The following is a 72,089-nucleotide window of genomic DNA, read 5'->3' on the forward strand; positions in this document are numbered from 1 at the left end:
CAAAAGCAGACTCCGTACCGTCGTCTGCTTTCGATGCTTCTTTCGATGCGACTTTTGATACGTGCTGTGCTGCTTTTCTCCCGGTGCTGCGATTTCGTGAAACTTTTACCAGGTCCTCAAAAACCGGACTACTGTTCACGCCGGGTTTCAAAAACATGTTTCGTCAAATAATTTTAATCAAGCACGCAATATCACCCACGCTATTTTGACCGCAGCCTGCCAACCCACCTGCCAAAACGCTATCTGCCATGCATGGATGATAGCGGCTGCAGCAGCTTACATTGGCTAGAAATGATATAACTCTACCTAAAGATGGCCGCCAGTGACCGCATTCGCGGAGCGGGCAATTACCACTGATCTCTATGACATTTGCTGGATCGCGCTTCCCCGCTTGTTCGCTGCAGCGCAAGTGAAGCATCCACACGGCGTCGATTCTTGGTCGGTATCCAAGCGTGCGAAGGCACAGAGACACGGCACTTCGGCGTGCCAAGGAAGCTTTGAACACGCCGCCAGCCCTTCCTTTCGACGCGTTGTGCCTTTTTCCTGCGACACTGCACTTTCGCAAAATTTTCCACGTGTTCACGACGGCAAGTCTCAACAATACATAGAGTCTTCAAAAAACTTCTTCGGCGAATGACGACGAACAAGTAGAAAACGTGTCCACAGCACGCTGGAAAACCGCAGCGAAGGCTAGCAAAAACGGCAAATCGTATCCCAAGCGAGTGAAGTCCGGTGGCTTCACTTGCGGGAGCGGCAAGCGCGATCCAGCAATTGTCATTGAGATCAGTGGGGCAAACACAGTGGTGTCGCCACCGGCGGCCATTGCTTGACACCAAGCAATACACGCAAGTCTATGGGGGAAACGCACAAAAGTAAGAATATTGAAGCATGTACGCTGTGCTCGGAGGAAAGTATTTTGCTGCGATCCTTATGTCGGGTGTTTCGAGACCGTATCAGTATTTTTCAAACGTTCGAACGCCGATTAAAAAAATCAAACGTACCGGAGCACCTACGGCTGAGCTGGCAAGCTTACTCTCGAAGTGGAGTAAACAAAGGAACTTGCCGTCAATGAGTCCGTCGGGGAAGCCCAGAAGTTGATGAATGACAAAGAAGTTCCATCACGACAGCGGCTTTCCGGGAGTGAGCGAATTCCGCGTAGCAAAGCCTTCGAGCTTGTCGTCTGCTAAACCCAACTCAACAAAACCGCCACCGACTCAGCGGTAACTCTAGGGAACTCTCGCCTCATTGAGCTGCACTACAGCGGAGTCACTCTCGACTACAAAATATTTATTTATAAGAACTGCGAGGGCTGTCAGTTTTAATGTCTGTATGCAAGCTATTGAACGGGCTTATTGAAAATTTCAAAAAGTTTCAGTGCCGACAACAGCATAGAAACGAGGGAAACGGCACTTTTTCTCGTTCTTCCCATAGAGTCCCATGCGTTGGCTGGTGTCAATCTGGCCGCCGGTGGCGACACTCGGCTTCAGCTACCGAGGCCGCGGTCCGCGATCCAGCCTACTACAATAGAGATCAGTGAGGCTATCCATAATGTCCAACACTCCGATGATGATAGCGAGTGAAGTGAGAAGACTGAATTTCGGAAAGATTCCGAGATCGTGTCCGGTACCAAACAAATGTCGACACAAACCTACACAAACCCTCCTGGACAGCTACCGCCATCTATAAGCGACGGCGGCAATTAGACAACCAGTCTGATTTTTCACCCATGCAATCTTGGCGTCAAATAAAAAAAAAATGAAAATCTCAAATAATTTTTTTTGTGTGTTGGTGCGTTAGTCGTGTCCTACCCACGGTGCAAGAAATCCAACCACTCTGAACATTGCCATTTCATGGGAATTATATTTTTGTTTTATAAAACATCCATCCTTTCCAGCGATTATTACATCGCTCAAAGTTTGCGGAGCTTCCTTGCTCTTGTATTTCATATCGAGAATTGTACCCCTAATATTTTCTTTTCCAATCATTTTTTTTTTTCTAGCTCGATTTTTGTGCGCGTGCCTGCCCCAAGCATTGAAAAGTATGCAGGGATTAGTGTTCCACGCGCCCCACGCCTTCCCCGTATAAAAATTTCGAAGTAAATAACCAAAATGAAGTGCTAAAGCCTGGTTCAGACAGTTGCGTTTGACTGCGTTTGACTGCGCTGCGGCTGCGAGAAACCACGACATCCCTGCTGCTGATTCTTTGAATTGGACACCACGCTTCATACGAAGCACAGATGTGCCGGTGATTCGCTTTCGCATCTCGACGCAACGCAGTGAGACGCACTCAAACACAAGTGTCTGAACCGGCCTTAACGAGCGCTCGTGCAATACGCAATTTATTTTAGGCATTTAAGTTACTACTGCTGAGGCCAGCACGTGCGGCGCTGGGAACACCAATCCCTGCATTCTCCTTGATCCCGACGGTAAATGAAGGTGTGGCGATAGCCACTGAGAAAAGAAGATGAAGATCGCGTGCGAATAAAAACCGAGAGTTCAGTTCGATTTTGGAATGCGTCAAACGTAGTCGCTTTTCGTCTGTCTTTCTCTGCATTGGTGACCCGGACGTCGACCCGGTGACCGGACGGAAACGGCCTTATCTGCCCATACCACTTCGGCGTCAGATCAAATACTTTACTAGGGGGAATACGTTCCACTCCTCTCAAACACATGCCTCGGCGCAGACAGGTTTTCTGTGCTTGGCGAGAGCCATCTATCGTCGGGGAGGTCTCGGCTATTAGCGGCGAGATGTTTTGGTGGCGCCTTCCTACGGTTCCCCCTTGTGACGTCATTATTTTGCGAACAACAAGTTCGATCGTGTTTGTAAATAGCATTGTGGAAGCCTGAAATCATTGCGCTCTCAAAGCGAAACTGCCAACACCGTCGAAATTAAAGGTCTTTCATTCCTCTTATTTCCGTCGATGGTATACCCTTTCCGACGTCATAGTCAGCTTTTGGGCCAATCGTGGAAGGCCGACCACAGCGACGCTTTCGGTCGCGCACGTCGCCAATCAGGCGGTAAATTCAATGATGATGATGATGATGATGATGTTTGTTCTACATACCAAATTTATTGTTGTGGAAATGCTCGAGACACGTGCCGCACGCCACTGCAAGGAAGAATATGGCGTCTAAACTTTAGCTCAGTGCTGCGCCAAATACTTTGCTGCGCTGTGCCGCCATGATCTTCCCGAGGGTTGCACGTTGCACATGACTCGTGCATCGACGCACCTTGCGCTACTTTTGAAACATGAAGGGGCTTTAGGTGGAATTAGGGTGCCTTCATGTGCGCTTTGCTTAGGGTGAAGACATCTGGCCATTTTGTTCCCACTTTTACATTTGTTTTTTTCTCAGAAGCGCGTGAGCGTGTCCCTGCACGCGTCTGTGGCGCTGACTGTGCTATGGCGACATTTTGTTTTCGTCGATTTCTTTGTATTTTACCCGTGAGCGCGTGCTGTCGGCATCGGGTACTGCAAAGGGTGGCATCACTCTAAACAGAAGGTCATTGAGGCACCCTAGGTGGAATCGGAGACGACACCGCCGCGGCCGCCGCGAACATCCACGTGCACATGCGCGTGGACTGACGCGGACCTCCACACCGTCAGGGCTGGATTCGGCGCTGTAGGCGTTCTGTCTAATGCAAATGAGCGGAGTGGAATGTATTCCCCCTAGTAAAGTATTTGGTCAGATCTTCAACAACCTTCATGCTCTCTCACACCCAGGCATCCGCGCTTCTCAAAATCTAATCGCGGAACGATTTGTCTGGCCTGGGATGAACACTGATGTCCGCGCGTGGGCACGAGCATGCATTGCTTGTCAGCAGAGTAAGGTGTCCCGGCACACCATCACGCCTCTGGCAAAGTTTGCACTCCCCGACACGCGCTTTGCCAGCATTCACGTGGACCTCATCGGACCCCTACCGTCATCGCAGGGCTACCGGTACCTCCTAACCGTCATCGACAGGTTCACGCGCTGGCCGGAGGCTTGTCCTATCAAAGACATCACTGCCGAGACTGTCGCCTCTGCGCTTCTGTCCACCTGGATCTCGCGCTGTGGGGTCCCCGCCGAAATCGTGACCGATCGCGGACGCCAATTCGAATCGGCCCTTTTTGCGAAGCTTCACAACTCTTCTTGGCATCCCTCACTCGAAGACCACAGCCTACCACCCGCAGGCAAATGGTTTGGTTGAGCGGTTCCATCGCCATCTCAAGGCCTCCCTCATGGCCCACGCCACACCAGATAAATGGGCCACGTCTCTACCCATCGTCCTCCTAGGGTTGCGCACAGCCGTAAAGCAAAACCTCGGATGTGCCGCATCACATCTAGTTTATGGAACATCGCTGCGCCTCCCAGCTGAATTGGTCAGCCCTACCACTTCGATACACGGCGGCCCCACGATGACTGCAGGATTGCCTTACGTGGAGGACTTAGCCCGTCTGTTCGGTGACGTGCGCGCTACACCGACGCGGACACGCCAGAGCAAGCCTCCTTTCTTCCATCGCGACCTGCACAACAGTGGCTATGTGTTTTTGCGCGTCGACAGCGTCCGCCGTTCGCTCCAGCAACCTTACACTGGTCCCCACCTCGTCGTGGCACGTGGCGAAAAAACATTCACGCTGCGAGTTAATGGCCGCGACACGGTCGTGTCCGTTGACCGCCTCAAGCCAGCATTTGTTGAGAGCGATACGATCGCTCAGCTGACTGATCTTCCCAGCGTGCAAGCCACATCGAGCTCAACAGTAGCACCCGCGACCCGCATCAAACACTCCAGGACAGTTCACTGGGACGACTCCGTCTCCAAAGGGGGGCTATGTGGCGATAGCCACTGAGAAAAGAAGAAGAAGATCGCGTGCAAATAAAAGCCGAGAGATCAGTTCGATTTTGGAATGCGTCAGACGTAGTCGCTTTTCGTCTGTCTTTCTCTACAAAGGCATGCAAGCATAGAGTTATTAAAATGTATGCATCCTATGCATGCAAGGCCTCCAACTGTGACGTCAGGGAGGAGCCAAGGGAGGAGCTCTGCGCAACGCAAGGGAGGGGGCACGTTGCAATATTGGTGAAGCCTAGTCATAAAAAGTTTAAACGATTTTGTGCCCAGCGTGACCGCAGATCTCTCTGGCGATTGGTGCGCGTGACATGTCACGTGTGAGATGGATGGTGGATTGTAGAAAGACTCCTTGCAGGCTTGCGTGCGCTCCATCCGGTAGGTTTTATGAGATCGAAGGCTAGACTGTGGTGTATTCTAGTAAGACAGGTGGTGAAACGAGAGCCTAATGATTTATGTTGAGCACCGCGAACTCTCACTCCGGGTGGGCGTAGAGTAGCGCAATCTAGAACTTCCTCCGTTGGTGCAGGCTAAATCTCTACCTCTTCAGAAATTTGGGTTGGAAGCGTTTTTTACTGGTAATTTGGACCAGATATCCTGGGTGGATATCAGTATTTAGGGCATCCGCAGGCCGCGGCACGCCGCCGAGCTTAAGGTATGTCCACATCAGAGATAAGCAGCACCATACCAGCTGGACAACGTTCAGCGGGCAGTTCAGAACAGGAGCCAGCCCTGGACTGCAAAGATCCTGCATATTCGCAGTCTTCATCGACGCCCTCCGTCGCGGAGATGGTTGACATGGACAGCGAAGGCTCCACTGGGGAATGGAATCTCGTCACCAGAAAAAGGACAAAAAGGACGTGTTCGTGGTCAAGCACGGAAACGGTACGTCCATCAAAGCGACAAACCGATGATTTTACCATAATCTTCGCGCCAGTTAATCAAGAAACAAGATTAACATCTCTCAGTAGCCTGAAGCTTACGGAAGCACTGAAAGGCATATGTCAGGAATCTGCCTGTCAGGTCCGGTACAACGACCGTCTCAACCTGATCGCCGTAGAAGTTCTGAACGAACAAGCTGCACAGGCGCTTCTGAAAACCACGGACTTATGTGGTATACCGGTTCGAACTTACTTAGCTTTGTCTGGGCCCACGACAGTTGGCGTCATTCGGGACGTTGACATGGACGATACAGAAGAACAGCTGGAATATAATCTCCGCTCAGAGAGCAAGATCGCCGACATCAGACGTCTTGGAAAGTCACGCGTCGTGAAACTCACATTTCAAGGCAGTCAGCTGCCAAACTATGTTCTGCTGGGGTATGTTCGTCACCCTGTGTTGCCTTATAAGGAGAAACCGCTCCAATGCCACAACTGCGGCGGATTTGGTCACAAGAAGGTCTCCTGCACGCGCGCTATGGCTTGCAAACGATGCGGAGAACACCACGAAGCAACCGATGCCATGTGTCAGTCACCGACACTGAGATGTGTCAACTGCAAGGGAGATCACGAGGCTACATCACATGCCTGCCCGAAGTGGATCAAAGAGCGGAAGATACTCACTTACTCCAAGACCAATTCGATTGGATTTCGTGCGGCCAGGTCAGCCTTGGAGGGCCAGAAGGCATGTCGGTCTGGCGAAGAGGATGCCCAGCCAGAGATACTAAGTAAACAGGCAAAACACCTTTCGAGGTCAAGAGCTGTTACCTACGCGTCTGTAACTGGAGGCACCCACTCTTTGCCTTCTAATACAGAAGGAGCCCACAGAAATGCTGGGAACGGTGCGCGCGCAGCGGCTACATCGGAACCTCCGAAGCAAACACCCAAGCAACCGCCACAAACACGACAGCGCTCTTCCACACAAGAGGGAGACGCTGAGGACAAAAGCGCATCTTCTGGCGAAGCCCCTGGATGGACGTCCCTAATCAGAGCAGCTGCGAACATAGCCTTTACTATATTAAGAAACATCGAGGCATCATGGGCCCGCACAGTCACGACGATTCTGCAAATTATGATTCCTCTTCTTGGGGTATGTTAGCAGGACCCTCGAATTATCAACGCTGCCAACAAACAAGTAACCCCGAAAACAGTGCACAAAGAATACAGCAGAAAACTCCCCATAGAGAAAGACGGAGCCCATTGTTTCCTTCTATCCTTCAGTGGAATGTAAATGGTTTACGCACACGTTTGCCCGTTCTCCGCCAAACTCTTGCAACTGAACGAAGAGATGTACTGGCTCTACAAGAAACGCACGTGGTCCCAGGAGAGGTCCGTCTGTCTCCCTACGTCTTTCATCACAGTGCAACTCTAAGTACCGATGGAAGATCGCGAGTTGCAATATTGGTCCGTGACGATGTATACCATGCCCCCCTTGATCTTTCGGACTTGTCTTCAGAAATTGCAGAATACGCCGGGGTGATAATCGCAATTGGCCGGCACGTCACAACGGTTATATCTCCATATATTTCCCCGCATGGCGTATGGGACGCAAAGGTGCTGGAAGAAATTCACAAACGTAGCCGAGGACAGCTTATTATATGTGGAGATTTCAACGCACACAATGAATCCTGGGGCGGTAACCGAACGGACGCCAGGGGACGACAGCTCGAAGATACTGCGGCAGCCCTACAACTGCGAGCTCTTAATGACGGGTCGAAAACATTTTGTAGACGTGGAACTAACGCCAGCACAATAGACATAACGTGGGTATCGTCACAAGTTGTCGCCTTGTGGACAGCCCAACCGGACACTGGAGGAAGTGATCATGTTCCCATCAGGTTAACACATCCCAAAGCACCTCCAAGGAACCTCAAGGTCTGCAAAGTCACTAACTGGGACCTATTCCGCCAGTACCTCTCTTGTGCCATTGTAAGCAGCAACTATGATGACCTTACTACATGCATTGCGGAGTGCCTGTGGCTTTCGACGCGATCCGTCACAGTTCCAGTTACAAGCCCCTCTCCTGACCTTGAGTGGCTCAACCTACGAGCAGCCCGACGGCAGGCACAACGAAGGGCGCTTCACACCAACGCCTCATGAGACTGGACTCGCTACAACCGAATTGACGCTAAATTCAGGCGACACACCAAGGCACTTCAGCGGTGGCAATGGAGCCAGGACTGCGCATCTCTTGGTGGTCCAGGTGGAGGCAAGCGCGCTTGGAAGATCGCTCGAGCCCTCTCCGGCGCGAAGGTTCCACGACACCCTATTGCAGGATTTTCAATCAAATCTGGTATGTCCATGACGGAAGTGGCAGAGCTATTAGCGGATCAATTTTCCCGCTCCTCTATTCCACCACATCAATACCAAGAAAGATTGACAAATCCACCGCAAAGGCAGGTTAGTCAACCTCAAGACAAAGAGACATCGTTGGCAACTTACTCAGACTTCACCCTAAAGGAGCTCACTCAAGCACTCCATCACTGTCGAAAGAAAAGCGCTCCGGGTCCCGATTGCATAACCTACCAGTCGCTCAGGAACGTGGACCCTATACACCACCCAGGCATACTTGAAAAACTCAACGACATATGGAGGACAGGAGCATTTCCAGATGCATGGAAACAATCGATAGTAATTCCCATACTCAAACAAGGGAAGCCGACAGAAAAATCCTCATCCTTCAGGCCGATTTCCTTGACGGGAAAAGTTCTTGAGCGAATGGTTCTTCAACGTCTAACCTGGCTTTTGGATAGAGTGGGTGCCTTCTCGCACGAACTTGCTGGCTTTAGAGCCAAGAGGTGCACTGCGGATGCAATAGGAGACCTTGCCTCAACCCTAGAAGAAGCCAAGGCTACGGGGCAAATGGTACACTGCGTGTTCCTCGACATCAGACGTGCATTTGATACATTGCCACATCCAACCATCATTCACCGACTAAAGCATTTTGGGGTTTGTGGCAGACTCTTATCTTTTATCGAGGCCTTTCTTTCTGGACGGTCCATGAGCGTGAAATTGCCAGATGCTACTAGCACATCTAGACATATTGCTCAAGGGGTACCCCAAGGAAGTGTATTGAGCCCTCTGCTTTTCAATCTTGCCATGAGCGTCCTCCCTCGATGTCTTCCAGCAAAGAATCGAGCTCTTCGGATTGGCATGGCAATCTACGCGGATGATGTGGCGTTGTGGTGTGTCGGGCCCTCAAGGAACGCTATAGGGATCCGTAATCGACTCCAGGTGGCACTGGACTCTACTGCACTGGCCATAGCGCAACTAGGCCTTACTCTATCTGCGGAAAAGACTGCCTCACTCCTCTACCGACCCACAGGCCGAGCACCACAGAATGCCCTACGTCTAAAACTTGCTGGAACGCCAGTTAAAAGGGTGAAAATCCACACGTATCTCGGCGTTATTATCGACGATCGGGTGACATGGAGACCTGAAGTACGCAAGAGACTTCAACGTTGCCGTCAACTGCTACGTGTCGTTAGACAGCTTGGAGGCTCCTCCTGGGGTGCATCACAACGTGCACTACTTCAAATGTACAAGGGGCTCATCATGTCCAGGCTTCTCTATTCACTGCCGCTACTGGCTGTTGCAAGGGGACAAATTCGAGACATCGATACTTTTCACCGGTCCACACTACGAAGCTGCTTGGGACTGCCTCCTTCAGCAGAGAACGTGGCTACAATTGTTGCAGCGGAAGAGTGGCCGCTGTCTTTGAGACTTGAAGAGACAGCGCTGCGCAACATCGCTCGTATGAGCAGTCTCCCCCCTGCGGACACAATCCGTAAACATCTCTTTGCCCGGCCAAACTCTCACCTCGGGCGCCAAGCAAGACGATTCGACTTTGAGGTTGGAGCTCCTAGCGAATTTATCCTTCCTCAACCACCACATTCCACGCGTCCTCCCCTGGAGATACATGCGACGCTCCCAATCCCACAGCGCAAGGCGAATGTCCCAGGGTTTGTCTATCGCTCAATCGCTCTTGAGCGCATAGACGAAGTGTATGAAGGTTGGATTCATGTTTATACAGACGCCTCAATTAACGTCACCAAACGGACTGCCACGGTTGGGATTACCATTCCAGAAATGGGCTATGATATATCGGGCAGGCTAAATTTTGTATCGTCGTCAACCACGGCAGAACTCGTTGCCATCTGGGCTGCTCTTGAGTCTATTAAGAACACCTCGTCACCAACAAAAGCTGTCGTACTCACAGACTCAAGAGGTGCTCTTCAGCAGCTTCAGAGGCTTCATAATGCAACCCCACTGCTGGCGAGAGTCGCGTCTGAGGCAGCGGCAGTTGAAGACATGGGATGGTGCCTTGCTTTGCAATAGATCCCGTCTCACGTCGGGATTCCTGGCAACGAACGGGCTGACCAACTGGCTGCAAAGGCGCATGACGATCCAGTCCCAACCTTCTTACTGGACCGCTTCAACGAGGCTCATCAATTCATCCGTGAGATCCTCACAGAACGGCATCCACATCCTGGGGTCGCAACGGGGAGGCCACCCCCCGTGGTTCCCCGCAAGCTCCCTAAGGCTGAGACAAGCCTTCTCCACAGGCTTCGGGCCGGTTGCCCATACACTGCCATGCGGCTCCACATGATGCGTCGCAAAGCGGATCCTAACTGCCCCACCTGCGGCGACCCAGAGGACACAGAACATGCCCTTCTGGTTTGTTCCACACATCACGAGACCAGAACAACTCTTTTCCAACACTACTCACTATCTGGCCTGCCATATGGAACTATCACAGAACTTTTGAACCCTAGAGGAACCAGAGGAACAGCGGAGAAAGCCTTCCGCGCCCTTCTGCGCTTTCTTCGTGACACTGGGCTGGCGGATAGACTGTGATTTGGTCCACTTCGCTCCCTAACCAAAGGCTCTGAACTATGGTGATAACTAACTGGGCGGAAATTTATAACTAGATTAGTTGTGAAAAAATTGACCTTTTAACTCCCCTTTTTGTATATAATTTTCATCTTCCCTCTTTCTATCCCTTTTCCCCAACAACCAGGTAGCGACTCGCCCATTAATTGAGGCCCACATCTCCTGGTTTCCCCCTTTCCCGACACCCCATAATAAACAAACAAACAAACAACAATCTAGAACGCCGCCTCTCGGCGACTAGCGGCGAACGGCCGGAGGTTCCAACTGTGGTCAGAAATGCATGGAGAACGTGAGAAAATCGTTGTTTCTCCAGTATTGTGGGAATGTACGGAATCGCAATCATTTTTGACATAATAATGGAACACTTTAGAATAATTTGCGCTAAGTTTTGTGCCCCGCAAGGACCTGACTTTTTTTAAAAAATTGCCTGAGCGGCGTCATGCAGCAGACGACACGGCGACGTCACACCATGCATTCACGTGACCCGCTCCGGCCAACCCGAAAAGCCCATCTCCGCTGCGAGCAAAAATCGTCTGCTTCAAACGCCATTGACTTGGAAATTGCCTTCTCAAAATTTGCACACGCATCCGATATTAGTAAAACTTTGATAAAGTGTTTAGTGCTTTACTAACTTCACGACAGACTAGTTTTGAAAAGTGTGAACTCGCCGCTCATTTTTTAATCAGCCGTGTTGTGTCGATCTCCATGTATTCTCCCATAGGGCGGGCCGCCTCCTGGAACCCTGAGTACCACGTGACTCGCGCCGAGCCGCTCTGTCGGCCATGTTGTCGGCAAAACACGGGGTTCAAAGGATTGCGCTACTCTGCTCCGTAGGAGCTATATAGTGCTCTAGGTGGGCGAACGCTGGCGACCGGTTAAACTGACGGAGAAGGTTTCTCGTGGATTTTCGCTGGCGACCGGTTAAACTGACGGAGAAGGTTTCTCGTGGATTTTCAATGGAGGACTGCCGTGCTCTCGGTTTATTTTGCGCACTCTCCCATAAAGTTCCATGCAAATTCGATTCCAATTTTTTTCTTCTCGCCGCAGCGCCATCTGTCGCAAATCGGGGGTACCCGCAAGACACCCGCAAGCACACGAGTACACAATCCGGTCACGGCGCTGCGGTAGGTTTCTATGCAGAGCCGTTTCTATGGGCCGTTTCCTCATCTGTCTATCTTACACCCTCCGTGCACATGACGTCACTTCCGATGTCCCTCCAGAGAAAAGGGGAAGAAGGAGCTTCCCTCTTAAAGGGCCCATGAAACGATTTTTGGGTTGGGATAAATCATTTTAGATTGGGATTTTACTAATAGCACATTGTTCAGTGGACCAAAAGAAAAAAGGTAGAAAGTCAAATGCCTGACTTTCAGTGCGAAAATTTGAAAACAGAGCGGACTATTTCGTACCTCCTCCCCTTCGCAACCTCTCTGCCTTTTCACTATGATACATCCGCGGTCCCAAAAGCGCGACATCGGGTCCAAACTGACGTCACACGCAACCGGACCTCACTTATTCCCTTCACCCCTAAGCTGACATTGTGGTGGAAGCTACGCGCTTGCCGGACCAATCAGCCGCCTCCCTTTCATCACCTGACTTCATTCTCTGCAGCCACATTTGCCACGCTCACGTGGCAAGTGTGGCTGGCCCAACGAGCGCGTAGCTTCAACAGCACTGTCAGCTTCGGAATGAACGGGGTGGGGAAAGCAACTTTTGTCTGAATTTTAAGCGACGGGCTAATCTTCTAGGGGGAGAATGGATGTGTCCGGGATTACGCAAACGAGAGTGCGAGCAAGAGGGGACTCCCCCTTTTCATCTTCTTGAACTGTTTGGTGGAATGCGCGATTTATGAGTTGAGGAGGAAAGCTAAACAGGAAAAAGTTGGAAAAGCGTTTCATGACCCCTTTAAGGGGTATCCACACGAAGGAGAACTCCGCGGACGGATGCCGTGACGTCAACAACCCGGGAAACTCCGTCCCCGGCTCCGCCGCGTGCACCTGCGGAGCTTTCGTGCTGACAGCACGAAGCCTCCGCGCCTCCGCCACGGAGGAGAACGGGAGAACGACGCCGCGAGGCGTCAAAAAGGGATGACGTATGTCTCACGTGATGCGCGCTCCGCGGAGGAAAGGAGCGGATTTCTCCTTCGTGTGGATACCCCATTATCAGGACCCTCTTTCGTGGCTCCCGGATTTGCGCAGGCGTCGCTATTCCCCTCCCAGAAGGTTATAGAAGATTAACTTGTCACTCAAAATTCTTACAAAAGCAGCTTCCCTCTCCTCCTTTACTTGGTGTTCAAAAGTGTGCGATAGGCTAGCTATGGTCACGTGATGTGGTCACGTTGGCATGGTGAGTGAGGAGAGTAAGGAGCGAAATGAGAAAGAGGCGAGGCGTCAAGGGAGCATGGCTTGTGGAGGCTACGCGGCCGACGTCATGCCCTCTCCTACCCTTCTATTCTCCATGGCGCACATAGAGATCATACATACTAACTCTAGAGAAAAAGGTCCGCCATTTTCCCATACATTCTGGCTGCCGCAAGCGGCGGATCATGCAGGCAGACCCTCGGGGTCCCAAACACGGTTACATCATCAGAGCAGTTTCGTGAACTTACCGGTGGAAAGATATTCACGTTCCTTTCGAAGCTTTCTTTTTGAAAAGCGCGCAGATGTACGGCCTCGCGTTAACGCTTCGCCGGTGGGGCGCGGCTGGGCGCGGTTGAGGAATACGAAACTGCGCAACAACCAGATTTCCGAGATTTCGGCAGAAGGGAAGTTAATGCAGCAGAATGAGTTTATTGCTTTTTATAAGCGTTAGAATAGCTCATAATTTAGTTTACAACGTTAAATTATCACTGTTTATATTGCTGAGAGTTTTCACTCTTCGCGTTACCATGGCAACGTTGCTTTCTTTCTCTCGTGTTCTGTCGCTCTCTTTTGCGTTCGTTCACTCGGGACCAGGGTGTAAGATAGACAGGTGGGGAAACGGCCCATAGAAACCTACCACAGCGCTGTGACCGGATTGTGTACTCGTCTGCTTGCGGGTGGCTTGCGGGTACTCCCGATTTGCGACAGATGGCGCTGCGGCGAGAAGAAAGAAATTGGAATCGAATTTGCATGGAACTCTATGGGAGAGTGCGCAGAATAAACTGAGAGCACGGCAGTCCTCCATTGAAAATCCACGAGAAACCTTCTCCGTCAGTTTAACCGGTCGCCAGCGTTCGCCCACCCGGAGTGAAAGTTCGCGGTGCTCCACATAGATGGCGCCACAAAAAAAGAGAAAACCGAGGGGGACACATTCTGGTCGCTCATTTGGCTCTCGTTTCACCACCTGTCTATCTTACACCCTCCTCGGGACCCAGGATGTCGGCGCACGGGATTTGCCACTCCTCCTCACCCACCTTTACCCCCCTGATGGCGCAACGCGTGTAACTACTGAAAAAACAGTTAGGGCGCAAGCGAGCTGGTGTTTACTAGAGTCACTAATAGCGAGTTCGTTTCACGGCACTCGTGCCCACGCGTGCCCACTCGCAGCGTGGAACGGGTTCGTTTCGGCCGGCACTCCACGAGTGGTTGCACTCTCCGAGTTCGCTTCAGCGCTGACACCCCACGCGTGCATGCTAGAGCACTGCACGGGCCCGGGCCAGCCCGAAAACCCGAGCCCGGCCCGGCCCGCGGGCCGGGCTCGGGCCGGGTAGCGCGGATTTTCTCGGGCCCGGGCCGGGCTCGGGCTTGAACAAAATATTTTCCGGGCCGTGGCTGAGCAGTCGTGTGCCACAAATTTTAAATTCTTGATAACAAAAAAGGTGCTCATTTATCTTCTCCGTTCAATGAAAACAAAAAGCGAAATGCAAAATTACTAAACTGCTGTTAAAAAAAAAAAAAAAGACGTCTTGCATTTGGAAAGCTTTCACGTGGATGAAAGGAAACGTATAGATTCCTCCACCATCGTGGGACAGTACGGTCAAGAAACCGAGGGCACTCCAGTCGCAGGGTACAACATGAGTGCATTTTTCCTCTGCGTTTCAAACTGAACACAAGAAAAACAACGTGAGCTTGATTTTGCTTTTTTGCAGGGAGCCCTACTATGCCACCAAAGATAAGCTAACTAGATATTTTTATGCTTCTACAAATTTTTGAATATGCACTAGCGTGATTCTGATTATTTCTTCACAAAAACATGTCGAGAGGAAAGTTCTCTGAAACGAATCGAACAACGAAAAGCCCGATATCTCTTCAAGAAATGCATAAATAAAGAATACCTGCACTTTATTTTATTAAAATCACTTATACACTGCATATTTCGCCAATATTCTCGAAAATGCACCAAGTCGGAATATTTATTGTGTCAAAAAATCTCGATCCAGGTCCAAAAGAAATTTAAATCAAATATGCTCGCTTTATGCTTAGACAGTCTTTAGGTTAAAGCCTGCAAACTTTTTTTGGGCTCATGAATATAAACTGTCGGGCTCGGGCCGGGCTCGAACTTCTGTCTAAAAATTCTGCCGGGCCCGGGCCGGGCCCGGGCTTTGTCTCTTCCGGGCCGGGTTGGGCCGGGCCTAGAAATTAAATATTCTGTCGGGCTCGGGCCGGGCCCGGACCGTGCCTCTGCCGGGCCGGGTCGGGCCGGGCCTAGAAAATCCGGCCCGTGCAGAGCTCTAGTGCATGCACTCGCTGCACCGAGAAAATCGGGAGTGCGCCAAAATGCAATCCCGTCATGCCTCGCCCCGGTCGAGCCGGCGAGGAGCGGGAGCAGACGACGAGGGTTCGTCTGCTACGATGTGTCGCGGAACCGAACGGGGAAAAAAATAGATTTTCTCATAGATATCGCGTCCCGCGGGCCATGAAATCAAACGCGAGCTTGAATTGTGAGCGTCTGCTATTTCCCGAAGGAAGCAATTGACAACCCGTGATTTATTTGCAGGTTTTAAATCGCTCTGTTGCCGCACAAACGCTGAAATATACCAGTATGTAAAGAAATGCTCAGAACAAACGCAACAGCGGCCCCCGAGATGTCTATCGCCATCCGTGTGCGGGTGAAAAATTTAACATTTTTCGACAAAACTCCCCCAGCAGAAACCTCTGACTGCCCAATGAGCATCAGAGAAAACTAAAGATGGAGACTTTATCCGAGGATTGGGCAACATCATCATGTTTAACATTTACCTACGTCAGCTAACGTACCCCGTCGTATTTTGTTCGAGAAAGCTCTCATTCTCGACACCCTCGCCAAGGCTAATATCTAATCCTGACGATCCAAATCGAAAGTCCCAGTTTTGCTGGATATTCCAACAGGATGGTTTTAAGCCGTACCCTTTCAGTGGTTCACGAATAATACCATGCTCAAACGGATCAAGCTTCTGCTCGGACAGCATCATCAGTTTTCTTCAGTGTAAACGGTTATAAGAATTGAAAGATGGCAACCAGCTGCTTTGTAGACAGCTGGTTGCGGAAATTTACGCCGTCTGTAATTATCTCTACGGCAGCTTAGCTGCTTGAAGTCATCGCAACTATAAACTGCAGGTTGCAGCGACCAACGTTTGTAGATAAACGATGGTAGCGACTGCATTCTCGCATTCCCACGCATCACTCCGAACAGAAAGGCGCTAGTTTTGGTTTGAAGTCGGTACCTTTTCTACAACATAGATGGCGGCAGCGTCAGTCTTGTGCACTCGGTGCATTTGGCGAGTTCGTTTGAGTCCAGTTTTCCGTGCAACACTCTGTGAGTGCGATGCATTCTGGGAGAGAACTTGAACGGTGCCAGTGCGTGTGAAACGAACTCGCTATAAATAACGCTTTCAAAGCGTAGCTTTATTTAGTGACTCTAGTGTTTACCATTTTTAGACCACCTGAGACTGGGTGGAAAAACACGACGACGTCTCAAATTGAGACGTCGTCGTGTTTCTTCGACCTCAGGTGGTGTAAAAATGGCGGGTAACTTTGTTTTTATTAAATTTAATTTCCGCCAGGGCGCGACGATCGGGCCTGTAGCTATCATCATTTCGAGCAATTCGTGATCACGGGATAGCTCCTTCGGAGCAGAGTAGCGCAATCTAGAACGCCGTCTCTCGGCGACTAGCGGCGAACGCCCGGAGGTTCCAACTGCGGTCAGAAATGCATGGAGAACGTGAGAAAATCGTTGTTTCTTCAGTTTTGTGGGGATGTGCGGAATGGAAATCATTTTTGACATAATAATGAAGCATTTTAGAATAATATGCGATATGTTTTGTGCCATACAAGGACGTAACTTTTTTTAAAAAATTGCCTGAGCGGCATCATGCAGCAGACGACACGGCGACGTCACACCATTCACGTGACCCGCTCCGGCCAACCCGAAAAGCCCATCTCCGCTGCGAGCAAAAATCGTCTGCTTCAAACGCCATTGCCTTGGAAGTTGCCTTCTCAAAATTTGCACACGCATCCGATATTATTAAAACTTTGATAAAGTGTTTAGCGCTTTACTAACTTCACGACAGGCTAGTTTTGAAAGATGTGAACTCGCCGTTAGTTTTTTAATCAGCCGTGTTATGTCGATCTCCATGTATTCTCCCATAGGGCGGGCCGCCTCCTGGAACCCTGAGCACCACGTGACTCGCGCCGAGCCGCTCTGTCGGCCATGTTGTCGGCAAAACACGGGGTTCAAAGGATTGCGCTACTCTGCTCCGTAGGAGCTATATAGTGCTCTAGGGCCATGGAGAATAGAAGGGTAGGAGAGGGCGTGACGTCGGCCGCGTAGCCTCCGCAAGCCATGCTCCCTTGACGCCTCGCCTCTTTTTCATTTTCCTCCTTACTCTCCTCACTTACCTTGCCAACGTGACCACATCACGTGACCGTAGCTCGCCTTCGTCTTGCTATGGGGTACTAGAATACACCACAGTCGCTTGCCCCTTTGCATTTAATTGCATTATAAATACACAGTCTACACTTCGATCTGATAAAACCTACCGGACGGAGTGCGCGCAAGCCTGCGAGGAGTCCTTCTACAATCAACCATCCATCTCACACGTGACATGTCACGCGCACCAATCGCCAGAGAGATCTGCGGTCACGCTGGGCACAAAATCGTTTAAACTTTTTATGACTAGGCTTCACCAATATTGCAACGTGCCCCCTCCTAGTACTTCTAACCTCCTTGTCTAGGGCAGACGGGCAGACTCGCTGAGTGGCAGTGTTGCCAGATTTGGCTACATATAGCCAAATTGGGCTACATCTTTTTCTAGTTGGTGTCAAAATTTCGTGGTTGGCTATGTGGCTATTTTTGGGCTATTCCTAAGGGTGCGGCGAACTCTTGTCGAACCTCTGGTTCGACGTCGAACTTTGAGGTTCGACTAGTTAATTTTCGAAATTCTAATCAGTTTCGAAAAAAAATTGTTTCTGTTTTGGCTAGTCGAGAGGAGAGAGAGGAAGGGGAATGGTTTCAAACTTCTACAAACTTCGGGGTTTTCACAATCCGCAGAGAAGTAGTGCTAGCAGAGTTCAAGCGGTCTCCCCACAGCGCAGTGGAACAAATCAAACAAACAGATCGCACTATTACCACAGGCCCGGTAGCGCGTCTTCTACCCGGACGTAGACTGAACTCTCCAAGCGCAGCTTTGGTGCTCATTGTGAAAATTTGTAGGCATCGCCCACTTTAAGGAAAGAAACACAATCAAAAATAGCGTGAACCGGAACGGGGGACGCTCATATTCTACACGAAGAAAATAGACGGGTGGGTTTTTGGTAAGAGCTTTAGATAGGGGGTTCTGGTTTGAAACTCCCAGTTCTGACTGTTCTGCTTCTGCATTCTGTTCTTTTACTGTATGATCATATCTCCCGGGCTTCACAATACAGCTGTCCATGTATGTTTTCTACTTATGAAAACGTACAAAGGATGGGTCATTGTTTCACAAATTTTCATCCTTCTGAAGCTTTTCTTTCTTTCTTTCTTTTTTTATCAGGGGACTTAATGTGCACAAGAAGAGGCGCATCTGAGCGTTGAAAAAGAGAATGTAACGTGTTGTTTTTTACGCGTGTGAAAAATTGTCAATAAAAGGCTTAAAAATCGTTGTTTTTAGTCTTGGCTATTTTGGGCTATATTTATTTTATGACTTTGGCTATATTTGGGCTATACCTCCCGGCCGTTTGGCGATTTTTCGGTGGGACCATCTGGCAACACTGCTGAGTGGTGGTGTGGAGACGAGCGATTCGGAGGAGGAATAATGGCAGGTCACGTGACCTGACGTCACCGGAAGTGACGTCACAAATATAACGTCACGTGACAAAAAAATTTTGTTTTGCTTGTTTTTGTTTGTTTTGTTTTCTCTGACGTCACGGTTTTTAGCGAGGAAACTTTTTGTTATTTTTACTTTGTTGACGTATTATTTTTTTTTAATTTTGTTTATTTTCTTGCTTTTTGCAACCGGGTGACCGCGTTTTCTGCGCTACAGACTGCGTTTTTCTGACTCCTTTGTTTGATATTGTGTCGTATCGTCGTATTTATGTAGTTATTAGGAACGGCAAGCCTACGTTGTTGCGTCCTTTACCTGAATATCGTGACCGAATCGAGTGTCGTCGATTTGAATCGTGTCTTGCGAACCATCGTCGAACAAAAGGTGAGTGATTTACGTTTTCCTGTGATGTGATTTCGATGTGTTCGTTCCACGCGTCCGAGCTGCTTCTTCGTTTCAAATACATTTGGCGCCGCTGCCTATTGTTTGAGCCTGTGCTCACGATTAAAACACGCATCGCAGAAAGCTGAAAGCCCGCCAAAAGAGCTCTAAAAACCGCATGCCTCCGACCCCAGACCTGCCGGCAGACTTCCGAGATAAGCCTGATTAAATAAAAACGTTTGATCCGACGGAATAATGTGTTTAATATTACATCTCATGTCAACAAGGAACTGCGCTGTCTGTCTTCGCCCCTACAGGTTTTATTCTTCCGGGTTTTTCAAATCTTTACCAACCCGCGTCCGATCGTAATACCCCGATCACAACAAACAGGTGGTCGTGCTCCGATGGCTCCTAACATCAGCCGGCAAGGAAGTTACGTTTTGCGCTTCTATATTTTGACCCAAGTAACCTCATATTCTCAAACTATGTCATTCTATCACCACCTCCAATTGCACATTCTGGCGCACTTGCAGCTTCGTGCACCCTTGCGAGGTTTCCTGCTATCGTACCCTGGATATCATGGATTTCTCGCCGTACGCGAGTGCTCACGGAGGCGTGCTATACACTCTGTATCATAAGTTGTGTGCAGCAAAGGCGCAGGCCCGAGCACATGACAATAAAAAGCGCCTTTTTTGCACGAGTACCCGCGCAAAAAGAACATTCTGCAGAGCTGCGCCCTCGCACCCGTGCCTTCGCTGCACACAACTTATGAGACAGTATAATAACCGAGCCGTTTTTGTTTCTTTTGCACATTACTGTGAAAGAAGTGTCATTGCTGTTTTCTTCTCAAAGAAAACTCGGAGACGTTAGACAAAAGCAAACAGATAGGAGACTGCACATTCGCACGTTTTTCCCCCTTGTGCTACAGGTCATGGCTGGTGGCGGTTCATCAGCGTTTGTTTTGAAACTGATGGGTACCACAAGGCATGAAAGAGGTGACTTGCAGCAGCAAGACACCGCAAGCCTTCGCAGCAACTGGCTAGCCAGTGCTGCTCTGTTCTGAACTGTACTGCGTGTCATGCGGAGGGTTTGTGCAAGCTCTCTGGGCGGCGACGCTAGCCACGGTAAGTGCATTCTATGCAGCTTTCTTTTAGGGATATATGTGGCTCGCAGGCCATGTCGTGCCAGCGAAATATCTGCCACCCGAGTGACAGCAGTGCTAGTGGCAAGGGTGCGCTGACAGTAATCAACACTGCACTGTGTTTTCATTCTATAACTAGTGACAAGGAACCAAATACTCTCGAGAGAGTCTCGGTTGTGCTTTGATGAACTCCAGCTCGCTTATGAACAGGTGGATGGCACAGATGGCTTTTCCTGATGGACTTGGTGTCCGTGTTAACAATGCAACCAGACTTTCTTTCAGTTTGTGACGTTTTTTTCGTTGCGGGTGACTAGCATTGCAGTAGAAAAAGATGCAAAATAGTATAATGTTTGCATTCGTTACCTAAATTAATGGCAAGAACAACTGACCTACATTTCCGCCGACTGCATTTCTCTGAGGAATCGCCTGGACTAAAAAGCTCGCTACACTATGTCGTTCCCTCTTAGCCTGTACAACTCTGCGTCTTCCCTCGATTGTCTTATGTGGCTGCTTCTGTGTCTGCCTAGGCACTCGGTTGAAATGGGAAAAGCTGCCTGCGTTGCACATAACCGCCATAAGAGCCAGTGTGGGCGTAGCTGGGGTAGCCCCCGCTATGGCTTCTCCAGCTCGACACAAGTAACATTCCTACCGCTGTCGTGTTAGCAGAAAACAGACCTGCTTAAAACGTACAGTGCACGTAGTACACAGTGGAGAGGTTGCTTGCCAATCATTTTCTTGGAAGTGTGAGTTGAGCCCCTTTGAGGCAGTTTGCTTCCGCACCGTGCACTATAATCCGTCCGAGAAAACAAGATGAATAACCAGTAGGATTTCTTTGTTCCAAGGCTTCTTGACGCAGAAAAAGACTAGGGAACCAGTATTGTTGCTTTTTACTACCCCGTGTGAGACTCAAACCCGACATGCAAGGAAGTGGAAAGGCCTCTTCCTTTCTGCTTTCTTGTGCCTTGGGTTTTAGCTGTGCTCACAATTCACAGCTCGCCTGCATGCCTACTCTTTTGTTCACTGTGTTACTGAAGTTTTCTGTCGTTGCTGTCCCAGATTGGCTTCGTGGATGCACAGAAATACTCAAGGCGCTTGACGTCTGTGGCTCATTTTTTTTTTTTTTCCGGTACCACGGCATGAAGGAGCTGGCCTCCCTCCCTTCCGTCAGCTGCAATATACTACAAGCACTGGGCTACAGCTGCAGCTAGCCCATGGGTACCGTTCTGCGTCCTGTACTGCATCTAGTTCGAAACGCCATGTGAAAGGCAGGTGTGGTCTTTATGGGCTCTGTCAGTATGTGCATTTTCTGCAGCTTTTTCGGGGCAACTTCATATTAAGATTCAATACGGACTCGAGTGAGAGGGGGGGCATTCTGAGAAAGCCAGCCTCTTTGTTAAATCATTGGGACTGGTATTATATCTATAGAGTTTATTTACACCTTACGTTATGTACTTTTTCATTTATTTTTATTTTGCTAGTTACTTATACTTCAATCTGACACGACAGCCACCAAAAATGTTGACATATTGGCCTTTTTTTTTTCTTTCAGTTTGTTTGAAGAGCCAATGTTGGGGGCGGTCATTCATGTTATATTTCCCCACGCACGTCCAGCTTATGTTTACATAAAGCCCCAATTGCCCCTTAGCAACAAAAATAATTTGTGCGACAGACTACACGGCAGCATTGTGGACGAAAACAGGCCAGATTATATCTGCCATGTTTAAAAACTACATTCGGTGACAGGTTATGAATTCAGTGGCAAGAATGCACACCGCCTGCCAATCACTGCCGTCAGTTGTCGTGACGTCATGTCCTGCTAAGAAACTAGTATATATTTTTTTTTAAATGGCAGGTTTTCGTTGCTGATGCCACGTAGCACATCGGCACTCTAAGCAATTCTTCTGCTCTTGGCCTCTCCGGTTTTACCTTGCGAAGTCATGACGGTGTCTGCTTTTGTTTGCGGTATTTCCCGTGTGTCGACGTGAGAAGGCAGCGGTTGTATCGCCAAGGAAGTAGCAATCAATCTGCGCGCATTTGTTCCAGCGGCACAGCGTTTACAAACCGAACTTTGCCCTTCAGCGAGGGGAAAGTCTACCGACTCGCCCTGCAGTTGGTGAGCATTGTGCAGCCGTGAGCGCATAACTTGTCCGAATGCTTTCGTCTGTATACAGTGACAAAATGACTCGCTGAAATGCGAAGTACCATACAGTACCATGCCGTACAGCAAACCATCGATCACTTGCTGCAGCAACTTTGCGTTTTAAGTCGTAATAATAAAGTGATTTTTAAGGCTAAAATCATTTTTTCATACTGCTCAATTATTCGGAATTCTGCACGATCCCCATCGGGTCTGCAATATCGGTCGGTGGCTGTATAACCTTTAAACACAATGGTTACACACCACAGGTACCGGGGACCATGACATCAATGAGCTGGCTTTCACCTTGTCCAAGGCAGCAGCGGAACACTACGGGCGGGACCCTGGATCACTGCACCGTGGATGCCATTCTGTACCCTGCACGGCACTGCGTGTGGCTTAAGTGGCCAAGCAGAGGGTCATTGCATGACTTTTATGAGGCGCCGCTAGCCATTGTAAGTATATTTTGGACACTCATGTCTGGTGATGTACTTTTGCGCTCTACCACAGAGCACATTTAATGGCGGTTCAGTCTTGCCAATTACACCATTTTGAAACGGAACACATTTAGTGGTGGCTCGGTTTAGGTTTCCTGGATCGGTGATCTTGCAACAGTGCCTAGACTTGGCGTAAACCTTTTTGTACTTTATTGTCAAGGCTAGTGTAATTTCTGCAATGCCGTTGAAGCCACTTCTGCACGCAAACAAGATAAAAGACGAAGCCACGTGCTCGTGCACAGTGTATGACTACATGTATGCATGGGCACTCGTGCCCATGCGTACCCACTCGCAACATGGAGCAAGTTTGTTTCGGCCGACACTCCTCGCGTTCATTTCGGCGTCGCCACTCCACACGTCCATGCACTCGCTGCACCTTGAGAACCAAGTGTGCACCAGAATGCACTCCCGTCATGCATCACTCAGGAGGGGAACAAGAGCAGACGACTGCGGTTTTTCCGCCATAAGGAACGAGAACCGAAAAAAAGGGGATTTTCTGCTAAGAAACTGCGTCCCACGGGCAACAAAATCGGACGCGAGCTGGGCTATTTATTCTGTGAAGCAAGCAATCGACGACCTGTGCTTCATTTTCAAGTTTTCTTTCAGTTTGTTGCCACACAGACATTGAAATACATCAATGGGATAAAGTAAGGTTCAGAACCGACATCAGCTACCGCGAGATCTTTCACCATCCTTGCGGGGGTGAAAAATTGGGACTTCAGTTGACAAACCTCGCTTGCCCTCCTGTCCATCACCTGACCCCATTCTGCACATGTGGGTATGCGCAAGGGAGCGTGGTCATGTGGCTGAAGATACAAGTGTGACCGGCCCAACGAGCACATAGTTTCCACAGCACCGTCGGCTTAGGGGTGCACGGAAGATACTGTATAAACTGGAATATAGGTCGAGCCCTTAATTTACAAGTTGCAAGATGCAAAAAAAGTTCTTATGGCAAGAAAATGCAACCTTACCTTGGTAACAAAATTGTCCAAGTATATGGAAGGACGAGAAAACACGGCAGATTTATTTAATTGTTTTGCACTCAATAAAACAGGAAGTATGCGCGTGTTACTACTCAGATTCCTCAGAGCCTTCGTCCGACGACGAGTTCACTAGCACAATTCAAAGGGACAATGCCGTCCCTTTGAATTGCGCCCTCGAGAGCTCGGAGGCACGAGCAACCTCAACGCCTCTTATACGGATGCTCTCCGACATCACAGGTACCGATCTGGCGCACAGATCCCGAATAAAGTTTGCCACCTTCGTTTCCAATTCAGGGTACACTGCAGTCCTTCCACGGAATTAAGTTTTCTTCGCCTTGCTGCACGCCGCCTATTTTTGTCTCTGGTTTTGCCAGTAGCGTATGCGCTGCAAGATTCTTGTGGATCTCTGCATAGGCGATAGCCTTCTTCTAGAAGGCTACTGTGAACTGTCTTCTACTTCCGCTCATTATTGCTCTGGGAACAGCAATGGTAGATGTAACAAACCAAGGAGCACAAGTAAAAGTGAATCGTGACTAGTGGACGAGTGCTAGGCCATTGCAAAGAAAAACAAAATGGCGTCTTCAGGCACTCAGTGTTGCGAGATTATTTTTGTTTTTCCGCTAATGACCGTCATATAAGACGAGGGTCGACTTTTTCAGGTCCAATTTCAAGAATAAATTCGACCTATATTCCGGTTTATATGCTAGTTGTGCGTAGTACTGTGGAAGCCACAGGCTGGGGAGGGGGGGGGGGGGGGGGATTAGCAAATTTTGTCTCAATGTTGAGCGACGAGCATTAAGGGCCAATTTCCTAGGGGGAGAATGGTGACGTGCGAGTACAAAAATGAGGATCCAAGCGCCATGAGCAAGAGGGGAGTTCCTCCTTTTCCTCCTCTTGAACTGCTAGAGGTATACTTACGCCCCTGTACCTTTGGTAACACTGCACAATTTGTAAGTTGAGGAAAGCTAAGAAGGAAGTTGAAGAATCGATTCATGGCCCCTTTAACATTTACCTACACTAGTTATCTTGCACCATTATATTTTGTTTGAGAAAGCTCTCATCCTCACCTCTCCCATAGGGAATAAAATCAGAAGTGTATACAACGATCGGCATCTACAGTGCCACGAAACCTATTGCTGGACATTCTTACGGGTTAGTGATCAATTTTTGTATGAATGAGGCCTTACCAGTGCCTTTGCCTCAATAGTGTGGTAAAAGGGCAATTTTCTTGTTTGTGAACACAAATTTGTTTTGAAACATAACTTGCTGGACTACCAATGCATGTTTCAAGATCTCTGTTGTGGTGAATGTTTTGCTGCCTGTTATATTCTTCAATAGCCAGTATCGTTTAAGTTCTGGAACTCTCACTTGAGCAAACTTCTAGGGACTCAAGGAAATAGTTCCCTTAACTAGGAGTCCACTAAACTGAATATATTCACTGGAATATGGAACAGCATAGGGCACAGCATACATCGGGTCAAAAGGGTATAATGCAATTTATGGAGTCATGTACATTGATATATACAAAGTGTATTACAGTTACGCTGCTGCCTTTCTCATTTTGAAAATAGTCAATAATTTTCATTTGCACCGGCGCTCTGAAAGCACATGAAGTAACAAAGTTGCCCAGAGAGTATCTTTTTTATGCATATCCTCTGGCACGGCTAGTTGCTGTGAGGAAGTCGTACCGCAACGGCACTGTCCACTGGCTTGAAATCTTCTGTGCAGAGTCGTTCCCTGTTGGGATTGAACACAGTTTCTCTTTCAAGCTTCGACTTTTGCTTCACTAACGTTGACAACGTCGACGGTAGCATCCGATAGTCCTTCACAACGTTCACTTGCCTTTGACCGTCATCCAGATGCTGAAAGTATTTCAATTTGTCCTAGAGACAACCGCTTCCATTTCGTCATACTTATTACGTAAGTGGGCGCACAAACTGCCGTTGTTACCCAAAACTAAGATGGCCGAAAGGAACCAATGATAAAGAAAAAAATATGCACCGCATGGTTCGTTTTTGTCTACCGCACCGCTGCTGCAAAGGCGGCGGCGGCCATCAGCTACGCCAGCACTGCAGAGCACAAAACTTCGTTGAACTGATCACAACAGTAATCCTGGGTCCACCGATCAAGTTCGTTGAACTGAAATATTTGCTATTCCGAAATTTCTTTTTCGTAGAGCAAACATTTTTGCATAGAATGCAAAGGAAAACCGCCATAGATTTTTTAAAGTTTGTTATTCTGAAATACTTGTTAAACCGACGTTTGCTCAAGTGCGAGTTTATTGCACCCGACTACTGTACGTTGCCCTACATGTTCGGGTAAGGTACTGTTTCTGTTCACCTGATGGGCACTTTCGTTCTCTGCATACACCATAGGTTTCAAACCGCCCTGAATCGTGGATCAAGCCTTGCAAGATGGAAGTTCTCTTTAGGCCCAGCGCCTCTTGTTGGATCAAGTCTTGTACGCCATTCCCTCGTGTCTTTCATATAGTAAATTGTTGGTATTTCTTTTATGACAGTGCGCACTACCTGCCAACCACGTTTTACAGTCGAAACGCAGTGTACCGAGACTTCTTTTATATAGACCCCTTTCTTTGCAAACGCCACCAGGCGGTGCTCCAGTTTGTTTGACGTCTCAGCGAACTTCTGATTCAAAACAAGAATGAACAAAACCCACTTTGACACTGCTGCCTAAAATGTCGATAAAATGTGTAACCACCAATTCTCCAGATGAGCGCCAAAAGAATGAAGAAACGGGAGATATGTTAAAATGTTTCGAATATTTTGTACGCCAACTTGCCTCCTCCAAGACATTAAATTGTACAGCCAATTGCCCTCATTAAATCTCCAACTTTGATGTATGTGTAGCATTTATGCTTTCTAGCACTGGTGACATGAACAAGCTCAACAGGCTTGCAAAGACTGAGCGACCGGAAGTCACTTGGGACACAAGCAGCAGTTCATGTTTGTAAACAGCAAAAGGGTCTAGATGAACGGCTGTACGCTGCCGTTGCCACGGCAGCTTACGCAGCCGCAATTTTTACCGAGACGCATGCGGGGAGCTATGTACTTCACATTGTTTGCGCGTGCCTTATCATCTATCTTGTGGTTTTGACACTTGTGGTTTTCTTGTTGAAAACTACAAGTGTCAAAACTATGTGATAGAAGACAAGGTGCGGCGCACAATGCTTTTCTGTCCACTACTGTTCTGTTAACAGACGGAAAAAAAACCTGACCGACGGAGTCGTATACAGCTTCGCTGTAAAATGCGACGAAAAAACGAATAGAACGTGAAGTGGAGAAACGAGTGACAATTTGAAGCCACCTAATGGCCGCTGTGTCATGTGATTTCAAGATCGCAGCACCCATGCGATGGAGGGTAAAAAGGTCTAAAGAATTTTAGAAATAAATTGAAGGGATGGCATAAAACCATTTGCAGGGGGGACTGCCTAGCTCGGAGCCCAAGCTACTGTTGCATTGGTAGGAATTTGGCATTAGGAAGATGGTGTGGCTGTAGCTGGCTTCAGTTGCTGCATTGGCATATGCATCTATTGACAATTGGTGACCATAGCATGCAGAATTTACTGTACAGGAGGAGAGACAGTTGTGACGAGATCAGGAGCATGATTGTACTTGTTTGGAGTGCTTTTCAATGTGGCTGCAGGACATGAACATAGAGTAGAGTTTTCAATAAGGACTGAATGTGTATGGCCAATATTTTCCAGCAACTAATATTTTGACAAGCCTTGCATGAAAGGAGTTTCTTACAGCAGAGCTGTTAAGGGCTAGTTTCCCCAGAATCATGTCCGGTACCAAACAAATGTCAACACCTGTGGTCGACACAACACTGTTTGCCGCCGTCGCTCATAGATCGCGGCAACCTTTCTAGCCTTGGCAACCGGAGAACTGGTTGCTGCCATCGCTGATAGATGGCGGCAACATTTCTTAGGAAGAAGAGCAGGATTGGAACGAGCAGTGATGTGCGCAGCAGCGCGAATGGTTCTGCTATTACCTAAAGTTCCACTGCGTCAAGCGCTTCAGATTCCTTTACAAAAGAAGAGCAGATCGCTCTCCTGAAAAGCCACCACCGAAAACAAGCTACAGTTCCGCTGCTCTTCCTTCTTTACCAAAGTGGAAAGGCTAAATTTTTTTTTTTTTTCTTCTTGTTTTGAACATGGTGCTGAAGTATCAAACTGCCTCTGATGTTGCAAACAAAAAAAGATGCCACCAGAACATCTCGGTGCTAATAGTCGCCGACAAGGTGAGAAACGCAGGGCATCTCTTAACGCCCAGCCACCAGCAAGCACTTGTTGCCTTTTCTCATGCTTTGTCTGCGCATGCATTGTTGAGGCTCGCAAGATGCCAAAGCATTGCCAAATGTAGGAGGCTCCTCCCTGCGGTTCTTGTTGTCCTACATTTGATCCTCAAGGCACAACCCCAGGTTGGTAGAAAAACTCAAAACTGGAGTAAAAAGATCCATGTCTGTGTATAACTATCTCAAACACTTTCAAACAAACATACAGTAAGGAAATGGGGCAGTGAATGTCTACCCTAGACATGCCACCCGCCTCCCACACACATAGACTCATGTTTACAAACAAACCAGAGTGCCCCTAGCGGATGCTGCGCGGTGGACGGTGGGCAAGAAGCTCGCCGTCGCCCATAAACAAACCATTGAATTGCGTTGTCAACGTCGGTGTGAGTCCCTGTGCTCTTTTTCCAATGGAATTGTTTATTCTACGTCCTCCTAACAATGTCTGACTACTTGAGCGGCTTCAGCAAAATTAATGAGGTTCGTTGCACCGCAAAACTGCGTAAATAATGCGACGTGTGGCGATTCATTTCACGTGGACGCCGCAGAATGAGCGCAAAAGCCCGACTCCCACGATGAGTCATCTCGCTATTTTCAGTCGCGACGTCGCTCGGGCTGTAAAAGCGTAGGCCGTAGCCGAGATGGTGGACGTCGATACTGAAAACGGCAAGTAGAATCATTACAAGTCGCTGACGGCCGCTGGTAGCAATGATCAATATCTTCTTGTATCTACTTACACTTAGCCTACTTACCCCAACCAACCTTCAAAAGTGCTTTGAGGCCTGCACTTACTTCTTATCACAATTACCGGGTCAAAACTTGGTTTACGGGCAGCTGTCGTTTGAAAGAGCAGACGACAGTTCGAACGGATGCGCAATGGAGTGCGGGCAAGAAGCGCCGCGTCCTGCGTCGACAAACCATTGGAATGTCACGTCAGCTTCCGTGTGAGTTTGCATACTCTTTTTCGTGTTGGAATTGTCGATTTTATGTCCTCATAACAATGCCTTACCACTTTAATCGCCTGAGCGAAATTATCAAGGTTCGTTACGACGCTGCACTTTGCGTAAATAATTTGACGTGCCGCGATTCATTCGCATGAACGCCGCAGAATGGATGCCGAAACCATGATGAGATTCTTCTAGCTATTTTTGGTTGCAACATTGTTTGTGCTGCAAACGTGTAAAAGGTAGCGGCGACGAACAACGTCAATACTGAAGATAGGAAACTGGAACACACCAAGCGTAACAAGTCGGCGATGGCCACTGGTGCCAATGATCAACATCTTGTATCTACTGTTTTCACCGAGCGAACTTAAATCTTTTGAGGCTTGCAATTACTTCTTATTACAATCACCCGGTCAAAGTTTGGTCCGCAGGCCGCTTTTGTTTGAACGAGCCGGGGACAAAAAAGTGAAAGCCGTTTACAAGTAACTCCCTGTAACGCCGAATTAGAGCGCAGCTCTTGAGGAGGAGGAGGGAAGGGAACGGGGGGGGGGGGGGGGGGGGTCATGTGCCGATGCCGATGACGTCATCAGTAACGATGACGACGCGGATACCGATGACGCCATCAGTGATGATGACGATGAGGATGCTGGTGACGTCGTCAGTGATGATGACAATGCGGATGCCGGTGACATCATCAGTGATGATGGCGTCATCGCATCATCAGTGATGATGACGATGTGGATGCCGGTGGGGAGGGGTCATGTGACCTTGGAATGACCTTGGGGGGTCACGTGACCTTGGTTACGCCGACGCCGCTCAAGCTGGGAACGGGCCCCTAAGAGCTGCGCTCTAAAAGCAGACAAGTTTGAACGATCAGGCGGCCGTGTGAATTTGAAGACTCGCTGAACCCCCGGGTGGTCCGGACAACATGGCGGTTTTCTCTCGTTCATGTTGGAACACAACTACATCTGTCGAGCACAAAGCGTTGCCAGCATAAGCAATCGTAGTTCGACAGCGTCTGGTTTGCCCTTGTCACGAATACTATCCACGTTTTTGGACGAATGGAGGGGCATAAACACATGAAAACTGATCTTTAAACCTTTCCAGAGTCTCTTGGTACAGTTCCGTCACAGCATTTTGACGAGAAGGCAGGTTTTTTGTCTGGTTTCTCCCAAAAGAACGCAGGAATGCATGTCTTGCACCGCGACTTCTGCCCACCACCCCAGACCGAAAGTGCGCCCGACGCGCCACCACCATGGCATGACGTAGGAGAGCTGAGGTCATGTATACCGGTACTGCAGTAGACTTTCTCCACAACAATGGAAGAGCATGATTCCTTAGGTGATATGCATGCTTCAGTGATGGGGCAAACAAATCAGTGCTGCCCTTAACAATAAAACAAGATATAAAATCTGCACCCAAGAACAGCCTCGTTTTAATTTCTTTATTGCTTTTAACATTTCGGTGTCAACTTGATTGCTGAAATGTTCCTCAATATTACTGAAAAAAAGATGTGCTTGCATTGACGAAAGTGTGAATGTTGTGAACACATTCCTCTGCAAACAGCAGATCTCCAACAATATCTGGACCTGCTTGGCAATGGTAGCAATGTGTGTACAAATGTTCTTAGATGTAGGTCAGTTGACACACTCGGAAAATGCCCGACGCCCTTTTGAGGCACATCCGCTCAATGGCATCTGCTACACTATCAGCTCGTCCTATGGACAGATCCGGTGGAACGTTGGATGCACATTACCTGCGGTGGAAAGTGGTTTTATTGTGGTTCTTATAGTAAACATAAGGTCTGCACAATACTTAACGCAAAAAGAGTATTCAAAAAATGTTTTTTGGCTGACCGTGGAGGCATTGACGCTGTGGCGCTAAGAACGTTATCCACCCTTACCTGCTTGCATGCTGGCAACAGAAAACTGTTTTTGAATGCTGCTTTTCCGTGGAGCTTGTCAACTGATAGATCCAAGAATGTTGGCATGTATGGCCCAAGGGGAGGCATCTATTTTCCAAAGCACCGGTTTAGAAACCCCTATTTTATTGAATCCTTTCAAAAAGACGCCCAGTTTAGAGAAAATGGCAACGAACCTTCTTTTAGCAAATTTGTTTTTAGGAAAACAATTCACCGAACTCGACTACTTGCTCTAGCATTCGCTCGTTCTGCCTTGGCTAACGGTGAAGCAGAGCCAGTCAACGAGTCGCTCGCTTGGGCGGCCAGCATATTCAGAGTATGATAGACACGTTTTCGTGCATGTCACTACCCTGCGGTTTTCGCAATAGTACTTTTACGTTCTGTTTGTTTTACGGCTTAAATCATGCCTTAGTGAATCATGCGCTAGCCTTTAGGTGCTTCCAGATTTGCTTATCTTAATGCAATCGAATGAATTCACTAAACTGCGACCCTTTTTCAATAAATGATGCTGCTGTAAACTGAGCTTCGATAAAATGTGCCAGTCCTCGAAAACACGCTTCTATGATATGGTGTTCGGTCAAATGCCATAGACCCCTGCACGAGTGCAACTGAGCAGCAGTTGTAGGTGCAGCACATTCCATTAGCATGAAATAAAGGCACACAGTCAAACAAAGCACCTCAGTCATGATGCCTAGGAGATCAGCGAACATAGAAATATTTTACACTGGGTACTATTCAGTTTCATATCTCTAACATTGCCGTCCCGCTTCGGCTAATCCCTAGATTGTTGACAGCTGCCCCGGCGAGGATGCTTTCCGGACATTCGGAAATAAAACATCTCAGCACAGGTGCTATCCACCCCTGTTTAACCACGTGTTCTTTACGAACATAACTCGGCTTCCAAACGATATTATACCGGGTGAAACAAGGAGACGGTAGGCTCTTTAAATCGACCGGAAAATTCGCTTTCTTAACCTATCGCGCTACGACTTTGTGCAGCGTCGCCCACAGATGGTGCATTTTTTCCGTAAAATTTGCAAAGAGCGAACTTACCTGAGGAAAAAGTAAAGAAAGAAAAAGGCTTAGCTTTTATGGAAACGCAGCGACGCCACCGGTCTGCAATCAACACGGCGCCGTTTTGCACGGTAGACAAGAGATGGCGCAATGAACGCCGCCAACGAATGAGCATACGGCGCCGAGAGCCAGCGTTTTTAGCAGACGATCTTTTCGAATCAAAAGCGGCGCGCGTTCCGCAGACGGCGACAGTCGCAGAAACAAAAACAGGCGCGGTAACAACAAGGAACTGCAGTTCCTTGTCTGCTAAATACGCCGGCTCTCGGCGTCGTCTGCTCGTTCGTTGGCGGCAGCTGGCATCGCGACCGCTTGCGCCATCTCTTGTCTGCCGTGCGAAACGGCGCCGTGTTGATTGCAGACCGGTGGCGTCGCTGCGTTTCCATAGGAGCTAAGCCTTTTTTGTTCTTTACTTTTTCCTCAGGTAAGTTCGCTCTTTGCAAATTTTACGAAAAAAATGCACCATATGTGGGCGACGCTGCACAAAGTCGTAGCGCGATAGGTTAAGAAACCGAATTTTCCGGTCGATTTAAAGAGCCTACCGTCTCCTTGTTTCACCCGGTAGAACGCCGTAAGGGGTCCATATCACATGAGCGAATGACATTTTAGCGAACAGCGACATTCGTCACTTTCTACGTTTCCGGATTCATACATAACCAGACTGTCGTTAGCAAAATTGTAGGTACTGAAAACAGGGAAATGAACGAGTGTGTGATGGGTTGGTAAGGAAAAGAAACGTGGACAAAAGGCAAACAAGCAATTTAGGAGACAAGACGACCCACCGAGCTAATGCTCTGTACGAATCTGAACCCCAAATACTACTTTCAGTACAAATACAAGATACTTTCAATATTACGCGATAAATAGCCACCAAAATTAACGTACCAATTGGGCAGTGCTGTTCGTAAATCACGTAAATCGCCGAAATCACAGGACGTTCGCGAAACATGCGCGTAACAGAACGGCCATCTTGAAAAAATAAAAATAGTGATGATGATAGCGATGTGTATTCTGTAAAAACTCCGAGGACAAATGCAGTCAATGTTTTTTTTTTTTTCTGATTTTTCTTCAGATTTATGTATGGCAATTGCAAAACTTTGGAAAACTTACTTCCCCTAGCAAGACCTCATTAAAATAATGGTAACAAAATAGTCTTAAGGTTTAAACACATAGACGTGTTGAAATACACTTGGCAATGTATACGTGGAGTGAGTTTTTCTTTTGCATGGGTTGTGGCGACGTAAGAATGCCAACCTCCGATTTAAAGATAGTGGATAGACCTCAAAGCAGCTAAACCTGATTAAGGATAGTGGATAGACCTCAAAGCAGCTAGCATCGTCTACCCACCATCCTTCAATCAGAGCTCGGCATTTCGACGTAACCACAAGCAGACGAACCTGCGCTCCACAAGAACCTTTTCTCAGTAATTAAATGCAAACAGAACAAAGACTTGGGAACTTTTCTTGCTGATAGCCTTTCCTTAAAAGTGTGAATGGTCAAAAGCCAATGCTACGAAAGGCTGAAACACTTCGGACATAGCATGTTAAGGTGGCAAGAAAAATTAAACGGGGATATCTATCTTCTTTCCATCAAACTTTTTGGGGCTTCATCTTTTCAATAATTACCTTCTCACATGTTTCACAGTGATCTGTGGCATGGATTTACCACACTCCTTTTGTGAAGTGAAGCAAGAGGTATACACCGTCATCAGAAAAACAAACTATTTATTTAAGACAGAGAGCCACGAGAGGGGAAGATGGCAAGACCCGATCTACCAAAAAGGAGAGGGCATAAGAGTGAGGTCTTGCAAGGCTCGGTCCGTGATTCAGGACGGTTTGAAACCTATGATGAATGAAGAGAACAAGGGAGTCCATCAGGTCAACAGCAACAATATCTGACCCAAACATGCAAGGCAATGAACAGCAGGGGCGAATTTGTCAGGCTGGTTGGAGTGGGGGTCGGTGGGAGGGGGGGCGGTTTGCAAGATGGTATCACGGGCAAAATGGTGCCCAGGTGTGTTTTGTTGACCTAATAACCAAAAACTAATAATTTCTTCCTAGGAAAAGCTGGAGTATGTCAATTTTTCATTAAGAAGTTAACCTCAAGGGGGGGGGACGTGACTCCCCCCCCACAAAAAAAAAATCCGCACATGATGCAGAGCACTCGAGTATACACCAAGAAACTGAGGGAGAGGAGGAGACGAGAGCATGTGGGGACGTCAGAATACAGAGCTCTGGTTGGAATGATTAGAGGGTAGACCTAGCTGCCTTTGTATCCACTGCACTCGTCAAAGGCGTTTGAATGTGAAAGCCATACGCTGGACACCAGCGTTCCGCGTTCTAACGTGTTCGAATGAGAGAACAAAACGCTGGATGCCGGCGTACCATCTTCAAATGTGTTCGACGAGTGCAGCAGAGACAGAAGCTATCTTTGTCTCCACTGCACTCGTCGAACGCATTCGAATGCAAAAACCGAAAGCCAGACACCGTCGTTCCGCATGTGCAGAACAGACAAAGGCAGCTAGCTTTAGGTCTACCCACTAATCGTTCCAATCAGAGCTCTGCGTTCTGACGTCCCCGCACTCTCGTCTCCTCCTCTCCCTCAGCTTTTCGGCACAGAGTTCTGGGAGTTCAACACTGGCTAGCAAAAATCCAACAAACAGCACCACATCCACAAAAAAATACTTTCTTTGGCACTTCCCAAAGGTGTTCTAAATTGCATAGCATTCATAGGATCTCTTTGCACCCTACCCGTCGCCTGGAGTTCACTTCAGGACTCCGAGCGACGTCCACTTGGAGGAGGGACCGTCCCGTGTGATCTGGCTGGTCCCTTGAAAACGGGAAATGTGCAGGGAAGTGTGAGAGTAGGCCAGAAGGGTGGTGTACTCTCCCCGACATGATACAGAACGAGCAGGCTCGAGGCCAGACGACTCTGGCCGGAATGTCTGCAGCTTACACCTTCTCAGGGGAGGGAAACCAGTGGCTCTCGCAAGTCACTCGGTTTTTCTCTAATGATCTTGTCAAGACTTCTTCAATACCCGTATCAAATAAAAGCGGTCGTGCTCGGCAGTGTCTGCTTGAATTTTATTCGGAGACCGTCTGTTAAAGGGACCATGAAATTATTTTAAAATCGAATTTCATCCACCGCACGTCGTAAAAGGTGTGAAAAGAAACACAAAAACACAAAAATAGGGAGCCAAAACAAATTATTTGCTATAGAACTTTTAAAAGAAAACTGGACTCTTTTGCGCCTTGTTTCACTACGATGCATCCGCGGAAACGGAGCACGTCAGTCGAATCCACGTCACCTATTGGGTAAGAGCCTACCTCACCAGCACCGCGATCGTAAACAATAAATAGCCGGCGAATGCTTCCTAAAAGTTTTGTTAAATAATATTCAGATCCACATTTTGTAGCATAATTAGAGATGTGTGGCGAAAATTGCCAAATTTGATAATGCTGAGAGCCAAGCGCCATCTATCGTGTGGTAAACGAATCAACTACACACGCGCAGTAGGGCAGCTTGGGTCGCGACGACCGCAACGACCGACAAACGTTTATTTCCTTTGATTTCCTTCCTCTCAAAACTCTGACTGACTGAACGTTTATTTTTCTACGTGTTTTTCTCGCGCGTGCAGACTTCAAGCAGCAAGAAAAAAAGTACAGTCGAATCTCGTTAATTCAAACTCGAGGGGGACCGAAAATTTGTTTGAATAAAGCAGAGTTTGAATTACCGGGAGTTCCCTCCCATAGAGGCGCATAAGATGGGACCTGCATGTTAGTTTGAATTATCGGGAAGTTTGAATTAAGAGAGTTCAAATTAGCGAGATTCGACTGTACTTAAAACAGACCACGACGAACAAGAACGCTGGATCCACAAACACCCGAGAAAAGCGACTCCGACGAAGCGAGCTGCTCAAAATATAGGCCTAGCAGGCACTCCAACTCGGCGCAGCGTTGCTTCGTCGCAAGGCCGTCTGCCTACGACCGGCTGGCGTGCTGAATGGAATATGCCCGCGCTACCCTTGTGGACCCTTCCCGTATTATAGTTTGATCGCTGACCTCAATTTTAGATTAAGAGGTGAGGTCAATCTCTTCCCCTTGTTTTCCGAGGCAGTGTTGACGAATACTCGTCGAAAAGGGACTCTCGCCGATTCTGTCTTCTTGTTTTGTGTGATATAGAGCTGAAATAAACGCCGTATGGATTACCTTCGTAACACGATATGTACACTTTGTTATTGGTGTGCCATTTTTATTCTGACAGACTGCACGTCACTGTCGAGCTATAACCTTTTTTTGCCGAGTGTCGCGTCACAGCGCGAATACAGCACTTCCATCAAACGCGCGCGTCCGCTCAGAGTGTGAACAGGTATTTACGTGGCTCTTGCTGACACTCGTAGTTCAAACGTATCTTTTTTAACGTCGGCTCGCTCCTGCATCTCCGAGGCCGCGAAAAACGCCGCGGCAATTTGTTTCCATCTACGTTGCTTTACAAACGACTGACACTGGCCGCCTTTTACCAACAATGACAGTTGAGTTGACTTCTGGAGTCTTCACCGGAAGGCTCTCTGCACTTCCCAACAGGCATACCGGCGTATGGGACTAGTCCCATGCTGTCGCTGTAGCGCAACATATCTCATTGAATTTCACTCAGCTGTGATGCGGCGATGAGAGGCGCCGATTCAGAAAATACGTCGGTTACATCAGCGCTGTAAAACCTACCGGCGTACCCCAACTTGTCGCCGCTAACGCTCCCATTCTCCTACTGCCGAGAGAACTTCCGGTTCCGGAAACAGCGTACGTCACGGCTTGTTTTGCGGTCAGTTGGAGAGAAAGAAAAAGTCAATATTTCATTAATTTTTTGTGTAGAAGTTAATAAACCGAGACGAAAACGGATGCCTGTTCGGCATTCAGTGAACATTGACGGTTTAATGTAAAAGTTATCTGGGAAAAAGTAAAAAGGTCATTTCATGGTCCCTTTAATCAATGTTGGAGGCAAGCGCAAGAAGGAGGAGAGGTACCATGTGAATGTGCTGAAGTATGTTGAACGTACCGAAAACGTTACCCGAGAGATGTCCTTTGTAATGGAAGCACCCGACGAAATCGGTGACGAAATGGCGTGTTTTGATGTACGGACCCGAGAGAACGGGTCAAGCGGAGGGCTGAACGTGGACGCTGAAGTTCAGGCTCACGAGGTTCAAGAAGTTGATTCGGTCCTACGGTGATGTCTTCGACGATAGGCCAGGTAGAACCACGAGATCCCAAAGAGCGCCGACCCGATTGCGTCGAAAGCGTACAGAGTTCTGTACAGTATCAAGGCGGGGGTACAGGAACAACTGAAGGAAATGCTGGAAATGGGGCATCATACGAACATCGACAAGTCCGTGGGCATCCCCAATAGTATGCGTGAAGAAGAAAGACAACAGCATGAGGATCTGTGTCGACTTCAGGAAGCTGAACGTGACAACACAGGATGATGCCTACCCCATGCCTTCACTCCCTGAGATGATTGAGACTGTGGGGAGAGCCAAAATAGTCGGCACCCTTGACATGTCCCAAGGCTACTGGCAAATCGGTTTATCAGAGGAGGCTTTTTTTAAGACAGCATTCCGTACGGACACCGGCTTGTACGAATTTACGGTGATGCCGTTCGAACTGAAAGGAGCACTGGCGACATTCCGAAGGTTGGTGGACGACTTCCTGAAAGAGCACCAAAACTTCGCTCGGGCATACTTAGATGACATAGGGTGTTCAGCAACATGTGGCAGGTGTTCAGCAACACCTGCTTCATTTGTGCACCATCCTAAAGAAGTTGCGTCAGGAAGGCCTGGCTCTAAAAAATAAACAAGTGCCAGTTTGGGAGGCGGGAAGTGCACTACCTGGGGCACGTGATTGGGAATTGGCAAGCACAACCTGACCCTGATAAGATTGAGGCCATCCAAGCGATCGAGAGGCCCTACACGAAGACAGAAGTCCGTTCCTTCTAGGAACTAGTTAACTTCTACCGGAATTTCATTGAAAACTTCGCGGAGCTGGCCGCACCGCTGACCGACCTCCCACACAAGGCTGAACCTAAGCAAGTAGTGTGGACGCCGTCATGCGAGAGCGCATTCGGCGCACTGAAGGAGAGAATATGCAGCAGTCCAGTGCTGTGGAGCCCAGACCCGAGTCGACCCTATATACTCCAAGTAGACTCTAGCAACAAGGCGATCGGGGCCATTCTAGCTCAAACTAGCGAGGGCGTCAAGCACCCCGTTGCGTACGCCAGCCGTAAGCTACTTCTTCGTGAGAAGAAGTATGCAACAATTGAGAAGTGTCTGGCAATTGTGTGGGCCATGAAACATTTTCATGTGTATGTTGATGGACAAAATGTCACAGCCCAGTCGGACCACAATGCGCTCCGATGGCTAAACAACAGCAGGCAGCGTCTACAAAGTTGGAGCCTGTTGCTGCAGGCCTACCAGATTAAGATAGACTACAAACAGGGTTGCTTGCATTCGAATGCGGACGCCTTGTCGCGTATCTATGGGCACTATGATCAGAATGTAGTGCCCTGCCAAGGCTTGCGATCTGCTTCTCCACTTTACATGTAGTTGCAAAGATTTTTCTTTTATTTTTACAAACCTAAACATTGAGAATGTAGAAAAAAAAAAAAAAAAAAGTTTATTGTATTTAGAGCATTTCACTTGTGCGTGTCTGTTTCGGATGCTTAGTTTTATAGAGCAGTATTACAGGAGGAGTTGCACTGTGCAACGAAAACAATGGGCATTTCGTGAGCAGAGGCTCGCAAATCTTGTTTTTATATGTTATCATTTCGGTTAAAGGGGCGTGTTGTGTAATTTTGTACCTTTTGCCTTCATCGGGGGTTCGAGCATCTTTACTACACCTTGCATGCCCCCTCCCGGGGTCGATGGGCCCCAAGTGGAGGCATCAGCAGAACATTATAACCTTACACCTGTTTATATAGAACTCCGCATATAACTTCTTTGCCTACAAAGGTACTTTCTATTATTTTAGCTGTCCTTGACGCACATTGTGCCGCATTATGCCAATGATGGCATGTCCCATCCCATGTTGTCGACCTTTCGAGGTTGTACGGGGAATCGGCTATTGTAAACATGAGAGGTATATTAAGGACTTGTAAATGCGTTTGTAGGGGTCTATGATTGGAATGTTAACAGAGTCAGCGGTGGAGGGCCGTTTTGTTTTGGATAGCGCCAACTGAACTCATTTATTACTTTGCTTGTCGGGATATGTGTAGCCCTACCACAGAGACGAGAATGCATGTTAGAGGGAGAGAGTGAAAGAGAGAGACGAGGGTAGCTATGTTGGGAGCGGGAGAGTTGAGAAGGGGGAGTTGACTGAGAGACTTGAGAGGAGACACATCGAGAGCGATGCAGCAGGAGTTGAGATAAAAGGCCCATCAAGAGCGATGCGGAAAAATCGAGTGGATAAAGTGCAGGGGTGTCACTTAGAGAGTTAAACGGCAGAGGCCATCGAGTTTTGAGAACTAGCGAACTCTAACTATGCTGTAATTTTTGTGTATAACACCTGTATATTAAGCCAAGTCATTCAACCCTAAGTCTATGATCCCGACATCACTAAAACCCTCGGCTGGCAATCGGCGACAACGACGTCAGCACAGACCCGAAGACGAGCGACTTCATGTCACGAGACGAGACGAGATGAATATAAACTTTACAGACCAGATAAAAGTGAGTGACGCATTGGCTAACGTTGCGTCTTGGTGTCATGAAAATAACATGAAGATTAATATTAACAAAACTCAGTACATGCATATTACAAAAAAAAAAGAACTATCTTAAATTTTAGCTATGAGGTTGCTGGCATAGGATTGACTGAAGTAGACAGTTACAAATATTTGGGAGTGATTTTGTCTTGTGACCTTGGGTGGAAAAGGCATGTACAGTATGTTAAGAAGCGGGCAACTAACAAATTGTGGTACCTGAGGAGAACGCTGGGTAAATCTCCCCCTTCCGTTGAAATTCTTGCTTATAAGACAATTATTAGACCTGTGTTAGAATATGTGTCTGGAGTGTGGAGCCCATGGCAGAGCTCTCCGGTCAGAGAACTCGAAGATATTCAATTGCTAGCTGTGCGTATTGTTTTTTCAGATTTCAGACAAACTATGTCTGTGACCGAATTTAAAAGGAGAGCCAGTATACGCCCGCTGTCAAACAGAAGAGAGAGCCAATGTTTAAAGCTGTTCTTTCAGATTTTCAAGAATAGTATAAAAATTGATAGCGTGATTTACTTAAAAACAAAAAGTTTTTACTCGGATCGCTTGCATCACTCACAGACCGTAGCCCCTATTAAAGCTCGAATAAATAGCCATAAACAATCTTTTTTTGTGCATACAATTGATTTTTGGAACAGCCTTCCCGGTGATGTTATCGATATTGATTCACTTTCTTCTTTCGGAAGAGCCGTAGATATATTTTTCAGTGCTAAGATTGCATTTATTGCTGTTATGACATTATTTTTACTGTCTGTTTTTTATTAGTTATTACTGCTGTACTGTTACTGTTATTACTAGCAATACATTTGGTTACTGTATTACTGTTGATATTGATTGATTTTCTTCTTTCGATTAAGTCGTAGATATTTTTCAGTGCTAAGATTGCTTTTTGTTTAGAACTGTTGTGTTTATAATTTGCAGGTATGACACTGTATCACCCCACTCCTGCCTTGGCCCTATATTGGGCCGGCAGCATTGATAAATAAATAAATAAAATAAAAAAGTCTGTGTGGCAACAAACTGAAAGAAAACTTGAAAATGAAGCACAGGTTGTCGATTGCTTGCTTCACAGAATAAATAGCCCAGCTCACGTCCGATTTTGTTGCCCGTGGGACGCAGTTTCTTAGGAGAAAATCCCCTTTTTTTCGGTTCTCGTTCCTTATGGCAGAAAAACCGCAGTCGTTTGCTCTTGTTCCCCTCCTGAGTGATGCATGACGGGAGTGCATTCTGGTGCACACTTGATTCTCAAGGTGCAGCGAGTGCATGGACGTGTGGAGTGGCGACGCCGAAATGAACGCGAGGAGTGTCGGCCGAAACAAACTTGCTCCATGTTGCGAGTGGGTACGCATGGGCACGAGTGCCCATGCATACATGTAGTCATACACTGTGCACGAGCACGTGGCTTCGTCTTTTATCTTGTTTGCGTGCAGAAGTGGCTTCAACGGCATTGCAGAAATTACACTAGCCTTGACAATAAAGTACAAAAAGGTTTACGCCAAGTCTAGGCACTGTTGCAAGATCACCGATCCAGGAAACCTAAACCGAGCCACCACTAAATGTGTTCCGTTTCAAAATGGTGTAATTGGCAAGACTGAACCGCCACCAAATGTGCTCTGTGGTAGAGCGCAAAAGTACATCACCAGACATGAGTGTCCAAAATATACTTACAATGGCTAGCGGCGCCTCATAAAAGTCATGCAATGACCCTCTGCTTGGCCACTTAAGCCACACGCAGTGCCGTGCAGGGTACAGAATGGCATCCACGGTGCAGTGATCCAGGGTCCCGCCCGTAGTGTTCCGCTGCTGCCTTGGACAAGGTGAAAGCCAGCTCATTGATGTCATGGTCCCCGGTACCTGTGGTGTGTAACCATTGTGTTTAAAGGTTATACAGCCACCGACCGATATTGCAGACCCGATGGGGATCGTGCAGAATTCCGAATAATTGAGCAGTATGAAAAAATGATTTTAGCCTTAAAAATCACTTTATTATTACGACTTAAAACGCAAAGTTGCTGCAGCAAGTGATCGATGGTTTGCTGTACGGCATGGTACTGTATGGTACTTCGCATTTCAGCGAGTCATTTTGTCACTGTATACAGACGAAAGCATTCGGACAAGTTATGCGCTCACGGCTGCACAATGCTCACCAACTGCAGGGCGAGTCGGTAGACTTTCCCCTCGCTGAAGGGCAAAGTTCGGTTTGTAAACGCTGTGCCGCTGGAACAAATGCGCGCAGATTGATTGCTACTTCCTTGGCGATACAACCGCTGCCTTCTCACGTCGACACACGGGAAATACCGCAAACAAAAGCAGACACCGTCATGACTTCGCAAGGTAAAACCGGAGAGGCCAAGAGCAGAAGAATTGCTTAGAGTGCCGATGTGCTACGTGGCATCAGCAACGAAAACCTGCCATTTAAAAAAAAATATATACTAGTTTCTTAGCAGGACATGACGTCACGACAACTGACGGCAGTGATTGGCAGGCGGTGTGCATTCTTGCCACTGAATTCATAACCTGTCACCGAATGTAGTTTTTAAACATGGCAGATATAATCTGGCCTGTTTTCGTCCACAATGCTGCCGTGTAGTCTGTCGCACAAATTATTTTTGTTGCTAAGGGGCAATTGGGGCTTTATGTAAACATAAGCTGGACGTGCGTGGGGAAATATAACATGAATGACCGCCCCCAACATTGGCTCTTCAAACAAACTGAAAGAAAAAAAAAAGGCCAATATGTCAACATTTTTGGTGGCTGTCGTGTCAGATTGAAGTATAAGTAACTAGCAAAATAAAAATAAATGAAAAAGTACATAACGTAAGGTGTAAATAAACTCTATAGATATAATACCAGTCCCAATGATTTAACAAAGAGGCTGGCTTTCTCAGAATGCCCCCCCTCTCACTCGAGTCCGTATTGAATCTTAATATGAAGTTGCCCCGAAAAAGCTGCAGAAAATGCACATACTGACAGAGCCCATAAAGACCACACCTGCCTTTCACATGGCGTTTCGAACTAGATGCAGTACAGGACGCAGAACGGTACCCATGGGCTAGCTGCAGCTGTAGCCCAGTGCTTGTAGTATATTGCAGCTGACGGAAGGGAGGGAGGCCAGCTCCTTCATGCCGTGGTACCGGAAAAAAAAAAAAATGAGCCACAGACGTCAAGCGCCTTGAGTTTTTTTGTGCATCCACGAAGCCAATCTGGGACAGCAACGACAGAAAACTTCAGTAACACAGTGAACAAAAGAGTAGGCATGCAGGCGAGCTGTGAATTGTGAGCACAGCTAAAACCCAAGGCACAAGAAAGCAGAAAGGAAGAGGCCTTTCCACTTCCTTGCATGTCGGGTTTGAGTCTCACACGGGGTAGTAAAAAGCAACAATACTGGTTCCCTAGTCTTTTTCTGCGTCAAGAAGCCTTGGAACAAAGAAATCCTACTGGTTATTCATCTTGTTTTCTCGGACGGATTATAGTGCACGGTGCGGAAGCAAACTGCCTCAAAGGGGCTCAACTCACACTTCCAAGAAAATGATTGGCAAGCAACCTCTCCACTGTGTACTACGTGCACTGTACGTTTTAAGCAGGTCTGTTTTCTGCTAACACGACAGCGGTAGGAATGTTACTTGTGTCGAGCTGGAGAAGCCATAGCGGGGGCTACCCCAGCTACGCCCACACTGGCTCTTATGGCGGTTATGTGCAACGCAGGCAGCTTTTCCCATTTCAACCGAGTGCCTAGGCAGACACAGAAGCAGCCACATAAGACAATCGAGGGAAGACGCAGAGTTGTACAGGCTAAGAGGGAACGACATAGTGTAGCGAGCTTTTTAGTCCAGGCGATTCCTCAGAGAAATGCAGTCGGCGGAAATGTAGGTCAGTTGTTCTTGCCATTAATTTAGGTAACGAATGCAAACATTATACTATTTTGCATCTTTTTCTACTGCAATGCTAGTCACCCGCAACGAAAAAACGTCACAAACTGAAAGAAAGTCTGGTTGCATTGTTAACACGGACACCAAGTCCATCAGGAAAAGCCATCTGTGCCATCCACCTGTTCATAAGCGAGCTGGAGTTCATCAAAGCACAACCGAGACTCTCTCGAGAGTATTTGGTTCCTTGTCACTAGTTATAGAATGAAAACACAGTGCAGTGTTGATTACTGTCAGCGCAGCCTTGCCACTAGCACTGCTGTCACTCGGGTGGCAGATATTTCGCTGGCACGACATGGCCTGCGAGCCACATATATCCCTAAAAGAAAGCTGCATAGAATGCACTTACCGTGGCTAGCGTCGCCGCCCAGAGAGCTTGCACAAACCCTCTGCATGACACGCAGTACAGTTCAGAACAGAGCAGCACTGGCTAGCCAGTTGCTGCGAAGGCTTGCGGTGTCTTGCTGCTGCAAGTCACCTCTTTCATGCCTTGTGGTACCCATCAGTTTCAAAACAAACGCTGATGAACCGCCACCAGCCATGACCTGTAGCACAAGGGGGAAAAACGTGCGAATGTGCAGTCTCCTATCTGTTTGCTTTTGTCTAACGTCTCCGAGTTTTCTTTGAGAAGAAAACAGCAATGACACTTCTTTCACAGTAATGTGCAAAAGAAACAAAAACGGCTCGGTTATTATACTGTCTCATAAGTTGTGTGCAGCGAAGGCACGGGTGCGAGGGCGCAGCTCTGCAGAATGTTCTTTTTGCGCGGGTACTCGTGCAAAAAAGGCGCTTTTTATTGTCATGTGCTCGGGCCTGCGCCTTTGCTGCACACAACTTATGATACAGAGTGTATAGCACGCCTCCGTGAGCACTCGCGTACGGCGAGAAATCCATGATATCCAGGGTACGATAGCAGGAAACCTCGCAAGGGTGCACGAAGCTGCAAGTGCGCCAGAATGTGCAATTGGAGGTGGTGATAGAATGACATAGTTTGAGAATATGAGGTTACTTGGGTCAAAATATAGAAGCGAAAAACGTAACTTCCTTGCCGGCTGATGTTAGGAGCCATCGGAGCACGACCACCTGTTTGTTGTGATCGGGGTATTACGATCGGACGCGGGTTGGTAAAGATTTGAAAAACCCGGAAGAATAAAACCTGTAGGGGCGAAGACAGACAGCGCAGTTCCTTGTTGACATGGGATGTAATATTAAACACATTATTCCGTCGGATCAAACGTTTTTATTTAATCAGGCTTATCTCGGAAGTCTGCCGGCAGGTCTGGGGTCGGAGGCATGCGGTTTTTAGAGCTCTTTTGGCGGGCTTTCAGCTTTCTGCGATGCGCGTTTTAATCGTGAGCACAGGCTCAAACAATAGGCAGCGGCGCCAAATGTATTTGAAACGAAGAAGCAGCTCGGACGCGTGGAACGAACACATCGAAATCACATCACAGGAAAACGTAAATCACTCACCTTTTGTTCGACGATGGTTCGCAAGACACGATTCAAATCGACGACACTCGATTCGGTCACGATATTCAGGTAAAGGACGCAACAACGTAGGCTTGCCGTTCCTAATAACTACATAAATACGACGATACGACACAATATCAAACAAAGGAGTCAGAAAAACGCAGTCTGTAGCGCAGAAAACGCGGTCACCCGGTTGCAAAAAGCAAGAAAATAAACAAAATTAAAAAAAAATAATAAGTCAACAAAGTAAAAATAACAAAAAGTTTCCTCGCTAAAAACCGTGACGTCAGAGAAAACAAAACAAACAAAAACAAGCAAAACAAAATTTCTTTGTCACGTGACGTTATATTTGTGACGTCACTTCCGGTGACGTCGGGTCACGTGACCTGCCATTATTCCTCCTCCGAATCGCTCGTGTGTGGAGAGGCTGGTCGCGGAACACTCCGTGCGACGCGACCGGCGCGCCGCCGCGCGGCCGTTACCGAAGGTAGGCAGTGAGAGCCCCAGAGCAACGAAATCACGCCGCGTACATTGGTACGCATTGAAGTCGGAGCGGTGCGGTTGCGCTGGGTTGACAGCATGAACTGCTGCGTCGTTAAGTGCTCCAATAGTTATGCGTCGTATCTCGTGGGGTCGAAGTGTCACAGTTTTTCACATCGCCGATGTTCTGTCGGACAGCGACAACGATGGACCCGTGCCCTACGACGTGAGAAATTTGGTCTCCCGATCATGTCCGCCACTGTGTCGGCACGGCTGACATATCCTACACTGCCGCTTTGCGCTCTGCGTTTGTTTTCGTACCAGTAACGCCTACATATCTCAAGTCGAACTGAATTGCCTTCCCACACTCGCGGGTATGCAGTGCGAATTTCGTTGAAGGAATGCTCTACAAAGAAGTTTCGTCCCCATCGTACGTGTCGATGAAATTTCCGGACCAGTATGGCACGCAGTCTGCACTTCATGAAGAAAGATTTGGACGGTACAAAAAAAAGTGACAAATATGAATCTAAGGAGAACTACAATGAAACTAGGAATCACTAAACAATCGATGTTCGAGTATGGAAGTTTATGTGGTGTGCTTTCTTTTCTTTTTTGATCAGCCTCCTTTTGGATGTGGAAACGCCGACACCCCGAGTTCTGTAGACAACAATTTTTGTTTCTCGGCTTTAGAGCCACCTATCACAAAGTTGTTCGAACTGGAAGTACCGTCCACTGGTCCCTTCCTACCTGAAAGTGTCCACCTCCCGGCCATGATGAGTAATATTCTCTTGACAGCCTTTGAGGGTCAAACCCAGTTCCCATTTAGTTACGCCCCCCAAAAATATTTCCACCTACTTAAAAAAATGCCGCCTCTTTTAAGTATAAGTGTTTTGTCAAGTTACGCTGGTCAAAGTACCTGTGTGCCGAAAGTCAGCATTTTGCACAACGAGATTACTACACAGCAGCTGACCGCAAAAGCCTCCGACGGCCAAACCGTGTGTTGGGCGGCAACTTGGTTTCCTCGGCTTTGAAACCACCTTTCGTAAAGTTGTTTCAATTGGAAGTACAGTGCATTAGTCCCATCCTACCTGTAAAGCCTCCATCTCCCACGACGAGTGGTATTCTCTTGACAGCTCTTTCACGGTCCAAACCAAATTTTCACCTGGTTTTCTTACGCCGCCTATTTTTGGTATTATAACTGTTGTGTCAAGTTACGGTCACATCCAAGAACCTGTGTGTCCAAATCTGCACTTCGCACAGTCCGGTTATAACACAACATTTTGGGTCCAATATTGGATATTCCTGACAGCTTTATAAGTTTATTCGTTCGAACCATAACTTTCACACCTGCTGTCTTAATAAAACTTAGCCCACTTAGTGCACAAACTTAGTGAACATCTCACTCGCCTCCAAATATCATCGTCCCAGCAGTCCTACGTTTACAGCGACGAGCGAAACAAATTTCCCACTGAGAGCAATTATGGCGGCGGCCGTCTTGCTTTTCGGAAAATTGCTCAGACCCCTTTTCCGACCGCAGCTAAAGAAATTACCCATAATAACTACTCAAACTCAATATATAAGAATCGGAGAACAGCTAAATGCCTTTCTTAGGTCTGCCCCAGCACTCATGCAACGCCACCCTCAACTTATCGGCTCAAAAAGCAGAAGATCGGTCCGTGCGCGCTTCCGCCGCCACAGCTTCGCACGCGAAAGGGCGCCGCAGGCTGCTGAGCGCCAGAGCGCTACTCCAGAGCCGTGTATTGGGAGAGTTTGGCCAATAGGCGGAGCAAAGGCTGCCGCCAGCGCCGAATATTTCCCCCACGCTTAGAGCGTAAACTAAATTTGTGACACAGCGTCAACCAATCAGGAGACCGCGACGTCACAATATTGCAAACGACATTTAAAGCGTGAAATAGAAGCGTTCGATCTCGGCCTCTCTACTCCATCTCACAAATGTCGGCAGTGAAGACAAAGGTACAGACGCGTTAGCCTAGCTCAGCAAAACGCTTTTGTTTGTACGAGAACTCGTGCATAGGAGGCACTTTCCAAAGCCACGCGCTCGTTCCCATGCATTTGTCTGCACTGCTGATGTTTGTTCGCTCTGGCCGGCTTGCTAGAACAGCGTCCTGAGACTGGCTGAAAGAAAACAGTGCAAAAGGTGGGGCGCGCGAGCGTCTTGAGACGGGGAGTCCCGCTCGGCTCGTGCGCTGGCTTTGGCAGTGCTTTCTTTCACCGTCTCAGCTGAGACGCGGTTTGTAGCAAGTTGGCCCTGGTTTGTGGCGCACGTTCGTTTATTCTACACTTGAATATTGGCGTGACTAAAACCTCACACGCACAAAGTTTTCAGTCACCGAGAGTTAAACCTTATCACTCTAGCGACGCTAAAACGGCTTAAATTAGTCGTGTCACAAATCTAGAGCTCACGACCACCGCTAGGGTCTCTTTCGAGGCCTGTGGTTGGCCCCGAGATGCTCGCCTATTCAAACCAATGTATGGCCAAACTCTCTCAATAAACGGCTCTGCGCTACTCCAGAGCCGTTTATCGAGAGAGTTTGGCCATACATTGGTTTGAATAGGCGAGCATCTCTGGGCCAACCACAGGCCGCGAAACAGCCCCTAGCGGTGGTCGTGAACTCTAAATTTGTGACACGACTAATTCAAGCCGTTTTAGCGTCGCTAGAGTTAAAAGGTGTAACTCTCAGTGACTGAAAACTTTGTGCGTGCGAGGTTTTCGTCACGCCAATATTCAAGTGTAGAATAAACGAACGTGCGCCACAAACCAGGGCCAACTTGCTACAAACCGCGTCTCAGCTGAGACGGTGAAAGAAAGCACTGCCAAAGCCAGCGCCGGGACTCCGCGTCTCCAGACGCTCGCGCGCCCAACCCTTTGCACTGTTTTCTTTCCGCCAGTCACTGGACGCTGTTCTAACAAGCCAACATCAGCAGTGCAGACAAAGGCAAGGGCAGGATCGCGTGGCTTTGGAAAGTGGCTCCTATGCACGAGTTCTTGTGCAAACAAAAGCGTTTTGCTGAGCTAGGTTCACGCGCCTGTACCTTTGTCTTCACTGCCGACATTTGTAAGATGGAGCAGAGAGGCCGAGATTGAACGCCTCTATTTCACGCTTTGAATGTCGTTTGCAATATAGTGACGTCGCGGTCTCCTGATAGGTCGACCAGGTCGACGCTGTGTCACAAATCTAGTTTACGCTCTAAGCGCGGGGGGAATAATCGGCGCTGGCGGCGGCCTTTGCTCCGCCTATTGGCCAGACTCTCCCAATACACGGCTCTGCGCTACTCTGCTCCGAAGGAGCTATATAGTGCTCTAGTCGCGGGTAGAGCACTATAGGAGCTATATAGTGCTCTAGTCGCGGGCACGGTCGCTGGTGTCCGTGGTGTGCGTTGTTGTGGCTTGTTTCGTATTCCAGCTAAAGAAAACACTGCCCGTACAGCATCGTCGAACGTCAGCCGTCTCTAGAAAATCCCAATCTTTTCCGCGATCTGAGGCGTGCGAACGTAACTGCGGAATTACACAAAGAGCTCATCGCCCCTGCTTGTTACCGGCCAACGTTACGTTACTGGTTATTACCGGCATGTTGCCGTTTCGAATGTCTGGAACATTTCGAGCACCTCTGATTCGGCACCCGGGCAGGTACACCTGCTGTCGATGTCAGCCGAAAAATGCGGGCTGTCGTGCCCTGGCGCAAGGAAGGACAGCGCAACAGGTGCTCTTCAGGCAAAAGTCAACGGCGGGGGCGGTGTCTTCGACGCAAGTTCTTTTCGTTTCCTTTCTTTTACATTGTCGTTGTACGCAGCTGACAGTACGGAACAGCTTACATAACCTGCCAACCCATAACAGGCACACGCTATTCTAAAGTAAGCTGGATCCAAAGAATATTAGAACCTAAAATTTTTATTTTGAAATACCTAAAGCTATACACAAATTAAAAAAGAAAAGTACTGTTTAAAAAGAAAGGTTGTTTGGGGAAAGATACATGGAATCAATGTTTACCTACCATGTCACACAAGTCTTCTATACTGTGTCTGACCATATTTTCATATCATTTTTGTTATGAACATTACATGGTCTTGGTTCCAACCCGTCGTTTGTCTTCAAGTGGCAAACGATTTTGCTGTCACATGATGAATGTTTGAGGGTTGTTTGTACTGAGTTTGTACGAGTCCTATGCAGAGGTGGATACAGTTGTTTTCGGAAGGGGTGGGGCAGCATGCCAGGTGTTTAAGAAAACACCTTCCCTCCCCCCTTTTCACTGCCCTAAAATTTTAGACATGCAAAATTCAAGAGGAGGGTTCAGGACATCCGGACTTCCCCTCCCCCTCTGAATCCACCACTGGCCCTATATAAGCTTCACTACCATGTCACCGGCCAATCACCACCTAGCTGGCTTTACGGGCACCTATGCGTGGTCAGTACTGCCTTCCACGGGGCAATCAGTAACTTTGGTGCAAGCATAAGTTACCACATGCCGTAATATCCTGAGATCCCCCCCTCCCCCCCCCTTCCCCTAAAAGATAAGACGCCCCTATTTTTGACCTAATTTGCTATTTATTCCTAAACACCGAAAACTTCTAGTAATTGTAGTGTTCGTATCAATGATGGCCTCGGCACGAATGCAGCTAGTTAGCTATGACAATATAAGCAAACATTGCTCAGTGGGAACTACAATCGTTTGATTTATTGCCCCTTGTCGCATGAACAGAGACACAAGATTGAAAAATAGCATTTTTTCAACTTTTCTCGATTGTACACCGAAACTTAGCCCACTCCTTATTTTCACTCTTGCTGTCGATTTTTGGCGGGCTATCTCTTGATATTACGGTAGTCCATCATAGTGAAGTCACAATGTGGTCAGCAGCAGCTAGATAAGGTGTCGGGAGCTCCTTGCACAAGTGGAGAAACGCATGAATGTGATTCCTCAAGGGGAACAGAAAGTGATGATCAGAACGTAGCCTGACCCAAAGAGGAACAAAGCACATTGTGTCCTCTGAAAAAAATCTGCGTCAACGAAGTCCTGCGAGTCAGCTGGCACCAATGTCTGACGTATCTGATGTATTGGCAGTTATTGAGCATGTAAAAGCGAGCCTCACATCTGAAAGGTAACACATTTCTCACATGATTCACTCTGGGGGTTCCCTAATTGCTCCAATCGAAGATTTTGCACACATGATTTATTGAAAGAGATTGTAAAGCGAAAGCTGACAGTTGAGAACGGGATAATCCTTCTCTCCTGCGAGCAATAATCTTGTCAAAATGAGACCCTGTTTCCTAGCTCTTTATTGGCTGCAGTGTTGTTTTTTTCTTCTTGTTTTGCTGCTTTTGAGACTCGCATCTTTGTCTTTTACCTACTACCAGAGGTCGGCATTTTAGGTCGCCCTCACTCACCCTCACCCTCACAGCCACACTCACCCTCACCCTCACAGCTGCACTCACCTTCAGTCCCTCACTCTCCCTCACCCTCACAGTCACACTCACCTTCAGCCCTTCACTCACCCTCACTGAACCTCACGCCCCTCACCGCCCTCACGCCCCTCACTCACTCATGGCCCTCACGCCACTCACCACCCTCACGCCACTCACCGCCCTCACCGCCCTCACGGCCCTAATGCACTCATAGCCCTCACCGCCCTCACGGCCCTAATGCACTCATAGCCCTCACCGCCCTCACGGCCCTCACGGCACTCACGGCCCTCACGCCACTCACCGCCCTCACCGCCCTCACGGCCCTCACGCCACTCACCGCCCTCACGCCACTCACCGCCCTCACGCCACTCACCGCCCTCACGCCACTCACGCACTCATGGCCCTCACGCCACTCAGGCCAGCTTCAGATGGGGCAATTTCGCCCAGAAACTTTACGTCGCAACACCAGCAACACGCGCCGCCCACGATCACACGCAGCAACCAATTGCTGCAATTTGCCATCGTCATCATAAAATTTTATTTTTCTTGCACTATTTAGACACAATTACGCGTTATAAACGTGTTTTTATGCATTTAAATCTCGTTAAGAATACTAATGCACCTTTCTGAAACAGTTTATTTCCAAAAAAACGATTGATTTCAAACGAGAACCAAGTCTTTCGGTGTTATCATCACCAGCACGAGGTATCACGTAAAAATTTTGCGTCCCTGATTAGATGCAGCCGCTTCAAACGTATTGGAATTGCTCCGAGTTGCTTGATTATTTCGAGCTGGACCGATCTCAGCAATTCGTGTCGATCTAAAGAAAGCTTGAGAACAACCCGCCATTAACACCAAAATTGCTGAGAAAGATGCTCGATCTGAAAAGGGCCTCACGCACTCACCGCCCTCACGGCCCTCACACCACCTCATGCACTCACCGCCCTCACTGCCCTCACGCACTCATGGCTTTCACACCCCTCACGCACTCACCGCCCTCACACCACTTACGCACTCATGGCCCTCACGCCACTCACCGCCCTTACGCCCCTCACGCACTCATGGCCCTCATACCTCTTACCGCCCTCACCGCCCTCATGGCCCTCATGGCCCTCATGGCCCTCACGACCCTCACCGCCCTCACCGCCCTCACCGCCCTCACCGCCCTCACCGCCCTCACAGTCCTCACCGTCCTCACCGCCCTCACGGCCCTCACGGCCCTCACTCACCCTCACACTCATGAATTTTCCTGGTTCAGAAACTCACTCACCCTCACCTTACCTGTGAAGATGAGGGTGAGTGAGGGTGAGTGAGGGCCCTCATGAGTGAGGTTTGCCGAGGTATGCCTACTACTAGCCAGAAAAAGCAGATCATCCAGTGCCTAGCAGTAATACCTTTTTCCTACAATTAGCAAAACTGTCCAGTAAAAAAAAGATATTGGTAGTGGTAGTGGAGAAGGTAAAGGAATCCAAACCTATGAACATGCTTGTTGCAAAAATCAGCGTTTGCAAACAGAAAGTGGTGCCCATTGTACTTGATGAATGTAAGGTGTTCATTTCGAGTACTAGTAAGAAATGGAGAAGAAAAATTATTTCACGGTCCCCCAACCGACAGGTTACCATGCGAACCAGGCATCACTTGCCGAAGCCACGAATTTATTGCAAATTTACGATTCCTAGCCGCCTCGGCAGTTTCAACGCAAAGCATAGGCCTATGGATTTCCACATGTTGGGTTTGAATCCCGTATAAAGTGCCAGCAATCTGACAAAGGCTCGTTGCAAAGAAGGCACCGTGCAACCGAGATTTCAGTCACACAACAAAAGAGCCCCGTGTGATCTAAATTACTCCTCAGTCCTCCGCCAGGGCATGCCAAAAGCCCTCCGTCGGCTCGGCACGTGAAACCCCTGGATTCGATTGATTGAACCCACGATTCCTGCAGGGGACCGGACGTCAACTCCCCGCAGTATCAGTTCCTGCAGCAGAGCGTAGTCCCGACAATGCACTTCCAGAAGAGCCTACCTCGCCTGCCCATCCCAAACCTGGAGAAGACGTGCGAACGGTATCTGAGCGCGCTGGAGCCCCTGGTGAGCGTGGGTGAGCTGCAGTCCTCCCGACGGCTAGTGCAAGAGTTCAAGGACAAGGACGGCCCGGGTGAGCTGGAGCAGGCAATAGAAACATTTAAGTTGACGTAGTTATAGTCACTGACTGAGTGAGAGCAGCAGGGTCTCCTTTGGACACCTCCAACACGCTCTCGTTAACTTTGCTGCATGCAAAAGCAACGGTGCATGCTCGCAGCTCGCGAGACACTGAACCGTTATCGAAGGTGTGCAGCTCACGCCGGAGGCAGGGCAACTAAAACTCTTCCATGCCGCTCTTGTCTTGCCAGCGACTATAGCAGCCACTCTGATAACTAGAGGCTTCATTAGTTACAGTGGAACTTTTCGGTAGCCTGGCTGCATTACATGGCTGCATTTGCTGTTATAATCCTCGACTCGGTTTGATTACAGATACCTCTTAAAATCGTCACGACAAATAGAAGCTTGATTAAAAATATTTTAAAATTTAAGTGAAAGTACTTTAATCGTGCGCATGTAGACGATTGTAATCAAGGCAACAGGCCGCCGCCGTGCTTCTGCTCGTGCGGGCACGCCTGTTCAATTGCAAGCTTGTCAAAGCTATGCGCCCACTGCACATGCTTCCATGCATGGGGCACTGGTCAAGGCTTTACGCTTGCAATTGTCTATATTGTGCTGACAAATACGCAGAACCGATTACAAGTATTTAGGTTATTGGGATTAGTTAAAACTTGACTAGCTATATGCTTTCGGAGTTACGGTGAAATTTCGGTAACATGTGGCTGTAACCTGGGCTGCGTTTCAGATCTTACCCAATCTTACTCAAGTGGATCCAAGTTCATCCAGTAGGTCACATCACACAATTACCTGGGCAGAGCAATGCTGGGCCGGTGTAGTTCTTTTATAACGTCAATACCTTTCACTCTGGAGCAAGATTGAGTGAGTTCTGGAACACTACTTTCATATGATTTTTTAAATATAGCTTTCAGCGATTCACTGTAATAAAACCCATGTTTTACCAATTTTATTGATTTTTTAGAGCGTAGCTCTTAGGCGCCCCTTTCCGGCTTGAGCAGCGTAACCGCATGGTGTGTTATGGGAAATGTCCCATAATGGACCGCGCGAGGGCCACGTGACCTCGGGAGGGTCACGTGACCCCCACACGGTGCATTATGGGAAATGTCCTATAATTCACCGCGCAAGGGTCACGTGACCTCGGGCGAATCACGTGACCCCCGTGCGGTGCATTATGGGAAATGTCCCATAATGCACCGCGCGAGGGCCACGTGACCTCGGGACGGTTACATGGCCCCCACACGCTGCATTATGGGAAATGTCCCATAATGCACTGCGCGAGGGCCGTATAACTAGGGTCACGTGACCTCGGGATGGTCACATGACCCCCGCGTGGTGCATTATGAGAAATGTCCCATAATGCACTGCACAAGGGTCACGTGACTCCTGCATGGTCACGTGACCCCCCTTCCCCCTGAGGTTGTGACCCCCTCCACTCGCATGACCTTTGGCCATGCAGGGGAGGAGGGAATAGGGTTATACCCTCCCCTCCGTACCCTTCCCTTCTCCTCCTCAAGAGCTACGCTCTAATTCGGCGTTACAGGGAGTTGTACACAGCTTTCATTTTTTTTATTAATGAAGATGAGCCTTTGGTTACCCCTCAAGTATTCATAGTTCTGTATTATAACCACAACTCACTCTGAGCAAGAATAAGGGGCAAACATAAGCAGCCAGTTGTTGGCTATAAAGTTTCGGATATAAAAAGAACAGATTTTGAGCTTTCAATATTTATCCACGATAGAGAGGCTTCTGTAGGTCGTGTTTACTGGCCAAAGGCTAGGTGTGCATGCCTCGTCAAAGGGCCCTTTAATGTCGTATTTCTTTTTTCCCTATAGAGCTGGACAAGCTCCTCAGGGCAAGGGACAAGGCAAACAAGCACACCAGCTACATCTCTGGTGAGCAGTGCTGCCTTTTTTCGCCAAGGTGCGGGCGTGAGACGCTCGGTGTTTGGACAGGTCCCTGGTTTGACATGTACCTGAGTTCTCGCAAGCCCCTACCCCTCAACTTCAACCCATTCCTGGCGCTCAAGGATGACCCGCGGCCAGAATACAACCAGCAGGTGAGTCTTCCAGCGGTCGGCTGGGCCTTTTAATCTTTTAAAGGGATACAACAAAGAAATTTCGGCACTTATTTCTAGGTTTATACGTGTTCAAGGGATCAGTATTACATCAGACACTCCAATCTCTTGTTGAGAAAGACACGAAAAGGAATTTTAAAATGAATTATACGATTATCAAGGGGCCCCTTGTGGATGTTGCCAAAGCCTCTTTTGTAATGCCTGTCTAGGAACCTAGGCAGGTAGTGAAGATGCCTGTATCACCTAGAACTATACATGCCTTAAACCTGACATCATCGCGCCAGCTCTTTTTCCACCGCAAGAGAAGAGGGGAAGGAAGAACTCACACGCCGGGGCACGCCGGGGCGGGGACGCGATTGCAGAGTGTCCGAACAGGCCGCGCAAGCAAAGCGACGGAGGCCGCGGTGGCTGGATTGGATTGGCCGCACTTCCCAACAGGCATGCCGCAGCTTGTTTTGCGGTCAGTTGGAGAGAAAGAAAGTCGACATTTCATTCCTTTTTTGTGTAGAAGTTAATAAACCGAGACGAAAACGGATGCCTGTTCGGCATTCAGTGAACGTTGAAGGTTTAATGTAAAGACCCGTTCACACTCTTGCGACCTCTTAAACCTGGGTTCCTTAAAACTTCTTAAACCAGAGAACACACTGGCGTCACCTATTGGGAAGCAGTGGAAACTCGGCGGTCCGGCATATCTTTTTTTATTTCTCGCGCATTATCCTTTCTTTCTTGGCTCGAAAAACTTTTGTCAATGTTATAAACAAGCCTTTCTATGGGTATTACGCACATTTGACCTCGGAAATTCCGCAAAAGCTTCGCTCTTGTGAAATGCAGTTCCAGGGTCACCGCATAGATGGCGCCACAATGCCAGTGTGTTCCCTCATTCTAAAAACATTTAAGAAGTTTTAAGAGATCTCGTTTCTCTCAGTCGTACTCGGTCGCGAGAGTGTGAACGGGCCTTAAAAGTTATCTGGCAGAAGGAAAAAGGTAATTTCATGGTCCCTTTAACCGAAAAAGGTCAGTTTGTAGGTTCGGCGTTTTAAATTTAAACCGAAAAAGGTCACCGATAAAAGTATGTCTAATCCGTTTTCTAAAATTCGGTTGTAACCGAAAAAGGTCACTTTTTTAAGGCCGCGTCGAAGTGGGTGGGGGAGGGGGGGGGGGGGGACAGAGAGAGAGGGTTTTGCAAGGTTGCCCTCTTCCAAGGTTCAACATGCAACAATGGAGGTCTTGAATTGGCCTTCAAGGGACATCTGTGTCCTTTGTGATAGAGCTTAGAGTGTCAAGTCAAAAATAAAAATCCCGGCCCTAAAAAAAAAACAGATGTGGGCTAGTATAAGGAAGGTTTTTGCTTCATGACATTGAGGAAAGCCGTTAGTACATTTCTTAACACCCTTTCTCAATCTTCCTTGTGGTTAAAAACATAAATACAATAGATTTTCTTTTTGCCCATTCCGCTGGTCCTTGTACGGTCATCCCCTCAGACGGTCACGTCGTCAGAATGGGAAGGAAAAAAAAGTGTGCTAAAGATTATGCCCGCGAATTCCGCAATTTTGAAGTGTGTCCTGACGGAAGTTGTAGCGAAGACCACATATGTACAGGGTGTCACAAGAAAAAATTTACACATTCTTTTTTTTTATTGCAAAAATAAACAAGGCATCACCGAACGCTCATTCTCCGCCCGAAGGTAGCGCTAGAGGTCAGAACCAGATGCCAAAGTTTCAGCCTGATCCGAGAACTTATTTAAAAGTTATAAGTCATTTTCTCAAAATTTCAATGGGAAAATGGAGTCCATTTTTGCCCGTTTTCGGTTTCTGGTGCCATAAAGCCCCATGTATTTGAAAACTCCATCGGCCGTTATTTTCCCATTGAAATTTTCAGAAAATCACTTATAACTTTTGAATAAGGTATCGGATCGGGCTGAAACTTTGGCATCTGGTTGTGACCTCTAGCGCTACCTTTGGGTGGAGAATGAGCTTTCGGCGATGCCTAGTTTATTTTTGCGGTAATAAAAACCGTGTAAATTTTTTTTGTAACACTCTGTATACACAAACTCAACTCTGTGACGTCACGGCGCGGTGGTGGCGCGTCGGTCGCACTTCCGGTCTGTGGCTGTGCGCAGAAGTCCCCATGCCAGACGTGTATTCCTGCGTCGTTTTGAAAGGAACCAGACAAAAACTTGCCTTCTCGTCAAAACGCTGCGACTGGGGCCGTACCAAAAGTATCGAGAAAAGTTTGAAGGTCAGTTTTCACGAGCTCGGTTCGTCCGAGGATCTGGATATGTGCCGTCAAAAGGGAAAGCAGACGCCGTCGGACAATGATTGCTTGGGTGGGAAGCACTTTGGGTTGAATTCACGGATACTTGTGGTCATCAGATTTATTTGTTTTGTTCCAACATGAACGCCTGAAAACCGTCAAGTTGTGCGGACCACCTGCGGACTATGTTCAGTGCGTCTTTAAGTTCAAATGGCCGCCTGATCGTTCGAACTGTCGTCTGCTCTTTCAAACGTTTCTGCTTGTCGTCTGCTCTCTTAGACGACGCCGGCCTGTAGACCAAATCTTGGCCTGGTACTTGCGATAAGAAGTAAGTGCAGGCCTCAAAAGACTTAAATTCGAAGGTTGGTGAGCAAGTTCGATGTAAGCAGTAGATATAAAAAGATGTTGATCATTGTTGCCAGTGACCATCACCGACTTGTTATTCCTAATTCATTTGGTCCGATTCTGCTTGCAATTTTCAGTATCGACGTCGACTATCTTAGCTACGGTTCACGCTTTTGCTGCCCGAGCGGCGTCGCGACTGAAAATTGCGAGCGAAATCGCATCATGCGAATCAGGCTTTAGCGTACATACTGCGGCGTCCGCGCGGAATGAATCGCCACATGTCACATTATTCACGCGAAGTTTTGCGGTGTAACGAGCCTCGGTAATTTCGCTGATGGCGCTCAAGTAGTCAGATGTCGCCAGGAAGACGTAGAATCAACAATTCCAACGCGGAAAAGGGCAGGGGAACTCACACCGACGCCGACAACATCGCATTCCGATGGTTTGTTTATGGGCGACGGCGAGCTTCTTGCCCACACTCCCATCGCGCAAGCGCGGCGCCGGTGGCGTACGCTAGGGGCACTCCGGCTTGTTTGTAAACATGAGTTGGTGTATATGGGTCTTTATTCTTTGAGTGATCACAAATATGATATCACAGCTACAAGGATCATCTGATCCGGTGTCCGACGGTGTTTCTTTCATATTCACGGAAAAAAACGGTAAACTTTTTTGGGAATAAATATAGATGAAAAAAAAAAAATTAAATTTTTAAATAAACACCGAAAAAAGTATGTTGAATTTCGAAAAAATAAAAATCGAAAATGCAGAACTCTACTTATAATTAAATTCCGTGTTTTCAATTTTTTTCTTTTCTTTCTTTTTTTCAGATTGCGGGTGTTTTTTGAGAGTTTTCAGTTTTAGAGCACAGCTTTCGGGTGCCCGTTTCCGGCTTGAGTGGCGTCGGGGTAACCGCTCGTTGCATTATGGGACGCTTCCCATAATAACATCACACATGACGTCACATGTGGTGTTACGAGGCTCACTAGGGTCACGAGTGGCATCACGAAGGTCACTCACGAAGGTCAGAATGAAGGCCACGACCTTCACGGGGCCTTCACGAGTGACGTTTCGAGGGAGGGAGGGGAAGCAGGGCGTACCCTCCTTTCTGTACCCTCCCCTCCTCCTCCTCAAGAGCTGTGCTCTAATTTGACATTACAAAGAGTTGTAAATGTCTTTCATTTTTTCCTGCAGAGTCAGTGTTTTTTGTGTAAATTTATTCAGAAAACGCCAAATCTTTATAAAAAGAAAATAAATAAATAAACACCCCCTCAAAAAAATTAACGCAGAAAACACGGAACCCTACTTATAGTCAATGGCAAGGGAGTGCACAACACCACTGCAAGTAGTCATTTATCGGTGCTCTTTGTGTGCCCTTTCTCTTCCCGATGTTTTTATTAATTTTAAAGTTGTTTGCCTGTGACGAATTGAAGCGAGTTCTCTGATGCAAGCGACTGGTTCGAATGCCCAGGTGGTGCGAGCAAGCAACATGGTGGTGTCGTCGCTACGTTTCCTGCGCTCGCTTCGGTCTAACCAGCTGGAACCCGTGGTCTTCCACCTCAACCCCGACAAGAGCGACACTGCCTTTTACCGACGAACTATGAGGTGACAGATGCGACCTCTGGAACTGAAATTACCAAACAGAGCGGTAAAAGTTTCCCTTGAAAAAGTATTTAAGTTACGGTCATTTGAGCTGAAATGCAGCCACATTTTTATAGGTCTTTTTTCAAAAGTCAACCAATTCACCCTCTTTGTAGCCAAACCTGATGGTGGCTCTAATGGTGGTGTTAAACAGCTTCCCTATACACTCCGTGCGACGCGACTGGCGCGCCGCCGCGCAGCCGGTACTGAAGGTAGGCAGCGAGAACCCCCGAGAAAACAAAACCGAAACCACGCCGCGTACGTTGGTACGCATTGAAGTCGGAGTGGTGCGGTTGCGCTGGGTTTACAGCATGAAGTGCTGCCTGTGCTACGTCATTAAGTGCTTCAATAGTTTTGCGTCGTATCTCGTGGAGACAAAGTTTCACAGTTTTTCACCTCGCCGATGTTTTGTAGGACAGCGACAACGATGGAGCCGTGCCGTACGACGTGAGAAATTTGGTCTCCCGATCATGTCTGCCACTGTGTCGGCACGGCTGACATATTCTACACTGCCGCTTTGCGCTCTGCGTTTGTTTTCGTACCAGTAACGCCTACATGTATGGCACGCAATCTGTACTTCATGAAGAAAGATTCGAAAGGTAAAAAAAGTGACAAATATAAATCTAAAGAAAACAACAATGAAACTCGGAATCACTGGAGAATGGACGTTTGAGTATGGAAGTTTATGTGGTGTGCTTTCTTTCTTGACCAGCCTCCTTTTGGATGTGGAAACGCTGACACCCCGAGTTCTGTAGACAAAATTTTTTTTCTCGGCTTCTTTTTTCTCCACTGGTCCCTTCCTACCTGTAAAGTGTGCACCTCCCACGATGAGTGGTATTATCTGACAGCCTTTGACGGTCAAAGCCAGTTCCCATTTAGTTTCGCCGCCCAAACTAAATTTCCACCTGGTTTCGCTATGCCAACTCTTTTTGTTATAATAAGTGTTGTGCCAAGTGACGGTCATGTCAAAGTACCTGTGCGCCGAAAATCAGCACCTCGCACAACAGGTTATTACACAACAGCTGACCGCAAAAGCCCTTGGCGGCCAAACCGTGTGTTGGCCGACAACTTTATTTTCTCGGCTTTGGAACCACCTTTCGTAAAGTTGTTTCAATTGGAAGTACAGTCCACTAGTCCCTTCGTACCTTTAAAGTCTCCACCTCCCCCGACCAGTGGTATTCTCTTGACAGCCTTTTCATGATCAAACCCGGTTCCCATTGAGTTACGCCTCCCAAACCAAATTTTCACCTGGTTTCCTTATGCCACCTTTTTTTTTTTGTATAATAAGTGCTGTGTCATGTTACTGTCAAGTCCAAGCACCTGTGTGCCCAAATCTGCACTTTGCACAGCCCGCTATAACACAACATTTTGGGTCCAATATTGGGTACCCCCGTACAGCTTTATTTCTTTATTCGTTAGAAACATAACTTTCACACCAGCTGTCTTAATGAAACTTGGCACACTTCGTGCACAAACTTCGTGAACCTCTCACTCGCCTCTAAATATCATCGTTCCAGCAGTCCTAAATTTACAGCGACGAGCGAAATAAATTTCCCACTCAGAGCAATTAAGGTGGCGGCCGTCTTGCTTTTCGGAAAATTACTCCAACTCCTTTTTCGGCCGCAACTAGAGAAATTACCCCTAATTACGACTCAAACTCAATATATAAGAAGTGGAGTACAGCTAAATGCCCTTCTGCCCCAGCACTCGTGCAACGTCACCCTCAACTTATCGGCTCAAAAAGCAAAAGTTTCGTCCGTGCGCGCTTCCGCCGCCACAGCTTGGCATGCGAAAAGGCGCCGCAGGCTGCTGGACGCGCCTCACAGTCGAACGCCAGCTCCTCCGCTAGCGGCGCTGCGCGCGTTTATCAAAGCGCCCCCTATAGTTCCCGCACGGAGTGTATACCAGGAAAAGGGAACATATACGAAAACATAAAGCCAAAGTCGAGGAGTATTTTAACAACTTTGGTCATTGTATGTTGACTTAAATTCATGAAGTTGAGGGTGCTTGGTTTAGGTGATCTTGTTCTACTGCCGCCATTAAAGCAACAATATTGGATCTTTTGAGGCTGCCACTACATGTCCCTGACTTTCCAGAAAGGTCTAGTTACTCTAGGAAAATCTCATGACATTGAGCTGTACTCTGATTACCGACCAACAACATTTTTGTTTCCAACAGAGAAAACATATTGGGAGAGTTTGGTTTTGATTTATTGCTGCGACTTGGCAGCGACAAAATGTGGCACCAATGTTGAGACTGATTCAACGTGAATGTGATAATATCAGTTAGCTGTAATCTAACCAAATTGCATGTCACTTAAAAATGGGACTAATTTATAGTTAAGGACATTTCATCATGACTTATTCTAAGTATTTATTTACTGAGAGTCTAACTAATTACGGTAAGTTAAGGGACGTCTATCCAGATCCTAGTACAAGGCTTTGAAACCAGTAATTTACCAAGAAAAGCTATGCACAGCTCACAATCTGTCTTTATGTCACACAAATATATTGCTGGTTGATAACTAGCTTCTGAGAGCGATCCTCCTTTTTTCCTGAATCACAAGATATGACATTGAGTTCAGGATATTTGAGATCAATGAGCCATCTGGACATCTTGGTAAGAAAACAGTAAAAAGAAATCAAATTTTTTTGACCAGCTGAACACCTTGTAACTCTTTTGCATACCACGCCCATCTGCCATTGATCACTGGCTATAAATGGATTCCTTGCACCGCCAAAGATTCGAATTTGGCGTGCAGGAACACGTCGGACCACCTCGTGGATGACCAGACGAGTACAGCGTCGGTTTCAATTTTGTTTCATGTTTTCTCTCAATTTAGTGAGTTATCAGAAACCAATCTCTGCTCGACGGGGGCACTTGCCAAACTTGGTGTCCTGCTGACAATAGGGACCGCTACAAAGATAGCCTCAATTGTACAACCTAACTGCTTTGGTTGCTTGTTTTTTTGAAGGACAGCAGCATTGAGGACTGTGTATGATGTTGGATCATTTGATTTGAGCTCCTACAGCGACGTTTCGTCTTCAAGGTGCAGAATATCTACCAGTGCTTGTTGGGGGGCGCCGTTTTAGTTTTCTAGGCTGTCCTGGCCGGGACATGCATTTTATGTGCCTCGTGCCATAAAAACACCAGCAGATGACAAGTTAGAGTAGTGCTACAATAAACCGAGGTGATTTTTTATTTTTTTTAAATGTTCTGGAGGACATGCACTTCCACATGCAACTGCGTCTCTGAGTGGCATGACGCCATGGAAGCACTTTTTGACGTACCAAAGAAAGACAGTATTAGCTAGAGCTCTCTAGCTTGCAGAAGTGATAGTGGTGTGTGTGGGGTACTTTGTATATTTAGAAATTTTTAAAAATAATAGTATGATTACATATACTGTAAATGACTTATTTTTCGCGGGCTCAATATTTTGCGATTTAGGTCAAACCTGAAGTTTTGGAATAATTCACGGGTCCTAATTTTTGCGACGCGGTGGGATCTCAATATAGATTCCAATGTGTTCATATTTTACCAGAATTGTTCGCGGGACCTATTTTTCGCGAATGGCAGACGACTCGCGAAATTCGTGAAAATTGGCTCTCGCTAAAATTAAGTCGTTTACAATAGTTCGTAGCCGCAAATGTTTGAACCTTTCATTTTTGTTTTTGCATAGTTTCCGAGTTCCTCATCCACATTTGACAAACCTTTTGTAGATATTAGTATAAACCTTTTTTTCTTCTAAGGAGTGGCTTGTTGGCTACATATAAGTGCATCATAGTTAGCCTTGTGCCGAGTAGTTCTTTAAAAAGAATGTTTTGTTGATCCCTCAAAAGTTGTCACTCTTCCCCATAGTATGGAGAGAGTTGAAAAACCCTCGAACACATGGTAGTTCCGGGGAGCAAAACGACCCACGTGACTTCCTAAGTCTCTGTCATTGCATTTCTCTGCACCGGTCATCCAGTCTTCGCACGACTTTCTTCAGGTTTCTTTTCATTGAATCCGTCGCTTCGTTGCAGCAAATACTAGCAACACATACAAATAAAAGAAGCATTCTTGGTGGGCGTTGAAGGCCCATTGGTCAAGTCAGGGAGGTAGGAAGCTTCTGGAGGCAACATGAAGCCAACAAAAGAAGAGCTGGCTCAATAGCTGTTCTGGTCACCCTCGGGGCCCTCCTGAGGGTGACCAGAACAGCTGTTGGCACCAAGTCAGCTCTTCTTTTCGTCCAGTAGCATCTCTTTGTTTTTGGTCATCGTTCAGGGCGTGTCCCTCCCCCCTTCTGGCTCCAGCTCTGCTAGCCTCGTGTTGCCTCCAGAAGCCTCCTACCTCCATAGGTCAAGTATTTCGATAAGTTGCTTTGCAGATCTGCAGCCAGACAGCAAGCACCGCTGTTGCCCGCAGGTTTCTCCCCGAGGCTGTGGCCTGGTACGGCAGCGCCCTTGCCTGGAAGGCCTACCCTCTGGACATGAGTCAGTTCGGAAACCTGTTTGGCAGCACCCGCGTACCGCAGCTCGGGCGGGACAAGCTTGTGGCCGACGGGAAGTCCAGGCACCTGCTCGTGATGCGCAACGGCCACTGTTACTCTGTGCAGGCCCTCGACGAGCAGGGTGAGGGGAGGGGAACTGCCCGCACTAGCTGGAAGGGCCTTTGATTCACGCTTGCCGAGATACTAAGGTTGACTTGTACAAGATACGAAGGTTATCTCGGTATTCGTGAGTCCAGCGACCTATAGGGACCCCACTATCGGGCAAATATGGCGACCTAATACAGGCCATGTGGTGCCATGTACCAGCTCAACACACAGCGCTGGGGCATCAGCAAGCAAACTTTTGACTCAAAATAGTTTGCCCCGTTTTTGTCCTTCACGTTTTGAACCTGCGACAATGTGTTGACATAAGTGAGCTTTCAGAGGCTTGAATTTTAGAAAGAAGCGATGAAAGGGTTGCCTACTGCCCTTCCACAGTACTGGTGAATCTTGTTAGCGCGGAATGTCTGATTCACGTGGTGGCATAAGTTGCGTGCAGAGCACCCTGGGAACAAGCTGATTACTACAGTTAGGTCAGAATCACGGGGGGACAACTGTTTTATTGCGACCACCGACGGCATATAATCATGAGAGCCACAAGAGACAAACAGAAATCGCGAAAGGACGTGTTTTGGGCAGTTCAGTGTTTCTCTGCTTGGTGCCATCCGTTTTGCTGGAGTCACGAATACACGGGATGTGTTTTTGCAGCGTTCTTTAGGGCTTGTGGCAGACTTTGCAGTTATTTTCTGCTCCTTTGAGTGGGGACGTCGGAGCGCAGAGCTCTGGTTGAAATGATTAGCCACTGCCCCTTTGATACCCAAGGTAAAAAAAAAATGTAAATAAAATAAATTTGATTTTTTCTGAAATCAGATTTATTTGAATTAAATCAGATAAATTTGATCACTAGCTAGAAAATGGTGATTCTCTATCACCAGATTATTTTTTAACATGGCAGATTGATTGATCGATTTGTCCGATCACTGATAACAATGCGGAAGGAAGAATTACTGTAAATGTAATGTACAGTTTTAATTAGCGAACTTTTATTGTTGTAATCCCTGCCATACTAAAACAAAAAGCACTTTTTTTTTTTTCTGGTAAAAAATTTTGCACTTGATCCTTCTTTTGAGGTCTTACATTGATTGTAACAAGGCATCCTTTTCTAGTTTTCATTTCTTTCTTTTGCATTCTGGTTATGTTAAAATAGGCTGTTAAGTAGCTGACAAAGTGGAAGGTAGACAAAAAGCTCAAAACTCAGAAGAGCACTCCTTTTTGCTCGTTTTCAGCCCTAATAAATACTTCTTGCTCATTGATCATTCAATTTAAATATGAAACAAATGTACATAGAAATAATCAGTTGATAGACAAACGGTAAATAAAAAATATTTTCAAAATTATTTTTGTGGAAAGGTTTGATTTATGTCGCCCTAATAAAAATTGTCTGATATAAATAACGGTTTAAATCGTTGATTTTTATTTTCCACCCTGCAGTAGTGCCGACAAACTATCAATGCCACTTTGGCACAGTGGTAGAGTGTTGGGCTCGTAATCATTGGGTCATGAGTTTGATTCCTGTCAGTGCATGTTTGAAATTTTCTTCTTTCTTTTCAGTTCATTACTATTTCTTCTCAGTTGTGTGTTCTTTTGTAAAGATTGTCCTGTGAAGTATGCTTTGCACATTTCATAAGGGTTTTTATGGCATTGCGTCGCACTTTCTTTGGGGATCCCAGCATTTAAATGCATCCTCCATTAAATTGCATAAAGAGTAAAGGCCAACCTACACAATTCTCTTCTGCTGGGCAGAAAACAGGCTTCCAGTTTCCTTCCTTCCATTCCCTCTAGCCCTCCCCTCTCTCCTTGTGCCCACAGGAGCGGGTCTCTGGGCTAATCCCCTCAGAAAGGAGGATAATTTCCTCCTTTCTCCGGTGGAAAGAGGGAATTGAGGGAGCGTTTCCTTTTTTCTGGCTGTTGGTTGACCTTTAAGCTACTAAATACTAGGTAAAATAGCAGCTTAGTACTCAATCCTGGAAAGAATCTGAGTAAAATATGAGATACAGTGCAATGCACTTATAACAATAATGAGAAAAGCCGAAAATGCAATCGTTATAACCGATTATCATTCTACCTGAACTCGAAACCAATCGTTTCAAGTTTAGAAACTCTATATACTGATCATTATAAGCGGTATAACGTTATATGTGGTATCGTTATAAGTAATTCGTCATTTTTGAGATCTGTCGGAGCAGAAGTACGCCAGTAAATTTGGGTTTCCCGGCCGTGCAGGCAATCTGTTTGCCCCAGAACACTACCGGGCCTGCCTGGAGCACATCCTGGCAGATCCGAGGCCCCCTCCGGCGGTGGCTGTGCCCGCCCTCACGGCGGGGCCCCGGGACGACTGGGCACGGGCACGGCAGGCGCTCGAGGGCGCTGGCAACGGGCAGACGCTGCGCCGCCTCGACAGCGCCCTCTTTGCCCTGGTGCTGGACCAGGAGACGTTCCCTGGCACATCCCAGGAGGAGAAGATTGCACACCACTTCCTGCACGGCCCAGTTCACAACCGGTGTGCAGCATGGGGGCCGGGGTCAACTGATTTTTGGAGGGCAAAGTCAGGCATCGCATACCAAGGCGTTGCTTGCTGAAGCTCGGTGCAACGTCATCATACCAGCACGTGCCTGCTCGCGTTTCTGAGCATTGTATTGGCAGTTGGTCGTTTGTTTGGAAGGGCTAGAATGTAGGGTTGTGCGCATAGGCGTAGACTACGGGGAGGTGGGCATCAGGGCTCGTGCACCCCCTGGTGAAATCTGAAGAAGAGGGGGGGGGGGGGGGGGGGCAGAGCCCCCCCCGGGCCTGGGCCATGATCCTTACCGAGACGCTTTTTACGTGCCATTGAACGAGCTTCCAGTAGCGGCACGTAAACAAAATAATGCCCACGTTGCCTTTAGTGACAAAATACATGGGAAATGGAATCCCAGCATGCTTTCGTTAGCTTCAATCTCCAATTCTGGCGAGAAGGCCCCCCCCCCCCCCCCTACCCCCCCCGGGGAGAACTCAGCCTGCGCCCCCCGGGTTAATGGAAAGTCTACGCCGTTGGTTGCGTCAATACTACTAGAACTTTTAAATAGTAGTTTCGAATGATACGCTATTCGACATTCGCTTCAAAGTGAACCGCAAAATTCATACTTTTCCGAGTGTCGATCGCGGCCGATTAATCTTGTTGGGCACGCTCTTCTTATCGAGCACCAGTGCACTGCAGGGTTCCGCGTGTGTTGTTTCTCCGCAGTGTACCAATGCTCAGTAAGAAGTGCACTCAACAGCATGAAAGCACCGCGATCAACACTTCGAAAAGTGCAAATATTTCAGCCGCATGCTTAGGAGGAAAGCACGTTTTTCTAAAGTGGGGTGGTGCAAGCACATGCCTGGTGTATTTAAAGAGAAATGGAAACTTGGTGAATGTCAATATCTACACTGCGGTAAAAGTTTCAAAATTAAACTGGCTATTATATGCACAAGTATATGTTAGGCAAAGACACCCTGACAACCTGTGTTTATCACACATGACCAAAGAAAAAATGTCTGCATAGAGCAAGAATATTTATAAATCCTCTCGATTAGGTATAGGTGAGCATCTCTAGATTTATTTTTGTGTCAAATGTTTTCTTTACTTGCCATCTCAGTGTAAGCACTGAACTTTCTGAGGCCACAATTAGATCTATAGTTAAATTTAAAATAACTTAAGCTTAGAATGGACAAGTGGAAGTTTGGAAACAACCTTCACGAGTTTAGCTGGGTTTTCTTTTAAGCATGGTGCAGTAATGAAAGGCCTAGACTATATTTTATATTTGATTTGAAAATATTAACCCAAAAACCACTATACGCTTCGACCGAACTAAAAATCCACTGTTGGCTTGTGCCGACTATATTCTAGAGGAATAGTATTGTAATTTTGAAGCCAACATAAAAATAAATGAGCACAGTATGTACCGTATTTACTCGCAGAATGAACACACTTTTTTTTCCGAAAAATCGATGCAGGGGGGGGGGGGGGGGGGGGGCGTTCATTACGCGAAGTAAAATTTTTGCATCCGTATTTACTTGCGTAATGAACGGACCTTTTTATCCCGAGAAATCGACGTAACTTCTTATCTCCTTGCGTGCAGCGCGCAACTCTAAAACCAAACTACAATGTGCAAAAAAAATAAAATTGCTCCTTTTTGTGTGTTTTTTTTTTAGCTTTTGTGGTGTTTTTTTCTGCCTTTCGCAAGTTGTTTTGTTTGCCCATGCTGCCCATGCATTTGCGACCGCGCTGCACCAGGATAGAAAAGTTTGTTCAATTCGAGGGCTTCTTGCTTCTCTTTCCAAAGTGCGAGGAGGAGGCGAGGGCAGGATGCCTTCATTATATGCGCTTTGCTTAGGCGAGGGCTTCTCCGCTTCTCTCTCTGTTATCTCCTTGTGCGCGGCGCGCGACCCAAAATCCAGACTGTGCTGTGCAAAAAAAAAAAACAACAACAAAAAAAACTCCTCTTATGTTTTTTTTTCTTGCTTCCATTACATCGTTTTTCATTTTTTTAGCGCCTTTCGCAAGGCTTTTTTTTTGCCCATGCTGTCTATGCATTCGCGACCTCACTGCACCAGGATAGAAAAGTGCGTTCACTTCGCGCGCGCAGGGGGGCGGGGGGTCAAAATTTTGACGTCCGAGTTGGGGGGTGCGTTCATTACGCAAGTGCGTTCATTTTGCGGGTAAATTTGGTAGTTGGGCATGTCGGTGCATGATCGGAATCAGTAACAGCGCAGAAAAGGACACAAGGACAAGCAGAAAACACACAGCCGATAGTCAGCAGTGTGCTTGTCTGTGCCTTCTACTTGCCCTTGTGTCATTTTATGTGCTGTTTTATTTAGTGTGGATGAACTCCTCCTTTGTGAGATGCCTCTTTCACAATCTGTTTGCTTGACGTGGTTTACTCAACTGGCATTAGTATCTATGATAAACACGAGCATCTTCTCAGCAGTGAAACTTCTTTATCACTGATCGGGTTCATTTTGGCCCCAACTGACACAGAGGAAGGTGCTAGCTACTTTGGCGATGCTGAGCAGCTCTAGTCTTGGGCTCGTGCTTTTCCTGACGGGCCATTACAATGCCTGCTGCAACCCCCTTCCATCTTTCAAAGGGGTTGGTAACTGCGTTCCATGAACCATCCCGAAATGTCATGGCCCGAGAAAACCAGTCGGAGTGGCTTTACAGTGCATATGTCTGAAGGATGGGCAATGGGCAAGGGAGCTCATGTTGTTGGGACATTGGGTGCGTTAAGTAGCAACACAAAGAGTCACGACTCAAGCCACTCCTTCCTCTAAATGGGCCATCCCCACTTTCGGTACCCGTGACTCGAGTCAGACTCCGGAGCTCCGTCCTCAGGCTCTGTGCTCATGGAGTCGAATAGTTCGACTTCCGGAAGGGTGGTGCAGTTTTTCCTGGTCTCGCTGAGAGAAGACGCCAATTGCAAAAGGCTCACACTTTTTCTGGTTGCCATTTTGCTACTTTTGGTTCATCCGGCAGAGGTACTTGATAAGCCAGCGGACTTCACGATGGATGTATCATCGCAGAAGCAACGAAATGTGATCCATATCGTCGTGCAGCCTTGTGATGAAGTGGGCATGTGTTGGTAGTCTTGTGTGATGTGTTCAATCAATTGTCTGCGTTGTTCTGCCAATCCTTTCATGTAAGTTGCTACGCGTAAGCACGTATAGCTTTGTAAACAGTGTTACTTCCCCTTGCTGGTATCCATCAGGTGTTTCTCGTGTTCATTGAATCTCATTCGTGTGCGGTGCGTTTATGGCAAACACAGACTTGAGAACGCAGTGGTTCTTGTTTGCACCGTACATTGCATTTGTTCTTTGTTGCTCAGGTAGTTTCACTAATTGATTTCATAGCTGCTTAGTTTAAGAAAGTGGAGCGGCTTCTGCATTCTGATACGGTGCGCACTACATGTACAAAACTTTACGACCCTACTTTGTTTACGACTAACAAAATAAAGCTCACAACGTTACCTTTGTTTGCAATAAACATTGTCAATTGAATTCTGGCATGCTTATGAGAAGTTGCATTCGCTTCATTCCCGATTTCAGGTGTCACAAAGGGCCAACAACGACACAAGTGTACACTTGAACAGCTGCAGCATCAAATCAGCACCTTCTGTGTTCTTCTTTGTCGGCCTGCCAGCCATCTTGCAATGTCCCCTGAGAAAAGCGAAACGAAAGAAATTGACTGGAAATTCGCATAGAGGGTGCAAACAGCGTCCGGAGGTGCTCTAAAAGCATGTTTAGTGCTTACTCCGAAGGGGTAACTCAAGTTGAAGTAAGAGAGTCCCCATGTAATGCACCCGTTGTTGAACTGTAAACTGAAGATGACAAACCGCATGAATTGGTAGCTCGTTTAAATGGTCGGTTTGCTCCTAGAAGCCATGGTCTTGCTGCCCAGGTGGTTTGACAAGTCCTTCTCGCTGCTCCTGACCGGCGACGGGCATGCGGCCGTGAACTTTGAGCATGCCTGGGGAGACGGGGTGGCTGTGCTGCGCTACTTCAACGACCTGTTCACCGACTCCACCGAGCAGCCTCGAGTGCATCCGGGCAGCGCACCAAGCACAGACGCCGGGCAGTTTGTGGAGCGGCTGGGTGAGAACCCGAGCGGGAGTCTCACCACCGACACCATAGATCTTAAGATGGCAAAAATTAGCAAAGAACAAAGACCAGTTTCGAGGAAAATGGCCACTTGCACACCTGAATACACCAAACTTCATTTGGGAAAAATTGTATTACTCTAGTAATCTGTAAAAAAAAAAAAGTACTAGTACCTTCAACAAATTTAGTCTTCAGGGAATATTGCATCTAATTTGAACATAAAACTTCTACAGTAGAACCCCGTTATATTAACTCTGCATGTACTATTTTTTGAAGACTTTTCTAGATTGCACACCGAAAGTTCGCCCACTCCTTATTTTCACCCGATTTTCTCTTGATTTTAGGTGGGCTATCTCTCGAAATATTACGGTAGTAAAATAACTGCCAAGTCCCGACAGGTTTACTATAAAGGGGTTCTATTGTGGCACCTCTTATTAAAGGTTTCACGAATCAGTTTTTAGTAATCACTTTAGCTAGTGGGGCTCACATTCTTTTCCTCCTCAGCGTCCCATTTTCTTCTTTTCTTTTCAAGTGTAAACAAAAGAAGGACTTCTCTTGGTGATACATCATCGCCTAATTGGGCGTGCCAGAGGAGGAGCTCAAGGAGCTGTAATCCTTGAAAGTAGCAAAACAAGAAAACAAAAAAATTGGCTGCAGAAACCACTATTGTTGGTTGTCTATGAATTGCAATAGCATTCGTCTAGGATAACATCAAGGACTACGTCTAAGACTATGTCCTAGCAGACAACATCAAAGACGACCTTGAGGACGACCTAATGGACGACGACTAGAGAGACCTCTAGGGCAATCTTGAGGACGACCTCTAGGATGACGTCCTAAAGAACGACATCTAGGATGACCTCTAGGACAACCTCAAGGACAACGTCGAAGACGACCTTTAGGACGACCTCAAGGTCGTCAGGTCCTTCGAAGAGGGTGCGAATGTGAAGGAGTGTGACAATGACTGGGAAATGGTCTACTGTGCATACCTACTGTGCATTAGAAGGCCAAAAGTTTTAAAAAAATTCAGGAGGGGTATTTAAAGAATGTTATCGCATTAAAAATGCTTACACAGTCAACATAGCCACTTCAATCATCATACTGGGGACCAGTGGTGTCACTAGGGGAAGGGGGT

General features: G+C 47.5%; 1 protein-coding gene and 2 long non-coding RNA genes across 3 annotated transcripts in view; 2 read left to right on the forward strand and 1 right to left on the reverse strand.

The window, feature by feature from the left end:
• The first annotated feature begins 20,301 nt into the window (after positions 1–20,301).
• On the forward strand, positions 20,302–26,836 carry LOC115324813. Its single transcript, XR_005718164.3, has 4 exons — positions 20,302–20,357; positions 21,517–21,643; positions 22,781–22,966; positions 26,367–26,836. It is a non-coding gene; the product is annotated as an uncharacterized LOC115324813 (long non-coding RNA).
• Positions 26,837–33,945: 7,109 nt separating this feature from the next.
• Positions 33,946–45,618, reverse strand: LOC115320389. The gene is made up of 5 exons (XR_003918637.3): positions 45,393–45,618; positions 44,272–44,467; positions 42,988–43,114; positions 41,665–41,850; positions 33,946–34,080 (listed from the first exon to the last, which is right to left on the reverse strand). It is a non-coding gene; the product is annotated as an uncharacterized LOC115320389 (long non-coding RNA).
• A 3,553-nt stretch (positions 45,619–49,171) lies between these two features.
• Positions 49,172–72,089, forward strand: part of LOC120850543 (carnitine O-palmitoyltransferase 2, mitochondrial) — a 31,235-nt gene continuing 8,317 nt past the window's right edge. The window contains exons 1-8 of the mRNA XM_040223064.2: positions 49,172–49,638; positions 53,231–53,442; positions 55,277–55,336; positions 55,397–55,500; positions 59,585–59,718; positions 64,159–64,364; positions 66,566–66,842; positions 70,755–70,948. Of these exons, the coding sequence (XP_040078998.1) occupies positions 49,463–49,638; positions 53,231–53,442; positions 55,277–55,336; positions 55,397–55,500; positions 59,585–59,718; positions 64,159–64,364; positions 66,566–66,842; positions 70,755–70,948 (1,363 nt within the window). The 5' untranslated portion in view covers positions 49,172–49,462. The remainder of the gene's footprint in view (positions 49,639–53,230; positions 53,443–55,276; positions 55,337–55,396; positions 55,501–59,584; positions 59,719–64,158; positions 64,365–66,565; positions 66,843–70,754; positions 70,949–72,089) is intronic.

The sequence above is a fragment of the Ixodes scapularis genome, unplaced genomic scaffold (assembly GCF_016920785.2).
Source record: "Ixodes scapularis isolate PalLabHiFi unplaced genomic scaffold, ASM1692078v2 PGA_scaffold2__306_contigs__length_199485367, whole genome shotgun sequence".
In the NCBI taxonomy this organism is placed as follows: domain Eukaryota; kingdom Metazoa; phylum Arthropoda; class Arachnida; order Ixodida; family Ixodidae; genus Ixodes; species Ixodes scapularis.